This window comes from Benincasa hispida, chromosome 8 (genome assembly GCF_009727055.1).
Source record: "Benincasa hispida cultivar B227 chromosome 8, ASM972705v1, whole genome shotgun sequence".
NCBI classification, from domain to species: Eukaryota; Viridiplantae; Streptophyta; class Magnoliopsida; order Cucurbitales; family Cucurbitaceae; genus Benincasa; species Benincasa hispida.
The window spans coordinates 42,558,886-42,622,533 of record NC_052356.1 but is presented as its reverse complement, the minus strand read 5'-3'; the positions used below and the strand labels follow the sequence as shown (position 1 = coordinate 42,622,533).

General features: G+C 32.6%; 4 protein-coding genes and 2 long non-coding RNA genes across 11 annotated transcripts in view; 2 read left to right on the top strand and 4 right to left on the bottom strand.

The window, feature by feature from the left end:
• Positions 1-6,069: 6,069 nt before the first annotated feature.
• Positions 6,070-9,725, top strand: LOC120083335 (ribosomal RNA small subunit methyltransferase G). Its single transcript, XM_039039052.1, has 7 exons — positions 6,070-6,338; positions 6,440-6,635; positions 6,774-6,883; positions 7,853-7,931; positions 8,031-8,098; positions 8,700-8,766; positions 9,396-9,725. The coding sequence occupies exons 1-7, from the start codon at positions 6,126-6,128 to the stop codon at positions 9,506-9,508; spliced, it is 846 nt and encodes a 281-aa protein (XP_038894980.1). The 5' UTR covers positions 6,070-6,125; the 3' UTR covers positions 9,509-9,725.
• Positions 9,726-18,938: 9,213 nt separating this feature from the next.
• LOC120083493 (protein JINGUBANG-like) lies at positions 18,939-20,419 on the bottom strand. The gene has a single exon (XM_039039269.1). It carries the CDS (start codon positions 20,296-20,298, stop codon positions 19,015-19,017), a length of 1,284 nt encoding a protein of 427 aa, XP_038895197.1. The 5' UTR covers positions 20,299-20,419; the 3' UTR covers positions 18,939-19,014.
• Positions 20,420-25,192: 4,773 nt separating this feature from the next.
• On the bottom strand, positions 25,193-27,189 carry LOC120083683. The gene is made up of 3 exons (XR_005483496.1): positions 27,052-27,189; positions 26,714-26,862; positions 25,193-25,439 (listed from the first exon to the last, which is right to left on the bottom strand). It is a non-coding gene; the product is annotated as an uncharacterized LOC120083683 (long non-coding RNA).
• A 2,633-nt stretch (positions 27,190-29,822) lies between these two features.
• LOC120084216 (E2F transcription factor-like E2FE) lies at positions 29,823-33,707 on the bottom strand. Of its 6 annotated transcripts, XR_005483590.1 has the most exons (13): positions 33,375-33,707; positions 33,221-33,288; positions 33,072-33,124; positions 32,883-32,960; positions 32,717-32,770; positions 32,495-32,597; positions 32,193-32,269; positions 32,026-32,098; positions 31,885-31,946; positions 31,107-31,506; positions 30,407-30,463; positions 30,226-30,316; positions 29,823-30,148 (listed from the first exon to the last, which is right to left on the bottom strand). XR_005483590.1 is itself a non-coding variant. In XM_039040118.1 (12 exons), the coding sequence occupies exons 1-11, from the start codon at positions 33,473-33,475 to the stop codon at positions 30,429-30,431; spliced, it is 1,104 nt and encodes a 367-aa protein (XP_038896046.1). In that variant the 5' UTR covers positions 33,476-33,707; the 3' UTR covers positions 29,823-30,316; positions 30,407-30,428. The 6 variants fall into 6 exon arrangements, 4 of the variants coding, with proteins under 4 accessions (XP_038896046.1, XP_038896048.1, XP_038896044.1 ...); XR_005483591.1 differs by lacking the exon at positions 30,407-30,463 and having other exon boundaries at positions 33,375-33,706; XM_039040118.1 differs by having other exon boundaries at positions 29,823-30,316.
• Positions 33,708-48,855: 15,148 nt separating this feature from the next.
• LOC120083736 lies at positions 48,856-56,615 on the bottom strand. The gene is made up of 3 exons (XR_005483528.1): positions 56,522-56,615; positions 49,223-49,547; positions 48,856-49,158 (listed from the first exon to the last, which is right to left on the bottom strand). It is a non-coding gene; the product is annotated as an uncharacterized LOC120083736 (long non-coding RNA).
• Positions 56,616-62,816: 6,201 nt separating this feature from the next.
• LOC120084058 (putative protease Do-like 14) overlaps positions 62,817-63,648 on the top strand; it is a 6,702-nt gene continuing 5,870 nt past the window's right edge. Inside the window, 1 exon segment of the mRNA XM_039039960.1 lies at positions 62,817-62,846. Coding sequence (XP_038895888.1) covers positions 62,817-62,846 — 30 coding nt within the window.

The following is a 63,648-nucleotide window of genomic DNA, read 5'->3' as shown; positions in this document are numbered from 1 at the left end:
CAATTTTAAGTCAATTCTTAATTTCTAATTTTGAAAAATGGTTTATTAAATAATTAATTAAACAAATTTAATTACTTAATTTAAATAATAATAATAATAATAATATTTTGTTATATTAAATATTTAAAATTTGAATATAAATATCAAAATTTAATTAATTTTAAATAAATAATTAATTAAAAACAAAAATATAAACAAAGAATTTTTTCTTGCGGGAACCCGATCCCCGAACGGAGATTCCCCGACCCCAATCTCGACTTTCCAAAACGGAGGATAGAGCAGGGACGGGGATTATAAATCCCCACGTGGACGGGAACGGGGACGGGGAGTGCCAACCCTACTCTATCTAGTTATAAATAATATCATGAATGTTTTCTAATTTGTCACGTATCAATTTTTACTTTAAAAAAAAAAAAAACAGAAATGAGATGTCTATAGTTTTCCTAAGTGGGTTTTTAACAAAATTCAAAGATTAAAAATGTAAACAAAAAAAATCAATTTTACTAACAAATAAAAATACTTGGGTGCAGCTAGGACTACACTATACTCATTTATTATATAATCCAAACACTCATTTATAGTGTAACTCAAACTACACCCAATAAAAATCTATCACATTTTATTAAATTGTTTTCTTTTTAATTTTAATTTTAATTTTAAATGACTTTAAAAAAAATCTATCATGTATATAAAGGACTACATGAGAATCAAGTGGAGTTTAATCTACACTTAATTATTTTCTTTTTAAAAATACGTGGACCTAATTAAAACCTTCCTAAAATTTAGGGTTTTTTTTTTTTTTTTTTTGGAGATATAAAAGAAGTTAAGAAAAATAATAAAATGGTACATAAAAAAGTGAAAATTTGTAGAAAGTGGATGAATGCGGTAGTTTGTCCCTGTGGAAGTGGTAGTTTCGAGGGGTTGAGGGAATAAACAGACTGTGAATGTACTGAAAAATTACCTCAACTGAAATTTGGCAGCATTTTTTTTTCTCTTGTTTTTTTTTGATCAATTTGAGAATAAATGATTCGGTCTTCATGGGGACAATCAATTATTATTAGATTCCCATTAAAACTACTTATATACTTTCTTCTTTATTAAAATATATATATTTCTTGTCTCTACAAATCGGTAATTAATCTTATTTATTTTTAACTACATCATAAATCCCTTCCCTATAACACTTAAAACTTATTATAAAATTAAACCAAATGATAATATGTATGAGGATTAGAAAAATTAGGTGAATATGTAAAAAGTTTGTATATGAGTAGTTAATTATAATTAGTGAAGTAAGTGGGTTAATAATGTAACCAAAAGTTGGCCAATAAGAAATAAAAGTCCTTTTGACATTTTTACGATCGTATCGGTACATATGATATTACAATTGTATAAGTTTTTACGACTTGACTGTTAGTTTCACTCAAAAAATCGATTTTGTATCTATGGATTTTTGTCCTTTACATGTTTAGGTAATCACGATCTTTTCTTTTTGTAGCTAATGACTTTCTTCTTGTTACACTTTCGACAAAATATTCCATTTAAACAAATGATTTGTGTAGCTTGATTTGCTGAAATTGTGAATCATCTCTATTAAGTCCACTTTGAACATATTGGATTTATCGATGTTGAACTATTCTATAAAAGATACTTTGTTTATTCAATAGAGCTCGTCACATAATACTAACTGCCTTTTTTGAAAACTTTTTTCGAGAGGTTCACAACCTTTTTGTTCATCATTTGAGAATTCCATCTATACATGACTTAAGTTTGGGTCATAATAACTTTGTTAACACATTTGATAAGGAAATGTGACTCCTCTACATTTTCATAATATGACTTAACATTTGTCCACTTTTGATATAAAATCTTACAAAAAAAAAAAATTATATTAATAAAGACGTTGTATTTCTAAAAGCATACTCGTAATTTTCTCTACTTAAGTAAATGTGAGACTTTAATTATATTCCAATAGTCTTTCTAAAATAAAGTTGTTGATAATGTTGTTATTTTAATTTTTAGATTTAAGTAATGCGATAAATTTACATTAAAAAAGAAAAGTCCTAGTTGATTAGATTTACTTGCGTTTATTTATATATTTTTGTTAAGAATTATTTATCTATATTAGTTAAATGGTAATTCTTATTTGTCCTATTCTACTATCTTCAATTATTGATTTGGCATTAAATAAATGATAATCTAAAAGGAATCTTACTTTGTCAATCTTTTAAATTTTGTTTTGTTTTGTGTTTTGGAGTGTTAGTAAACTGTTGGTGAATTTGAGATGGACCATTGAAAATGTGTCCTTTCTAAGATTGATTTTTATAATTTAATCAACATCATTAAATTCGAAAAAATCAACGAAATTCATAATTTTTATAAGATAGTTGAGTCAATTCTCCGTTTCCAATTGATTTTAACATGAAACTTCATCTTATCTAATATAGTATCAAAGTCATTAAAGCTTAACGGACACTCGATCTAAAAACAAAAATTGTGATCCGATTCAAATGATAAATTCAAAGAGACACCATCTTAAAGGATATTATCGAAACCTCACAATCTAATTACTAATAAATTCTAGCATGGAATCTCATATTATCTAATCTAAATTAATAATTTTTTATAAATTATTAAATACATTAAAAAAAACACTTCTAAAATATTTATTCAAAACGATATAACCTCGAGTAGTTCTTTTAAATCAAAATAAAGTTTCGCACAAAATTCGAACTAAAAGAGTAAATAGAAATTCGTGATTAGACATAATAATTTCTATATTATTCGAACTATAATTACCCCTAAAACCCCTAATTAATGTAATCACTCCAATGGTTGACCTTTGATTATAAGGTCACATCTCACTCCCTCAAACAAATTCTTTTAACCAACCAACCTTTTTTCATTCCACTTTTTCTCTCCTAAAAAAACATAACAAGACCAAATTATAATTAGTTTTGATACTAATTATGCAAAATCGAAACACTAAAAAAAAAAAAAAAACAAAAAATTTCAACACTCATATAATTACACATACATATTTTTAAAAAGAAAAAAAAAAGAAAAAAGAAACAAACAAAGTTCAAACCCGAAGATAATCGAAAAGAATAAAATCTCCATAGCCCCCACAGAAATGTTGTTTGTTTATGTTGCCAATAAATCCAGCCCTATTTAATGGCTAGCGGAAGTAAATATGTGGGCCATTTTCTATTAGTTGGATTTAGTAGATAAGATATCAATTATCATCTCAAAAGATTATCATATCATTACTATCGTTGAGCACATACAAAAATAAAAATTCAATTTTGACTCTAATTTTGTCAATTTTTTAATCATAAACTTGTTGGAAATGCGACCAAAGTCCCACATTGGTTAGATAAGAGGAGGATCATGATTATATAAGTTAGGATGACTATCTGTATGAGGCCTTTTGGTTTGAAACAAAAAACAAAACCATGAGAGTTTATGTCCTTTACCCTATCAAAAAAATCGATATCCTTCATGACTTTGCTCTTGGTTTCACCCAAAACGTCTTATATCATTGAAGAAAGTTGTCATCTCTTATAAACCTATGATGATTCTCTAATTTAGACTTTAATCGCATTTCCACTCAACAAATAAATTATAAAACATATGTACATATGAAATGGATAAGAGTTTAGAGAAAAATGACATTTTTGTTGAAATTTATGAATTTTGACGATATCAATTTGTATATGGATCAAAATTATTTTTTTACAAAAAAAATTTTTTTTTATCGAAATTCATGGACGAACTACTAAAAATCGAACAAATAATAAAAATTTCAGAATCCGCTTGAAAATTTAGCAAGATAGAAAAAAAAAACATTGTGGGCCCTGCAGGGCCCTTGTTTATTTTATGATTCCTCACCTCAATGCTGGTGTCTGTAGGTGGGGAGGCCCCACGAGTATAGAATAACATTATAAAATAAAATTGATTATTGTTATTATTATTGGGTGATATAATAAAAATAAGAATGATAATAGTAAGGTTGAGTTTGTCTGTGGCGGAATGACCTGTTTGGTTCCAAAAGTTGAGTTGCCATCATTACTTGGTAGAAAGTGTGGGTTCTGCACTGTCCTTTGTGCCACTATATATGATTCCATTTTAATTTTATCTACTCCTTTTTTTTCCCCTACCCTATTACTATTGCTATTACTGTTACACTTAACTTTTAAGTACCTACTTATTTAAGGTGTATTTGTCTGTTATTATAGTTGGATTATAATAGTTTATGTTTGTAATGTAGATTATAATAATATGTATTTGAGGTATAAATTATTTTAGTTTGAGAATGACATAGTAAATAATATAACAAATAATAAAAAAGTGACAAATGTAAAATAGTAAAAACTGTGGCAAGTAATTATAGCAAATTGAGATTTTGAAATAATGTTAACTGTAGTTAATTGGCGATTTTGAAATTGTATTTCTTATAACAAGAGGTGGTGATTATAGTTTTAAGATAGTCTTATCAATACACACTTGGTTTTGTATAGTTCTTGGTTATTATTGTCGGTATATTATAATAATTTGTAGTTTACCATAGTTTATGTTTATAGTACGAACTATTTTAATATATATTATAATAATCTTGTATTTGGGATACATATTATTTTAGTTTGCACAAAAAATAGTAAACATTACAGTAAAAAGAGATATGACAGATAGAAAATAGTAAACATTATAATAAAAAGGAGTTTGAAATAGTAATATTCTAGTTGATTGTAAGTTATAGTCACTAAATATTATAATTTGAATCTCAAACATGGAGTGGGCTAACCTACTCTACCCACTTTAAGTTGGAGGCGCAAACAATCATTGAGTTTTTCCATTTGAAATTTTAAAGCTTGTTTTTTATTTGATGGATTTTTTCGATATGGCCTACATGTTTTAAAAAAAATTGAAATGTGATATTTTTTTTTTCCAAAACAAAACTTCTTAACCTTATGTTGGCATCACGAAGTCTTTTTTGGATTTTTTTTTTCTTTAATCGCTCTTACTATTGTTCTTGCTCACTTTCTCGCTTTTGTCCTATGCACTTGGTTTGTTTGGCTTGTGAAAGAACTTTGCACACATATCGTCAAACGTGACGTGTTGTTAAAAGAAGAAGAAACAACCCCGTCCATTATCGTCGTTGATGTCATCGAAAGTAAATCACATAGAAGTGAATGTTGTTTTTGGGAAGGCATATAGAGGAAGTAGACCGAAGAGATAATTTTAGAAATATAATGGGAATCGAGGAAGAAGAAGAAAAGGAAATATTAAAAAATGTTTAAAAGGTTTATAAGACCTTATTTTGAAACAAAAAACGCCTAGTTAAATAACCATTTCAGGCTAATTTGTTTGGTCAATTTGTCAAATAGTCTTTTTCTATTTTTCTTTTTGTAATTACGCTAATATAACATTTGCTTGATGTTTACATTATATAATCTAAGAACTATGTGACAGAACGGTTTTGAAGGATACAAGGGTACAAATATATTAAGCTATTGATGTTAATTAATAATAACAATGAACACAAAATTTAATGTTCGGATACTTATCAAATTGAATGTACTTTCCACGATTAGTTTATATATTTTTAATAAAATTTAAATTAGTCTCGTTCTTTTTGAAAATATGTGTACATTCTATTATTTATTACGAAAAAATTATCATTATCATATAACCAATTTCAATAAAGTAACTTCAAACTAAAAGTAGGGATTAGCTATCAAAATGAACTTAACTTAATTGATATAGTGTTTGTATCATTAACTTGAAGTTAGAAATTATATACTTACTCTCCTATATGATTTTGGAAAAGAGTAGGGATCAACTACGTACATGACTAAATATTTAAAAATATATATACAAGTTTTAGAGGCTAAAATGACCATTTAACTAAATATGTAAGGAGAACATAGAACAGAATGTTCGCCGGGTCGGGTCTCGTTGCGTTGAGTTCGGGTTGGATTTTTGGGCTTTTAATGGGTCAACTCGTTGGGCTGAAAGTGGGCCGAGACGGAAGGCCCAGTTGGCAACCTATCGGACGACAAGTCGTCAAGATACGAAGGAGAAGAGAATCGGGGTGCGGAAGAGAGGCCAAAGAGCGCGGGAAGATGGCAACTACAGTCTCGTTCTCTTTGAGGACTTTTATCAAACAGTTTTCGGCTCTTTCGAAGCCAACGGCGTTCAATTTTCCCGTCAGAACCAGCTTCAAGCGACTCAACGTTACATGCAGTACTACGAGATATCTCCATTTTGAAACCCTAACTTCCCGCCAAAAAGACCAGGTTCATCTTTTCGTCGACGCTCTTCTTCAATGGAACCAGGTGCTTGGGTCGCTGTCTTACAGTGGTTTCATTTCCTGAAATTTATTGCTGTTTCTTGTCGTTAGCTTTAATTTGATGGCTGTATGGTTGAATTCTGGTAGAAAATGAATCTTACGGCTGTGACGGAAGTAAGCGAAGTGATGGAAAGGCACGTCGAGGATTCTCTCGCGATTATACCGCCAATTCGGAATCTGTACTTGTCGCATTGTTCGACTATTTCATGCGATGACATTAAACTCGTTGATGTTGGAACGGGGGCCGGGCTTCCTGGATTGATTATAGCTATTGCTTGCCCAGGTGAACATAATCGATTACTATGATGATGAAAATGCTTTATTTGCGCGAGGGATTATTCTGTGATATGAGCAATATTGATTGCATCCTTAACCTTTATTTTCTTTTGGGGATTTAACTATGGCTATTTGGATGGACTAGAATGGCAAGTAACGTTGATGGAGTCTATGAATAAGCGGTGTGTTTTCTTGGAGCATGCAGTGGGTCATACCGGTTTGACAAATGTTCAAGTTGTGCGAGGAAGGGCAGAGGTAAGTGGACATTGCGTTTACGCAATTAAACACCCTGGCCTGTTTAGCCATTCAAGTTTGATTCTCTTGTCTCGATTAGTTCATATACTTGGTAATTAGTCTCGATTTTATTGGATAATGAACAAAATTTCTTGATTTTTCGATGTACCAATGGTGCTTTTCTTCAAAAATGTGGAAGGGGTTTTTTGCTTGAGTTATGGTAAAGATATTTGCATGTTCAACAGTTCCTCTAGGATAGAGCTGGCAGCAGTCTCGAATTCATCATTATATTCACTGTATTGTAAATACTTGAAGAAGTTGAAGTTATAAATGAGGGTTACCTTTTATATATATATATATATATAAACAAATGAGGGTTGCCCTTGAGACTAATTTTTATTTTATCTTAGCATAATTGTAATGGATAGCACTTCTAAGGATAATAATTAAGTGTATAACAACATTTGAAAGAATTGCACATATAGCAAAATCTATCATTGATAAACTCTATTGCTGATAGACTCCTATCAATGATAGACTCTCTCGCTGATAAGCTCCTATCGGGGATATAGTCTATTGTTGATAAACTCCGAGAGTTGGATCTAAATTTTGATATATTTGTCAATTCTTTTGCACTGTGCTATATCTGCTAATACTTTAAGCATGATTCCTATATTTGCAATTGCACCTTCATATTATGTATTATTATCTTATTTTCATCGAGAGAATAGAGCGTCTATATTGAAATGGTTTTATTGTTCCGTTGCGGGCATATAACAAATCAATTTCTCTCTTCTTCGATCTGTAAGTTTGATTTTTCGTCAAGCAATTTACAGGTTCGATGAGGAAGGATTTCTACATTCGTTTCCTTTTTTCCTTATATTATGTATTGTTATCTTTTGAGAGAGAAGGGGAAGAACACCTGCTCATGTCTCCAAACTTTTTTGTTTAATATTTAATGTGGCAGTGATATATCCTGATGTAGGGCAGAATTTGGGACATGATCTTTGCTTACGAGAGAAATTTGATGTAGTAGTGGCTAGAGCTGTTGCAGAAATGAGAGTTTTAGGTACCATCTTACCTAAATGTGATATATATAACTTCTACAGATCTTCAAGGCATTTTTTGTTTTATGCTTCTTATTTTTCTTTGGTATCTTTTCTTTCAGCTGAATATTGTCTTCCTATGGTTCGTGTTGGTGGTTTGTTTTTAGCTGCCAAGGGTCATGATCCTCTCGTATGTTCTCCATCCATTAATATTATGAACGTCTACTCTCTTATCGCATTGTTCTATTTTATTGGGAGTCCGGGACTGTATGCACGTCATTACCATCATTGATACTGTTATAGCTGTTTTGAGGTAGAGGTATTTGATGTGAAAATCCCGTCCACTTCAATTATTTGCAGTTTCTTGTTTTATTGAAAGTACTTCCTTACAAATTATAATGCACAACAGGATATTAACTTTTATATTGTCAACCTGAAGTATACGGATAGATGCTATACAATATTGTAATGAATGATATAAATATATAGATATTGTGGTTGCGGATAGGTGGTAATTGTATATTTCTTACTACCATTGAAATAGACTCCTCTTGATTTAGGTCAGACCTCTTGTATACTTCGTGATATTGATGCTACGGAGAATCTTGTTTCAATTCAAATTATGTAGATTTCTCTGAACTGAATTATTTAGAGTTGGAATATATCTGTCTAATTCAGTTTGAGAATAGTAGGTTCATTTGGATTTTAATTTTTAATAATCTTGTTGATTTTTAGTTTGTTTCGTTTTTTGTTGCATGACTTATTCATTCTAGAATTGTTCGTATTGACAGGCAGAAGTAACAAATGCAGAAAAGGCAATTGAAATGATGGGTGCCTCCTTACTCCAAATATGCCCTGGTGCGTTTGTCTTTTTATTGGTCTTCCTGCAATGTGGTAATCGCATGTGTACAGTAATGAAGTCAGCAGATTTGTGTGTCCTTGAGGATTGCTTTATGGTACAGAGGTCTCCTCTTGAAAAGACACTCCCACTTTAAGCCCGTAGCCAGTTGGTTTTCTAGATACTTCTACTTAGTTATTCCAATGTGTACTTGAACTACAAGAAATTTTCTGACGCTGGCAATTTCTGCTACCATAGCATCTATATATGCACGTAATGTAAAAACTATAGGATTTGCCAGTAATCTTTGGAATTTGCACCCGTCCCAGTGAATTCTGTCAAGCTTATTTTGCTTGTCTTGTTTGGAAGAATTTGAATCTTTGTTTTAATGTTTGGTTTGATTTGACTGGATTTTCTTTGATCCTAACATATGGGTTCATCTAATTTGCATGCGGAACTCCCTAAATTGTAGTATTCTTGTGGAAAAATCTTTTTCTCGAGCAAAGTTTGATTTAGAATTATTTTCTCAAATAATCATACTGGATATTTTTATTTTTAGTTCGATCCATGAAGTATTTCCAACTTATGCTTTAGCTTAACTTTACCCTCCTCTCTATATTGTCTAATGATCCCTTATTTACTTATGCAGTGGAATCGCATAGTCCATATGGGCAGCGAACTGCGGTTGTTTGTTTAAAAGAACGACACACTCCGAGGAAGTATCCTCGTGATCCAGGTACTCCAGCGAAAGCCCCATTATAGATTCTCTGGGCGTTCAGTTTGGTTTCAGTGCATGTGTTCTTCACAACGTCAACCGGTTGTTCATTATGCAAAATGCTTCAAGAAAGTGAGTCTGCGATTATCACCTGAAGATAGGCACCTTATTATTTGTTGTGCATATAAAATATCATTTCACGCCGTATAATTCGCACGTGACATTTGTTTATTGAATTCGTATGAAGCATTTATTTCCTCAGCACCCGTTCTGGATTTACGTGTTGGTCTTTCTCCCTCCTGCCATTATCCCCATCAAGTTCATCTCTTTCTCTACACCGACATACATAACTCCACCCCCGAAAAGGAAGGGATGTGAAATTTGTACCGTTCTCAATCTCGTCCAGCTAAAAAATTGTCCAAAATCTAATCAATAAAATACCTAAAATTGGGCAACAAAAACTCTACCTAACTACAAAAACACTTGCCCCAAACAACAAATCAAATGGTTAAAGAAATGTACCAAATGTGCAAATCTAATTTTTAAAAAAATTTCCAAACACATACAAATTTAGGTCTCATTTGGTAATCATTTAGTTTTTTTTTTTTGTTTTTAAAAATTAAGCCTATAGACACTACTTCCACCTCCAAATTTCTTACTTTGTTATCTACATTTTACCAATGGTTTAAAAAATTGAGTCAAATTTTGAAAACTAAAAAAAATACCTTTTAAAAACTTATTTTTGTTTTTAAAATTTGGCTAAAAATTCAACTATTGTATTAAAAAAAGATGTAAATCATTATAAGAAATAGGAAGGAAATAGGCTTCATTTTCAAAAATAAAAAACCAAATAAAACATGGTTGCCAAACGGGGTCTTAACATTCAAGAAAACATCTCATCATATAATAAGCTTCAAGAATTTGCCTCTCTCACCTCCGCACAATGTTGTTTGCTGTGCGTAACAAATATAGTCTACCACCAATGAATGAAGGAGAAATTGGTGAAAATCTCTCTTTCGCTATTTTGCTTGTCTATTTCTTATCTAATTTAATTTTTTATACAACGAGTTCACATAATTGGTAATTCAGGTATTTATCTATCGCGTTGTTGTCTTTCCCCTAAAAAAATGAGAACTTTTGTAGCTCAACTTAAAAGTGGCCATTTTGTAAGTGCCACTAGTGACAATATGTGTATTTAGCTAAGTTGTAAAACTACAGAGGCCTTCAACGTCAGTGGTTCGTATCATGGGCTTTACAGATTGGTAAATCTAGTACAATATTTACTTTTTCGAACGAACTCTTATTTTTCTAAGAGTAGTATAAAATAAATTGAGTTCTTCAAAAAAGAGAGTATCTAAAATATATAAAAGTCTGGTATCTAAATCATTAGCCATTTGCTTGCCATGATCCTTGTTGAGGTGTGAGTAGTTGCTTTTTCGAATATTTTATAGGTAAAGACTTCTGACCATCCGATAAGATGGACGTTTCTTAATCCTCCTCATAGCTTTTCATGGATGCCATGGTTTTAAATTGATTTGCCATCTAATCGCTTCTCTTATGTCAAGTTACCTATTATTGCACTGCACCAAGGACAGAGGAATAAACCTTGCTGAACCCAACCTGGAAAGATTCGCCCAGTGGAAAAGGTTGATAAACCGTGTCGCCAGGTATAAAGGCCATAAACTGTACTTTTAATTGCTAGATTAACCTGATTTGAGTTTAAAGTATATAACAAAACTTGTTAATAAATAGAAATTTGGATGCAATGTCTTATTCGATGATGAATTTTAGCTAAACAGCCAAGTTTTGAATTAATTTACACCATTATCATTATTGTTGGAGATAAGCTTGTTTATTTCAAACTGCATGCAAATATTTTCTAGGTTTAGGGGACAGGTTTTGTATCGAAGAATCCTGTTCATCCTTTATCTTGTATTGTCTTTTGACACTTTTTGTCGATTACTTTTTGGTGAATGATTAAATAAGATTTTAATATGAATATGTCATTTCAGTCCTTGCACTCCAAGGTATTCAATTTTTGTCTTTATATTGTAAATGAATCATTTTCCCCCATGGGTTAATGTTGGTTTTCAATTTAGTCCTCATGATGAGGATAATATAGTTTTTTCCTCTCTCTTTTAGATATGTGTATCCATTTCATTACTTGGTGGAATAGTAAACTTCTTTGAGTTTGTTAGGGTTAGAGGGTTATCAAGGCAAGGCCTAATTTTAAGGGTATCTTAAAACTTGTGTAGGAGTTCGCACGTCCCAGAAAGGAAAGTCAAACTCTCAAATTTAGAGTTGACCAAGGTAAGCCCCAATCCCTAGGATATCCTAAAGCCTGCTTAGGGGTTCGTGTGTCCAAAAAGGGAAAGTCAAATCCTCGGATTTAGGGTTGACCAATGGGACTCCATCCATTCCACCATAAGGGAAATGATCGAGTTGAATCCATTACTGACACTATGCAACCTTGAGAGTCACACCTACTCTAACGCAGCAGATATTGCACATATCCCAAACAAAAGTTAGAGAAAGCTAGAGAACGAGCCTAATAAATAGCTTCTTTTCACCAACCTCAAGGGATAATTAATTCTTTGCTTAGTCAAATTGAACACTTTGTGTACTAACTTCGACTTCAGAGTGCAATCAACTTGGCATCACTTTGGTGCGAGTACTCTTGTAGGTCAGCTCTAGCAATACAATAGATATATCAAGTTAGATAGGGTTGGCAAAATTTCCTGCGGGGCGTCGCCCCAAATCCCCAATTTGATCAGTGATGGGATCAAATCGGGGACCTCTTTAGGGTACCCGAATTGGGGATGGGGAGGGTATCCCCGCCCCCACCCCCACCTTGATTAGATATTTTAATTTTTTACAGTTGGCCTAGTTTTTAATTTAACTCAATATAAGCCCAACTAAAGTGTTCAAGTCCAAATCAAAGAAAATTTTTCGAAAAGAAATTAAAAAAAAGATCTCCAACAAAAGGGAAACGGGGAATGGGTTCATGTGGGGACCCATTTCCCCGACAGGGAATCTCCGCCCCCGTCCCTGCCTTCAAATGGCGGAGATGGAAGTGGAGATGGGGTAAATTCTCCCGTCGGGCTCTCTCCCCATCTTGTCCCGATCCTGTTGCCAACCATAAAGTTAGAATATTACCATTCTTTTAGTTCAAACAGTATTAGGGTGAGGATTTAAACTGTTAAGAGAAGATATGGGTATTTTAACTACTAAGTTGAATGATAATAGTTAGAAGACTTAAAATTTAAGAACACAGTTGTACAACCTATAGAGCAAATTTGTTCTAAATAAGATCGTGATAGTAGTTAGAAGACTATGAAATAATTAATCTCAAGGAAGTTTCTTTCGTGAGGAGTGAGTACTTTCTTATTGCAGAAAAGAAATAAATGGTGGAAAACCAAAGGGAATGAGGTTGGTATGTGAAAAACGACCGTTTCCTAACCTCCCCCGAGTTGTAAATTTGTAATATGCTGAGTAATAGGCAAAAGTCTTTCAACCTTTAATTTTATAACATATTGTTTCAGGTGAAGATATTTTCACTAGATCTTTTAAGATATTTGGCTGCCACGTTTGCATGGTACGATTATATCCCTTGTTAATTTTCTATGCCCATTTTCTAAAAAAGAAGCCTTTGATGTCATCTCCCCTTTCAATTATTCAATATGTATAATTGTTCCACATTATATTAGGTTCATTAATCTCTTCTTTGTTCTTAAAAATTCATCGTGCCAAGGTATATTCTTCCAACCTATAGGCCATCGTTTGGATCCTTCACCCTCACTTGTTGAAGTAAAAAAAAGAATAAAAAATAAAAAATCTTTGATGTGCTTCTAGATTTCAAAGTCCGAGTTTGATGTGAACATTTTAATATATGGCAAATTCTCTATCTTCTTATTTTTATTTATTTATTCATTTGGATAAAGAGGCTAGGTGCTGAAAATGTTGACACTTCTAAGAATTAAGATTATTATTATAGGTATGAATGTCAGCAGCATTAGTATTTTAATTATGGTCCATGCCCTATATTATTTCTTTTTTATCAATAGAGCCCCACAATCCAACTAATTCTTGTCTGTAAAGAAGTTATTTGCATATTTCTATACCTTTCTTCCACAAGAAATGTATGATTGAAAGGCAAAAGTTTATAAAGATTTTGCAAAAGAAGGGTCGTGTGGTTTTCCTTTTTTTTTCCCTTTATTATTTTCTTTTACAATTTGACCCCCCCACGCTCACACAGCATTGCTTTGATCAATGCAACAAATATACAAATATCTGAGTTGCGTCCTGCAATGAGGTAGAGAAAAAGAGTGAAAACAAATTAAAAGCAACTTTAGTTTGGTATTTTTGAACTATGATCGGTGTTTTTTTTTTTTTCCTTTGGGGGGGGTGGGGGAGGCAATTTGAATATAATCATTCCCATGGTAAAAGGTTTCATTGAAAAGAATAATATTTATTGTTATTATTTTATATGTTAATTTAACCTTTATCTCCTTTTTTTTTTGTTAGTATTTTAATGTATGTTGTGTACCATGATATGAAGAAACATGCTCCCATTAATTTTAGTTTGCTTGGATCCACCGATTAAAGCTGATTTGACATGGAGTTTGAACTTTTAAATATTTTGTTCCTGAATAATTTCAACCGGAGATGGTGGATTGATGCAGGTTTAATGTCTATTATGGTCTCTTGTGAGTTCTACTTCGTAGGTTTTTCTTTTTATTTTTTTAATGAATTTTGAAAATTAAGCTTATGAGTTATAAACACTACTTGTGATTTTTTCCCTTTTTATTTTGTTATCTACCTCCTAAATTTGTTTTCAAGTTCTAAATTAAAATTTGAATATTTTAGACATTATTTGGTAATCATTTTGGTTTTTGTTTTTGTTTTTATTTTTAAAAATTATGTCTATTTTCTCTCCATTTTTTACAATAATTTGCATATTTCTTAAATAGTTAGATTGAATTCTTGATCAAATTTTTTTTTTTTTAAAAAAAAAACTAAAATTATTTTTTTTTAATTTTCAAAATTTGACTTGATTTTTTATATTATTGATAAAAAGTAGATAATAAAAAAAGAAATTTTAATGGATTTAACTTTTAAAAATAAAAATTTAAAAATCAAATTATTATCAAATGAGACTATTAAAATTTTGAATAATGATTTTTTTTAAGGGGTAAAATTCACTGTAAAGAAATTGTATTAAAAAGAAGGCACAATTTTCAAAATCAGTAAACAAAATTTGAAATTGCAATAAAAGAAGCAGGTTGGTTGGTTTGTTTTATAATTCAAATAATAATTAGACCCTAAATAATAAATATATATATATATATATATATATATATATAGAACAAGGACAAACAAGATATGGTACAAAATTAGCATCAGATATCAATGATAGTTATATAGGGAAATGACTAAAAAGTTCACACGTAGCCTATCATTTTGCGCTTCCAATTTTCTCGAATTGACAGCTATCAATGATAGCAACTGACGATTACTATTAGTTGTTATCATGGATAGTTGCTATTAGTGATAGTTTTCAATTTGATAAATATTAATACAACCTTAAAATAGTAATACTTGAAATACCTCCTTTCAATTTGCTATCAATTTTTAGTGACTTTCATTAATACACTTTGATCCATTATAATCAAACTTGAAATATTAATGCTTACAGTTATCAGTGGATATTAATGATAGACTTTTCTAAGTAGTTATAAACTTTTGAAAGGAAATTATCATCTTTCAAAAATTAACATTTAAAGCTACAATGGATAGAAGTCTACAAATAAGAGGTTTATAAGTGATTATTTCTGATATTTACCTAACTCATATCACCTTATCATTCATTTTATTGATATGTACTTAAGGCATATCAGTGATATACGAGTATCACTTATGGTTATGGCTATCATTGATAACTTCAATCAATGGCTATCACCGATAACTTCTAGCCGTAGCTATCAATGATAGACTTTCATCAAATGGAATTGACTTTTATATTATTAACATCATTGATATATGGATATCACCTAAGTTCTATTATCGATATCACTGATATCACCTATATCATAATTATTGGTGATAGCTTCTATCATTCTATCACTAATAACATAATATCAAAGATAACTTCTGCCCTTCCTTTTAAGCATCAAATAACATGTCATCATTGATAACATGCTATTAGTGATTACTTCTAAGCATTCCTTTTACACTTTGGTTCGAGATTTAACTGTATTAATTAAACTCATTAAGTTGACTATCAATGATAGAATTCTATAAGTGGATATTAACTATGAAAAAAATTATCAATGATAGAAAATATTGGTGGTTATCACTGATGGACTTTCATTAGTGACTATCAATTTTGAAAGATTAACACTCAAAACTATCAATGGCTATTATTAAGAAAGTTTTATCATGATTATTAATAATAGACTTTTATCATTAATAGACTTCTACCATTTACATCTACCTAAATTTGATATCGCTAATACATGACTGCTATTTGTCTAAGTTTTATCACTAATAATTGTTATTATCAATATACAAATATTACTGTATATAAATACACAAATATTTCAATTTGTGCTCTTCATTTTGAGCCATTTATGCCATTTTTTCATGTTTATTTCTAATATTTATGATAAATATCATACTCTTAAAGTCTTATAAAAAGAAAAAAGAAAAAATAGCTTGTTTGATATTGTTCAAATTTCTCATTTTTTGAGAAATAAACTTGTTTAATAACTATCCTCGTTTTTTATTTCAAACTTTTAAGAGATGTTTCGAAAAATGGTGCAAATTTGTGGACTAAAAAAAAGCGGTTTCTTTCGAATCCGTTTTCATTTGTTATTTATATTTAATATTTCGTTATAATAATCAAATTTGTTGATCGGCTTGTTGGTGTTAAGTCACTCATGAATTGGATACTTTCAAGTCTTGGGTATGAAATTCAACCTCATAATTCTTATGGAAAAAAAATCGGATAAAGGAAAGAAAATTAAAAAGTCTGAAGAAGAAGCAAAAATTGGAGAAATGAAAGAATTTTTTTTAAAAATAAAGGAAAGAAGGAAAAATAGAATAAAGAAAAGAAAATTAAATAATAATAATATAAAAAAAGAAATGGAAGAAGCAAAAATTGGAGAAAGGAAAAAAATACAGAAATAAAAAAAGAAAGGGAAGAAACAAAATTGGAGGAAGGAAAGAAAAAAAGAACGAAAGGAAAGAAATTTTTTTAAAAAGAAAAAAAGAAAAGAAAAAAAAACAGAAGAAACAAAAATCGGATAAAGAAAATAAAATAAAATAAAAAATAGGAGAAAAAAAAGAAGAAAAACAGGAGAAATGAAATAATATAAAAAATTTAAAAAAGAAAAGAAAAAAGCAAAAATCGAAGAAAATAATGAAAATTTTTTTAAAAAAAAAAGAAAAAAAAAGTGGTATACAATAAAATAAGACAAAAGAGGACAAAATTGAAAATTTGAATAGATTCAAATGTTACTAGTCAACACTTCTATATTTACAAATATTCTAGAGAAGTGGTATTTTTAGATTTTTTCCTTAATTTTACTCAATATTACAAATATCATTTTTTTTATTCGTTTGCTTATTCTTGTAGGCTGAGAATTAAATTATAAATTTTAACATAATTGTTTTTCACAAGTATGAATTTTGTTTATATTAGGATATTCCAGATTCATTGGTTTTTTTTTTTTTTTTTTGTGCAAAGTAATTAATTCTATTTTCCTTCTATAGCTTTCCTCTTTTTATGACTTTTAGTTCCATTTTGAAAAGAAATTAACATTTTAGTTTCTTCCTTGCGACTCCATGCCAGTGACTAAGAAAAATCAAACAAGTTTCATGGTTTATTTATTTATTTATTTTAATAAGAAATTATATAAGTCAAAACCATCCATTAAGCTATGTTTATATCTAATGACGATTTATTAGACTTTATCCATTTGAGTGTCTTAACATAGTCGTATTCATACCCACAACTGATAACATAGAAAAGGTAAAGTTGGAACTTAGAACATGATGAGTACGTGCTTATATAAACATGGAACACTTTTTAAGTTCAAATTTGACCATGAGTTATAACTCTGATAAGAAACAAACAAAAATAACCAAACCTTCTAAAATGTATAAAATGAAAATGGAGTGAGGACAAAAAGTACCATAAATTGAAGCAAAATATAGTTTAATTCGTAGGTATCACCAACATGAACATAGTATAAATGCCATAAATTTCTACTATGGATAAGTATCACCAACAAAAATCAGCAAGAGCTGAAGTTTGATCTGTACTCGACATATTACAAAAAAAAAAAGGATAGGCATCAAGTAACCTCGTTAAATATTTTGAAATTTATTTCAAGCAGATGATGACATATACAAAATTCTAACAATTATAAATCATGCAATACGAGCATAGTTGATTGAGACATACAGTTTTGACCTAAAGGTCAAATTCGAATCTCTCGCATTACATGTTGACAAACAGGGGAAAAAAACTCTTATGGAGCAAATGTTTATAAATTTGTAAATTTAAATTTTAACTTATTAGCATGTCGAGTAGTCAAAATTTTCTTTAATTATAGTCATATTAGACTCTAACCAACGATTTAGACGACACGTCTAATATCTAACTTGTCATCAAGTCCACACCGATCTAAGTCACTACCAAACATTTTAATAATTTCATAATTAAAGCTTTGCTTATTTGTGATACAAAAGTGACTACCATTTATCTAACTTTATTTCATTCTATTGTCTTATCAAAATCAACTGATAGAGAGAAGAAAAGGCCAAAAGATAATATCCAACAAAGAAAAAAAAAAAAAGAGAGAAAGAAATACTTTTGTGAAACTCTTCTTTTGATTTCAATTCAACTATTCTTTTCCCACAAATATAATCATAACTACACGATAAGTTTGATCCAAGCATCTACAAATTTGTATTCAATAGTTCTCTGAAATTAATGCATTGAATAAATTTTAATTTTTAACTGTCTTTTATATATACAACATCTCCTTTAATTAATGAAATTACTATAGATAAAATTGATCAACACACAATTTTAAGAATGTTAAGTTGCCTAAAGATGTCTAAAAATAAAACTAAAAGTTGTAGTGATCAATTAAATATAAAGTTGAAAGTTTAGACACTTATTAAATACAAACATATAAGTCGGATACAGACATAAAAATTTAATGAAAAATATTTAATCTAAATCATATTTAATCTCCAAATCATAGGTAGAAATCTACAATTTAATCTAATATAAGAAAAATATAAGATATAACACTGATTTTTTAAAAAATAATTTTCTCGTATCAATATATAGTTTCATAACTAAGAATCTTCTTCAAATCTGATGATCGAAAAGCAAAACCCTTCCTCTTTGCCATATAGATGACTCACTTGCAAACCAAGCAACACTATCCGAAAACACAAAAGAAAACTAAATTGCACTAAAACTCTTTAATAATATATATACAAATCCCTCGAAAGAAGAAAAAGAAAAAGTTTCAATCTAAACAAGAGGAACAGAAATTTGCCACGCCTTTATATCACAGTCCAAACCACCACTATAAACCATAAACGACCTGTCGTTTTGGTTGCACCGATCAACCGCCGCCGCCAAACACTTCACCGGACCGTTATGCCCTTCCAAAACCTTCAAACACACATAATTTCCGGCGACGACCTTCTTCCAAATTCTGATCGTCTTGTCCGCCGAACCACTAAAGACCAAATCCAACACCACAGCCAAACACAATATGGCCTTTGAATGGCCTCTCAATACACCCACCAACTCCATTAATCCACCCCCTTCCTCCTTCTCCCAAACCAAAACCGACCGGTCGCAGGCGCCGGAAAATAAAACCGAACCATCACCGGCGAGAGCCAACGCATTAATTCCCGAGCTGTGTTTCTCAAGTGTTTGGACCAAAAAATGCCTTTTCCCATCTGGGTTTTTCCTCCACACTTTAATCCTCTTGTCCGTCGATCCAGTATACACGTCACCGTCTCCGGCGAGCGCGACGGCGTTTATTGCATCGTCGTGAGCTCCGGCGACGGATTCCAAGCATTTGAAATCAGAAGTCCGCCAGATTTTGAGGGTCCGATCCCACGAGACGGAATAGAGAAGCGACTCGTCGTTTGACAGAGCAAGAGCTGAAACGGTATCAACATGATGAACCCATGTGCATTTCTTGTGCCGTCGGATTTGGACCTGATTATTGGGTGTCAAAAGCCTGGCCGTCCGATCGCCGAGCGTCGGGAGAGTGGCTAAGCGTGTGTACTTTTGATGGTGATCGAAATCGTTAAAGATTTTCCAAACGCGAATTTTATGGTCTTGATGAGCGCTGTAAAGTTTGTCAGATGAAACCACTAGACATTTCACTGCGCCATGTCCGGCTGTAACCATATTGTTCTGAAACTCTTCTCGATTTTCTTCGCAGTTTTGTGATGGGTTTCGTCTCCATGATCGGATTTCTCTGTCGGAGGAACCAGAGTAGAGGAATTTTCCGGCGAGAGTTAGAGAAGAGATGTAAGAAGAATGGCCTTTGAAAGTAGTGAGACATGAAGAAGAAGAAGAAGAAGAAGAAGAGTAAGATTCATCCAAATATGTCTTGGAATCATGAAAAATTTGATGGAATTCCATAATTCCCATTTGGAAGCAGTGATTGTTGAAGGCAGATGATGACTTGGGAAAACTTTTATAGATGATTTTCTTTTCTTTCTGTTGGCAAAAAGTGGGAGAGACAAGAAATGGCCCACTTTGGTTTGTTCTCTGTATAATTTTAGAGAACATGAAAACGTAGGAAATAGTTCTAAACAGCCTTTAATTGACCTCTATTTCTAGTTCTTCTTTCTATCCGCCATACATAGAAGCTACAGCAGAGATTGCTGTTTCACTGTTACAAATTCACCATCTTCCCATTTGGATATTATCTCTCTAACAACTAATTGACGACCCAGATTCTTTACAGATAAGCCAAATATTGGATCAAAAACATGAAATCCAGGATGGGTTTAATCCAATTCGGTTAAGAAATCAATTTAATGGGGTTTGTTTTTGGCTCAATAATTGACAGTGACGGCTTCTGGGGCCCTCCCCATGGACCAAAAATCAGCTTCCAAGAAAACGGACAACCCCCTTTTTCATTAAAATTAGAAATACAATTAATCAGGACTTAATCCTAGGAAAATTTTGGTCTTTAATCTCAGATTAAGTGGCTATCTCTTTTGTTCTTTTATGTTTTTGTGCCCTATTAAAAGTGGAAGACAACTCAATGTAAATCAGGATCCATATTTGATGGGTTTTTTTTTTTTTTTTTATTTCTTTTTATTTGGGGTTTTCCCATTAAACTGGTAAGATTTGGTTGCAAAGAGGAGCATTAATATTCCACATCCAATTTAAAAAAATGGGGAGGAAATGAGGGGAAAGGTTTGGATCTGAAAGGGATATTTCTCTCTATCAATATTTTGATGTCATTTCTGGTAGGATTTGGGGATGATTCTTTACTTGTCCACCCACTAAAGTAAAATTGATAATAATATTATTAAAAGGGATAAAATAAAAAAAACCATAGGGTATAATCTAAATTGATGTACATATGTAGGCTTTTCTAGAACATATCTTTATAACTTGCCAGCCCTAAAAGGCTAAAATGCAAGTGTTTGTGAAATCATTGAAGGTTATTTAGGGGAAAAAAGGGTTTCTTTTCCCCCAAAAAATGCCCCCTTCCCCCTCAAAGTTCCCTAATTTTGGCTTATTTTTGAAAAAAAAACATAAACATATTCTTCCATTACCCCCTTTATTCCATTCTGGTCCTTTGTTTCTTCATGTTCTTTTTCATTCAAGAAGCTAATTTCTCTCAAAATTTGAAAAGATATGTTGAATTTTATAAAAGAATTGGTGAATTCAACGTATAAAGTGCAGTCTTGAAGGTATAAGGTACTTTTTTTTTTCAGAATAGGTGATATTATTATACAACAACTAGGGGGATCCCACAGCCCTATCAAAGCATCAAAGCACAAGTAAAGACAGGGTAACAAAACCCAAAACAAAGCCTACAAGATAAGATCAGAACAAAACTAACACAAAAAAAACACACTCGCAGATCACTAGAGAGAAAGCCACAGAAAAGAAACAAAAATCCCACAAACAAGGGATAACAACAAAACAAAGAACGGGAAGTACAACAAGAAAAACATCCGTAAACACACTATATAAGACCAAGAAGATCAACCCACCAGGAAGAAGTACGACCACGAACCGTAGAGACCATAAGGTGAACCAGAGCTGACACCGACCTCGGTCTACTTCCATGCAGTTGCCGATTACGTACTTGCCAAATGTAGTAAATGGAAGCACACCAGAAAACACGGAATAACTTACTACTCGACCCCACTCGACACAACCAACTCATCTCCACATCCCAACTCGCCACCCGATGCGACGAGCACAACTAACACAACACACTAGACTATACCTCTCTCCCAAACCCACACTCAAAAAATAAATGATCTCGCGACTCCACACCTCCCCACACAGAAGGCACCCCCCTCTGGCACACCCCAACTCCTCAACCAATCCCGTGTACCCAACTTGTCCCTCACAGCTAACCACGCACAGAAAGAGTGACGCGGAATACCACCCCCACCCACAAAATACCTGTCTCTTATACACATCTAGATGTGTATAAGAGACAGTCCCTCACCATCCATGAAATCCGACAACTGCGTCTCCAAACTACTTCTTGCATCATAAACCACCGTAGACCCATATGAATCCAAAATCGCACCCCCCCTGCAGCCAAAGATCCCACCAAACAAAACAAGACCGATAATCGCCAACCATCAAACGAACCAAATGCTTGAATCTATCTCTATTTCGCAAGATAGCCCTCAAGCACCAAGATCTCCTAACCTCACTCTGAACAGCCCACGAAGACCGTCCACGCAAAACATAAGGTATAAGGTAATTTGCTCCATTTTTTGTTACTGAAAGTAAATAGGTAGATTTATTGTTTATGTATTCACAGAAAAACTAAGATCCTATTTGGTAACTATTTCGTTTTTTGTTTTTGGTTTTTGAAAATTAAACCTATATTATCTCATTTTCTTACCATAGTTTGTATTTTTTTTTTTAAGTACAAGAGTTGAATTTTTAGCCAAAATATATAAACAAAAACATGTTTTTTAAAAACTACGGCCTTATCGGATAACCATTTGATTTTTTGCTTTGAGTTTTTGAAAATTAAGCCTATAAACATCTCCTCCATCTCTAAATTTGTTGCCTTGTTATCTACTTTTTACTCATGTCTTAAAAATTAAAAAAAATATATATAGTTTTGAAAATTAAGAACTAAAAAAATAGTTTTTTTAAAAAAAAAAAAAAAAAAAAGTTAAGAATTCAACTCTTGTACTTAAAAAAAATGCAAGCCAGACTTAATTTTTAAAAACCAAAAACAAAAAACGAAATGGTTACCAAACGGGGCCTACTTTTTTTTAATTTTCAAATTTTAGTTTGGTTTTTAACAATATGGTTAGAAAGTATATAACAAAACAAAAAAACCTAGAGGTGGAAGGAGTATTTGTAGGCATAATTTTTAAAAACTAAAAACAAAAAATCATATGATTTCCAAATGAGGCCTAAGGATGAAATTTTGTAGTTGATGACATACGCAATTGAACAAGTCTAACATGAGAAAAGAAAAATAGAGAGGGTAAAAGGATGTCATAATTTTTGTGATTTGAAAAATTGGACTTGGTCTTAGAGAATTGATGGAATGATATTTTTATCTTGTTTTAGTTTTTTCTTTTTCCTATTTTCTAGACGGGCATAATGTACTTAATCCTAGAAATCTTGACTCTAATCCAATAATATTGACTAATTCATGAATTAAGAGATATCTACCCCAGAAAATCTTGACTTTGGCTAAAATGATGAGGAATTTATCCACTAATGACAGTAGTAAGCAAAAGTTCATTCAGTAAAAAGAAAAATTGGAACAAATTGCAAAAACAACCCTTAAAGTATGATGGTAGTTTGAAAATTAAACCCTCAAACTTACATAGATGTAGAAATTGTAACAATTATATACGTTTGACGGTTCGATTTTATAATTATTGTAAGTTTGATGATCCAATTTTAAAATTTGTAGAAATTTGAGGGCCCAATTTTTACAATTGAAAGTTTGACGGTTTAATAACAACTACCACTATACTTCACTATGATTTGGAATTTGTCAAAAAAAAAAAAAAAAAAAAGAAATTATTCGAGATTTTATTATTATATCTTTGTAAGAGAACGAAATATCCTTTGGAACTTTCTCTGTGCCACAATAAAGGAAACATCATCCAACTCCAATATGTGGCAAAAGGGCATGGTAAAGTTGGTAACATTAGGCAAAAAGGTAAGGGTAAAAGTTCAAAAAGGAGGGAGATGGTAAAAAGGTTGGATATAATTTTCAGACGGAGTGGTAATATGTTACATAAAAAGAAAGAAGAAAGATTAATAATAGAGAGGAAGAGGATGGGAATAGAGGAAAGCACATGGGTGAAGGTTTGTAACTTTCCAAGAGATTGCATTTTGGCCTTTTTCAGCTGCTCCCTTAAGTGCTCCACTCAATGGGAAATTTGTTAGATGTTTTTTGGTAAGAAGATCCTTTTTTGAACAGCTGCTCTCTGTGTGTCTGCAAAAGGACGCTCCAATTCTTTTCCTTTGAGTTTGAACCCTTCATTTGCTGCCAAGTGTTAGGCTCCTCTTCTCTTAAGAGTACACTTTCATTTTGCTTGGTTCCCCTTGATTTCTTCCTCCTCCTTAAGTGCCTATCATTTATGCTTCTTTTCAAGGTTTTCATTTTGTAGATAGGCTTTATTTTCATTTCCTATTCTTCTAGGTTAACATTAGTTTTAAGTTTTCGGTTAGTAGGATACAGTAATTTTTACTTTTATACTATACTATGACAAACTAGAAGAAATTTAGATTAAAGGTTAAATTACGTCTCTAAATCTAATAGAATCTTCGGACAAATCCATTGGTTAACTTTGATCCATTCTTTATGATGAGTTTAACATCAAGTAGCCAAGTGAGCTAAGAAAAAAATAGATATAGCTATGCCAGTATGATATTAACAAGGTGTTGAGACATTGCAGGCTTGAAGCTAAGATTTGTTGAACTTCTTTCTTTGGGGGTGCACTCACAGGAAAGTTGTTGTAATTAGGTTATCAGCCATCTCGATATTCAAAAGATTACGAGATTTTCGCCCCACCTTAATTTCCTTATCCATATCGTGTCTTGAATTCCGATTCTTTTTACTACTTTAAACTATCTTTTTATCCAATATACCGAACTAAAATGAAACAAAAGGTTGTGACTTGAGGTTGTAGTCTGTTCCAAAGGTTAGGTTGTTTCACCCCCTTCCGTTCCATTCTTCTCTTGTCAAAACAATTTCTATGTAGATTCATTTTACTTATTGACTAGCAGCTATGGTATTACCCAAACTAGTTTAGCTCATGTCCTTGGGGTCAGCAGGTCGGGCCTAGGCGTTTTGATCTTGCTTTTCTGTATTGAACGCTCTATGGTCTCTGGATGACTAGAGACCTTTTCTTCTAAAAGCTGGAAATCGATGTTCAAGGCCCTAAACTTTCATGGATCTTCTTGGTAAACTATCGGAATTCACTGTTGAAAATCAATAATCGACAAAGATAAACAGGGGAAAGGTAAATACCATAAACTGTACTAGAAAATTCTACCGGGAAAAGTTAAGTAGAGATGAAAAATTCTCTACAATTAGTATATATATATATATATATATATATAAAAGAACTACAAGTACCAAAATATACTGTATACGCATAAAGAAATCCTAGATTACATCAACTTTGATCCCTTCACGACCCGTCGAGGCTTCAGTTTTTCTCACCCAACAGTTGAACTGCAAACTTTTAAGTTAAGGCAAGAATTCAGATACAAATCTATAATATTAAAAATTCACACCGGCAAAAGAAAGGGACTATTTAAAATATGTACATATATATTAAATTAATTTAAAAGATCTAGATTGTTCCAATAAGATATATGGTGTTTGTTGGATGAATTATTGACATTTTATCAAATGTTTCCTCCCCATCTTTTCAAAAAGATGCATCATGAATGGATTTGAACATAAATATGGGTAGTGTGATCCTTTCAGGGTATGCATCTTTAAACCTAGGAAATTATGTGAAAGTACGACACAAAAATGTCTAGGAAATTGACATCCCACCAGATCTGCTCATTTAAATTCCTTTTCACTACTTTTTCGCTCATTTTCCCCTTCAGCTAATTTCACAAACTCATAAAAACCCTGTATATAATACTTCCATGATACATAACCAAAATAGTCAACCATTCTATCTTCTTGGTTGAATATATATTATATACCTGAGCATCAAGTCTCACATAATAAATATACATATTGCCAATAATTTACTAATTATATATTTAAATATGTTTTAGGATAATGAATCCCCACATTTTTATGATGGTATGATATTGTTCATAAAATTTTGCTTTTGGACTCTACCTAAAAGACGTTATCATACCAATGAGGTTGTAATGACATCTCTACCACATGGTTTTGGTATTCTATAATCAAGGATTTGTGAATAGTAGTTTGAATCTATACGAGAACATTAACCTTCGCCAGTCACATAATCACTATGCTTGTAAAAAGTTATTATAAAAGAAAGAAAAGCAAAAAACTATTTCGAAAACAGTTCTCCAAACAAACTAAACAGTTTGAAACATTAAAACTGAAATTGAAGTTCTATCACAGTATGAGTGGCATAGAACTATTCATACACTTTTCAAAACAAAGAATGTAGTGATTGCCACTAGACCCTGAAAAATAGTTAATGAATTATAGCTCACATCATCAATATTGGCCACAACCCCACCAACAACAAGCTTACAGACCTAACTGCACTAAAAGCCCTAATTCTACATTAAATCCAAGTTTTTGACTAAATTTATCCAACTGACAAAAATTGCAGACATCAGCCATTTGCTAACAGGATGGTTGTTATTATAATTTTTCTGTAATGTGAATAAATAAAGCTAAAGAAATGCTTTCTAAGATAACAAAATGATGATAAAATATAAATGATGAGATGATCTGAATTTTCTTTTAAATACGATATGGAAATAATGGGGATTTTAGTTCAGATTTGTTTACCAGACAATGCCCAATTGGTTACAGCTTGGAATCCCTATCCAAATTCTGAATGTTGGTCCCATACATGACAGTGGCGATGTAGTCAGCAACCTTTAATCCAAATTTACATCAAATCCTTCGATTTCCTGTCAGATTTTTCATCTCTCAAGCTGCGATTTGAAGAAGAAGAAGCAGGGGATCAGAAATTGAAATCGGGACGAATTGAACCAAAAAGGAATTTGAACTACTCTGTTCTTTCTCGCGATTATTCAGTTCTCTGAATGCAGAAGACATGTTTGATTCAAAATAGAAAAAGGAATCAGTACACTTTGTAAGCATCAACAAATAGAGAAACTCACATGGAAATTGGCGAAAATTTACTTCAAATTTTACTCGATCTGTACTCGATTATGAAACCCTTCACATGGAAATGAAGAAGATGAAGATTGAAGACGACCGGGAAATCTTCTTTTTCGTACCAAAAATTTAAAATAATTGTTTTTCGTAATTACGATTTCACTGTCATGAAATAAAATTAAAAGGAAAAGAAATAGGAATAATACCCTTGAGTTTCTATTTTGTCTATTGGTTTTTAAATGCTACATATTTAATCCTTAAATTTTAAATTTTATTTCAATTTATTCTTTAAATTTTAAAATGTTACAAATTTTAATCCGTGAGATTTAAGTTTTATTTCAATTTAATTCATATATTTCAAAATTTTACATTTTTAACTTCAATTTTTCATTAAATACTCACGTTTAATCATTGACATCAATTTCTATTAACTAATTAAAAATAATTATAAAATATAATTTTAAATATAATTTAAAAATGATTGAAATAGTGAAAGTTAATTAATTATAATTATTGTAATGAATTTTAATTTATTAACATAAATTAACTTTAGAGATTGAAATTGAGTATTTAGTTAAATTCGATAATAAAAATGTAAATCTTAAAGCACATGGACCAAATTGAAGTAAAACTCAAATGTTAAAGGTAAAATTACAGCATTTTGAAACCTAAGTACTAAATTGAAATCAAACTCAAAATTTAATGACTAAATGTGGCATTTGAAACCTAGTGACTAAATAAAAACTAGACTAGAAATAATCAGATTTGTAATAATAATAATAATAAGATTTCGTAGATCGATTTATGACTCATTTAAATTGACTAGAAAAAGTGTTTTTCAAAAAATCATTTTTATTTTAACTCTTTTATAAAAAGAACTTAAAATCAACTTGGAAAGTGTTCAAAAACTATTTTGAGGAATTGTGTAACACTTCTATTTTTTCAAAAAAATATTTATTTTCAAAATTAAATACCCGAAAAGTTAATCCAACCACACCCTTACTCCAATTTGAAGCTTTCTTTCTCTCTTTATTCAGAGTTAACATCACAATCACACAATTTTTTAGGGGTAAAAATACTATTAACTACCAAATCTTGCTCCACTTTGCTTTTTTTTAAAATAAATAAATAAATTATAACAAATACCTTTGAACTTTTTTTTTTCAAAAATATCCCTATACTTTTAAAAGTTGTAACATTATTCCTCAACTTTCATAAACGTTTTAAAACTACCCTTGGTGTATAAATTCTTTAGAATTTCAAACAAAAATAGGGACTTAGAATTGTGTGAGGATAACCTAAAACGTTGTAGTGATTCAAATTTTTGTTGTATGCCACCTCCTACACCATTTTTTACATCTCAATTTCTGTTCAAATTCTAACAAATTTCTATTACAAGGGTATTTTTGAAATGTTTATAAAAATTCAAAGGTAAAATTGTAACTTTTAAAATATGAGGTCTTTTTGAAACATATGACAAAGTTCAAGGATATTGTTTATAGTTCAACATTAAGAAAATGCAACACTTGTGAGTTTTGTGAAAATAAGATTTATATTTTCTAGGAAATAAAGCAACGACAAAGAACAACATGAAGACAACAATCGAGGGTAAGGGATATGGAGAAAGAAGACATCAGCTCTTCCAACACCCTACGCCTTTCTCACAAGTGAATGTGCCAAGAAGTTGTAACGCCAAAAGGTGTGAGTGCAAAATAAGATAGTCTTTTTTTTTTTTTAATTCTTCCTAGTTTTTTTAATTCTTCCAACCAATTTATTTTTTTAAAACCTTGCACAATAATGAAATATTTATATCCCTTTGGATACATACATTTCTTATTTGCATATATTGAACTAAAAAAAGTCACGAAACTACTTGTACTCTTTTATAAAAGTTTAAGCTCATAGAGATTCATCAAAATACTAGATAAAAATTGAGTATGACCATCCCAAGTTTCATTTCAAGTCTCCACCCCATCCTTTTACATCTTAATTTATGTCAACATTCTAACAAAATATTATGACGATGGAATTACCTTCAAATGGTCAAATTCAAAAAGTATATAATATATATATTTTTTGAACTTAACCTAATGTAAATGCTCAGATAGATTTTAATGAGCTAAGGTTAAAATTGATACAATGAAAGACACTCCAGAAATTAACAGCAACAAACAAGGTCATTTCTGCTTGTAATAACAAATTATTTGGGCCCAATAACAAAGTAGTCATCTTATGCTTTCGGTAGCCTGTCCACGGGCCTTCTCCTAGATCATTCCAGAAGGCCAAAAAATACAATATGCTCAATGAAATTACTGAGACCCCTTTAGTGACAGTAAGAGAAGAAAAGCCTTAGGTCAGAGCATATTTTTTAGCCTAAGAAAATAAGATGCAACAATTGTTTGAACTGTTTCAACATTTCAAATTCGTTTAAATCAATTCGAACATAATTTAACTAGTCAAAACAACAATAACCTTTTCCAAATTGAAGATGCTATATGAAAATACAACCCCTTCAATGACACGAGAAGAGAAACCTTTATATCAGAGAACATATCTTGGGTCTTGAAAAAATTGGATGTTAAAATTATTTGTATTGTTTCGATTTCAGCATTTCCTTGGTTAAGGATCCATCTTAGGTTTAACAAGTCAAAACATTAATAACTTTCTTAAAAGGTCGAAAATCCAAAAGGATAGTAAATCCAAGACATTATATGAAATTATTGACAATCCCATTAAAGACAACAAGGAAAAAGAAACCTTATATCAGAGAAAATTGGAAGTAACAATTGTTTGTTTCATTTCAATCTCAGCATTTCTTCAATTAAACCGATTCATCTAAGCCGATTTAAACATGATTTAACTAATCAAAACATCAATAACCTTCCTTTAAAACTCAAAGATACAATCGTACAACCTATAGAACAGATCTGTTTAAGTAAGGTCATGTCAATAACCTTAGAAAGATTAAAAGTTCAAATCTAAAATTCATACGAGTGATGTTAGAGAATCATTCCACTAATCATTGCCATCTATTTTCTCTTGATTTCTCCAAAATTTATTTTCCCAGGACAGTTCAGCAGGATGAAAAGGAAAAGAATCCTGTGGGACTTCAGAAATTATATGGAATGAAGCAAGTGGAAGAAACAAACAGCAAGCCTTAGATAAAGAACAAGTACCAGAAGATCATCCAGAATCGATAAGCCAACTTCTCTGATTTGGAATTTTTCTTTGCATTCATTTACTTTCACAAGAATTGCATCCAGAAACCTAGGATGTAGGCGACAGACAAGCAAGAAAATAAGATTTCCAGACGAAAACTCCAATATGTATATCATTTTGATTCCAATACGAACTCACTTTTCAACAAAGGCAAAATCGCCTATTTCATTGAACACCGAAGGGGAAAGGAGATAACTACAATAAAATTAGAACATGGTGAAAATGAAGAGAAGAGAAAAAAAAAAATAACTAACAACTATGTTAGGCTTGTTTTCGGGATAATACAAACAAGAACCTATTGAAAATGTTTTGCACTTTCAAAGATGACCCCGTACTAAGTTGGTGCATTAAGGAAATGCAACCAAGAAAAGGCCAAGCTTTTTTTTTTTTTTCCTTTGACTAATTGCAGTAGAAACAACGCTTAATTGAGATAAGCTTATTAAATATTTCGAGCACGTAACAAAGCACATCAAGATATTTGTATAGGTTTCTTCACTGCTTCAGAATACCATGATTTCCAAGCTTCCACGTAATGGGAGAAAAGTTCTTTTAAGGCTGACGATTCCAAGAACAAACACCACAACATTAGTTTGTATCAAGTTTGAAGATCATCTTAAAAATTCCAAACTTGTCACCTAATATTAACCAATAAGGATTACAATATCAAGCATGAGAAGCATGCCGAAGTAAAACTGAAAACTGAAACCAATGGAAGTACTGATTATATGCGAATAGGTGAATGGAGTTTGGAAATTCGACCAATTCGCCATTTAAATCCACTATGGCAATTCAAAATAAGGCAGCACTTTGTTCAACTGTGTTTAATAAGAGGATTTACCTTGATTGTGATACTGAGGACGGAATGTTGAGGAAAGGCTTTCCCAGTCATGAGTCCGCTTCGCATTGTTATTGTCTGAGACACCAACTTTAGCTACCGTTACTGGAGCAAATGGTCCAAATTGATAGCTCTTGGAAGTTCGTTCACATTCCTGATCCTGACTATTCTGGCTATCCTCTTGCGAAGAATTCTCGCACTGCACTAGCTTTTGCATGTTGAGGCAATGATTTAAACCCTGATAGGCTGAACTTTCAGCCTTAGTCTTCTTATAACTGACATTTGTTACATCAGTTCCAAATGCCCTTTTTCTGGACTCTGGAAGAACGGTGGGCTCATTCTTGACTTTACCCCTCACTCCCAACCACCTAAACGCCGGCTTTCTTGTGTCCGTTGTATGGGTCTGCGTATAGTTTCAACAAATGTCAAAGTTGTGCCAAAGAACATCAAAAACCAAACAAACACAATGCCCAATTTTTTTAAAAGGAAATGTCAATGAAAACATTGATACCATGTAGAAGTTGATGGATATTTCTAGAAAAAAGTTACAAAGAAATGTCTAATTAACAAATAAGCATTTCACTCATTTAAAATAAGTTTAAATTACTCATTATTAATATCATGTCTATACTAGTGATATTCTAATGATATTCTTGTCATGTGCCGTGATATAATGAGTATTGATTCACATCTCATGTAGATGTCAAATTCACAGACACATAGAAGCATCAATACATTGATAGAAATATAATACCCTGGTCAATGTGCAGTAATGCAGTACCTTTTCAATCAGATTCATAGAAGACAGCACATTCGCAATGTCATATAGCCTCCTTACTTTAGCTGCATATAATGAAAGATATGTTATTATCAAGCATTTCCCAGTTCCCATTCTAAAATTAATATCAAAGTTTAAGATTACTTCTCATTATCGATGAATTGTGGCCATCTCCTAATAAGAGCTTAGCAGCTTCATCAAGGGAAATCATATTAACCTGTAAGGACAAAATTATCCTATCAATCAACAGAACTCGCACAGAGGATCATCCACAAACAGTAAAAGATATGGTGGGTCATTTTTTTACTCACATGACTGCAGATAAATAGCTTAACAAAATTTTGCGTCAGGAGCGCCAATGACTTTTCCCTTCTATTGTCTGCAGATGCTAATAGAAAGTGTAAGGAAATCTGATTGAGGGCAACCACTTTTTTATAGTACGATAGATATAGAGCTTGGAAATTGAACCCCAACCATACAAATGTTGGTAAAAGACAGCCACATTATCACACAGAATCAATTCAAGCAATCAGAAAAACCAAACTGAAAATTGGCATATGGACAACTTCCGGAGATAATAAGGCCCAATTGAAGTATCAAGGAAAATGCATACCAGCTTTTAACGATGATGAAGATGATTTTGGCACGGCTGCAGTTGAGGTCTGGCTTCCAGTTGGATTGGAAAATCTTTCATCCTCATCTTCGTCATCCGAGACCTAAATGTGACCAAATGTAAGACGAGGAAACTTCAAATCGCAACCCATATGAACGCAACAAATGGGGAGAAATGAGGGAATGGGAACTATAAATGAAAAATAAAAACGAATTAGCTTACTTTCGCATAATCGTTACCATCAGATGCACTGCAATTCTCCTTTAAGCCCTCTTCCTATCAAATTGAAAACAAATTACGTTATTTCCACATCCCAAATGGTGACAGGAGAAGAAATTAAATCAGCCCCAACTTTATTTTTTTTCCCTAGAAAATCAAATCGACTTACTTTAAGATCTTGTAAGGCCTTAGGGATTGCTCCAAACCCATTCCAGCTGTACTGATTCTTCGCCTTTCTCGACAGAACCTAAATTACAAGGAGGGAAAACACAAGCTTAAATTAGCACATACACAGAAATAGACTGAACACGAAAAAACTTCATAAAATAAACCAAAAAAATCAAATTAAATTCCCCACCCCAACGCTCTCCAAAACATTCACGATATCATAGATCCGCCGCCTTTCCACACCTGCACACACCAAAAACCTCAAATTTCAGGCAAACAAAATAACCAAAATCAAAGAACTAAACATTTCATATTACAAATTTCAAACTAGAATTAAACCTAATCGCGATGCGGCATCGTCAAGCCCGATCGAATGAACTCCATCGTGGTTATACAAGCTCAAAAAACTGAACAAAACACAAAAACAAATCAAAAGGTTGAAATCATGAAGCAAAAAAAGGCATCAATTAAATCGACAGCAAAACAACCATACTTTGAGCATAAAAGACCAAGGGATTTCTGCTTTCTACTGTAAGTATGGTGTCTGGAGGAAGAAGAATCCGGTAAAGCAGAAGAAGATGGCAGAGCCGCCATGAAGTCGTCGCCGTCACCACCGCCGCCGCCGCCGCCGCAGATCTACAAAGGAGTGAAGAAAATTATCGGGAAGTGGGGTTGGGAATTGGAGGGAAGAGAAAATTGAGGTAATGAGAGAGAAAAGAGAGATGAGAGAGAGAGTGAATGAGGACCGTTGAGATTAAGGGGGGGGAGAGAGAGAGTAGAGATTTTAGACTTTAGGCGGGGGATGGGTTTTTCGTAATTTTTGAAAAATTTTAGTGAGCGTCGGATCGTTGGATTATTATTATTTTTGCCCTTTCGAATATTTTTGAATAAGCGGGAAGTTGAATCTTTACGCGCCTCCGCCTTACATGTATTATTGTGATCGGATTTTTTTTAATTTCTTCTTCTTTTTTTTCTCTTGTGTACACGTGGACCTTTTTCTCGTGGGATTCCTCATATCCCAAATTAAATGCAGATCTTATGTACGATTTTTTATCTGATTACACGAAAGAAATAAAATTCCTAATAAATGTAATCATATAAACCTCAACTTTCGTAATTATTCAAAATTGTGTAAGATTTATTATTTATTATATGAGTTAATTAAATTCCTACCTTTTAATTCATTTAGACTCGATTATCTTTAGAAAGCATTTATGTATTGATTCTCGAATGTGTGTAGATTTATTTGAATGTTAATTTAACAAAATAGACGATAATAGTAAATTTATTAATAATTTTTTAAAAATAAATTATTGAATCTAACTTGATTCACTTATGCAAGTTTGAGGGTTTAATTGATATGATTATAAGTTTCATATAATTCATCCTTTAGGTTACAACAGTAGAGATCGTGTTGATGGTGGGATGGATATCTCGACCTACTTAAGACTTCAACAACAACTTTCAATATACTTTTGTTACTTTAGACGACATTTGAGATTCCTAGCTATGGTAGGCATTTTTTAAATGTATTGCAAGATCGGCGTGGCTTGATGTCCATGTTGTAAAGATAATAGGTTTCTTATCTGAGAGTTTGAAATAGATTGCGAGTTTGACAATCAACTCGACTTGTTAGTTTGTGTGGGTTCAGAATCTAATCAAACACTTATGTTCAATTTCTTTCAAATTCTTCGACATTCAACTTGTGTTTTGAATATAGAAATATATATATATATATATATATATATATATATATAGTCATATCAAACCTTAAATATTAAAATGAATTTGGCTCACTGATAAATTAAAAATAAATAAAAGAAAGAAACACTAAACAATCTAATTAAACTAAATATGATCAAAATTTAAAGATAAGTAAAATTAAAATGATTTGTATCACACTAACAACCGTATATATAAAGGTAAAGAATAACATTCAACTTTTAAAAGATTACAAATGCTTTCAAAATAAATGGAAGTTCATAAGTATTTTTTTAACACGTAAACATGTACTACAATAAAAATAGGCTTTCACGACTCTAAAAAATTGTCATTAACATATTTATTGACTCTTTTTTTCTTTGTTTTAGTCTTTGAATCAACCATTTAAAAAAATGTATAGATGACACACAAAAAATCGGTCATTATTGGTGTTGAAAATGTCATAAAATTCGCAGTTCATAAATATTATTAACATAATATAGTTATCAATAAAAGTATTATTGAGTATTTTTTCAATAAATTGTTGTTGATATTACACTCTGTTATAAAAATATAATAAACGAATTCATGGTTATAAGATGAATACTTTAACTTTATGTGGTGATATAAAAGAAGACTAAGTTTTAGTATATGGCCAAAATGGTCTATAAATATATGGATGAGATTGGGTGCCTCGTCCTGATGACACTATTGGATGTGGCTCATTTTATATACCGATATAAATGATGTGATCCCAAAATCATTCATGTGGAGACATGTGAGTGAAGGCATCATATGCAATGAGTTTGCATAATACTGGACCTCGAAATAGTCACTTTTCTTTATAACTACCGTTTACTATTAAAAATGACTATTTCAAAATTCATTGACATAGGGTAACTCGATTTTAATTCTGAGCTAACTATAAACTTCTGTTTATTCGGGATTATCCTTTGATCTGCATAGATGAGAGTAGTTCAACAACACTGCTCAATAAACTTCTCATTTTGGGATAAGACCGAATAGATAACTGGAAACATAATTCTGCAAGATGGAATTCACCCCTACCTAGCCTAGGGTTAACATATAGGTTGTTCTCTTGAACACTTATTCCTGGTCTTGAACAATAAGGCCCCACCCTCTCATGATTAAGAGGTGCATGGTTTATTAGTTGGACTATAAACCAATTATTCAATAGAGGTTCAATGGGAGTTTAAGGAGCAAGATGTATTTACATGGGTAAAATAGTAATTTTGACCTAATTGTGAATACGAACAATTTGTGAAGGATCAACTTACTAATTATGGTTAAAATGGACAAAAAATATATCACAGTGAGAAGAGTACAACTATCGGGCTATAGTGGTGTGTCTCGATAATTAACGAATGGTGATTAATTCGGTTTAAGGTGTCTAACCAATTAATTGCAAATTGTTGGAGCTCATGATTTGTAGGTTCATAAGGTCCCTCTACTAGCACATAAAATTATCTTAGATTAGTGAATTTAGCGGATTTGAATTGTTCAAATAGAAATTAGGGTTTTGAATTTAAAATATTCAAATTCAATTTAGGGTTTGATCAATTGTATATGATTAATGTAATTAAAACATTTAATTTAGTTGAAATTAAATAAAAATTGGAGAAATTAATATATTTAAATATTGATTAATATTTGATTACATTTATATTAGGTATTTAATTAATTAATATTTTGATATTAAATTATTTAAATAATTAATTAAATTTATTTAATTAATTAGTTAAATAAATCATTTTTTCAAAATTAAATTTCAGAGTAGGATATAATTGAAATTGATTTTATGAAAATCAAATTTTATTTAATTTTTGTTTGAAAATTTTCATTTTATTAAAAATAATGGATAGTGGATTAATCCACTAAATTGAACACCTAAGCTAAGACGTTAATGCAATTTGAAGTGTCGAATTGCATTAATGCTTAGTGCTTGCATGTATTGAACATATAAAATGCTAAATTTTTCAAATCTGAAGAGAGGCAATGCACAATTCTGAAAAATCTGAAGGAAAAAAAAATCTCTAGCAAAACTCTCCCTTTGAATTCACTAAAATTCACCTCAATTCAGTGTTTCCACCACACAATCCAAGCTAAGAATAGTAGAGAAGATCCTTGTGGTAGTCCATTGGTGTTTTGGAGATCAAATTCGTAGAGGAGGAGAAGAATTTCAACTGTTCTTCAGAGATATTCTAGTATGAAGCCCTATTTTATGCAAAATTCTTTTAGTATGCTTTATGAACTCAAATTAAGAGTAATTGTAGTGTTTATTGATTCTGATTTATTCCACTGCATGTTATTTTATCTATCAATGGGTTGTTTCATGACTTTTCAATTTAGTCAATAATAAGTATTTGTTGATATTTATTACCTATCATGGTAATTTTTTTTTTTTTTTGACAATTTATCGTTTTCAATAAAATGATCAAAAAGTTGACTTTTTATGTCAATTAAACATCTACCTCGACATTAAGAATCTATCATAAAAATATTGACAATGTCACATTTACAGTATCAATAATACCTTAGTTATGACACTTTCTAAATGTCATTAAATTATGTACATTAAGATTTATTTATAGTCATTGAGGTTTGATTGATGACAATACCAATGTCATATAACTACATCTCCTGATATTTGTGACATGTCAAAAATGCTTTCAATAATGAATAACTATTTGTTTCATACCTATTATTACACCTTTGTTTCCTCCAACTTTGACAGAAAATATGTATACAGACATAAATATGAATTTTTCTATATAATAATAAAGTTTATTGTTAATACAAGGAAATTATACACAACAAAACAAGTAATCAGAACTTTGGTTAAGTTGTTTACAAAGAAATTAAATACAACCAAGTGTTAGTGTCATCTCAATACACACAAAAAAAAAAGTGCCAAATATCTGGTAAAAAACAACGTTCATTTTAGAATTCAACTCAAAACATCAATGTCAACAAGTAGAATAATATTCATAAGCTTAATGTTCACAATCTTCTCAGCTTATTAAACATCAATCTTGCTCAAAATACCGATATCAAAACCTACTTCCATAAAGTAAGAATACCCACACGACTTTATTGGAAATAATATAGTGAAGTGAGGTAAATGTTCAAAATATTGATGTCACTAAATTTTTCATCTACTAACAAAACCCAACAAGCCCATAAATGGATCTATTAAGCTTGCAAACCTTTTGCTCTTGACCTTGTGCAATAAACCCCTCTGGTTGAGACATATAGATACTTCTTCAAGATAGTCATTCAAAAAAGTTGTCTTGACATCTATTTGCCAGAATTCATAATCAAAAGTGACAATGGAAAAAAGTATCCTACTAGACTTGATCACGGTAACCGAAAAGAAGGTTTCTTCATAGTCCACACCCTCACTTTGGGAAAACCTTTTTGCCACGAGTCTAGCTTTTTAGGTCTATACCTCACCAGCTTGGCCTCATTTTCTCTTGTAGATCCATTTGCAACCAATGGGATTTACCCCTTTTGATTGATCTACACAATTCCAGACCGAATTAAAGTACATTGACTCCATTTCGAGGTCCATGGCTTTTATCCATTGGTCTTTATCCACATCACCCATTGCTTGTCTAAAAGTCAAGGATCCTTTAAGCCATCATTAGGTATGACGACCAGAGTTTCAGTTAAACCCATGTACCGGTCAGACTGTTACACAATTCTCCCACTACGTTATGGCGTTCTCAACTCTTGAAAAGGATGTGAAATACCAGTTCCATCAACAACTCTTATTGAATGACCTGTTCGATCAACAACTCTTGTTGTTCTATATGTAATTTATCTGGTTATCTCACTTAATACTAGCTTACTACGAGGTTGATGATTTTTAATGTGGTCTTCCTCTAGAAATGATGCATTTGTCGACACAAATACTTTATCTTCCCGAGGATCATAAAAATAACCACATTTTTTCTTTTTGGGATAGCCTACAAATAGGCATACCTTTGAATGGCGTTCCAACTTCTTTGGGTTTTGTACCAACACATGTGTTAGAAAACCCTAAATCCTGAAGTGACGTAAACTACCATTACGTCCTCTCCATAACTCGTAAGGTGTTTCTGAACACTTTTTGAAGGAACCATGTTCAATATATACACCGCAGTCCTTACTTGTGACCCTAAAAAGAACTTGGCAACTGAGTATAACTCATCATAAAAGGAACCGTGTCCAACAGGGTTCTATTTCTACTTTCTGCAACACCATTTTGTTGAGGTGTGCCAGATGTTGTGAGTTATGACTGAACTCCGTGTTCTATCAAATAATCCTGGAATTTTAAGTCCATATACTCACCACCTCGATATGATCGAAGTATTTTAATCTTTTTACCTAATTGGTTCTCAACCTATGTCTTATATTCCTTGAACTTTTCAAGTGTATCAAACTTATAATGCATTAGTGATGCGTTATTTTATGTGATGAAATAATGATAAGGATTGCGTTGGTGGAAAATGCGTTGAGCGTGCAAGTTTTCTCAGTAAGATCCAAGTATAAATCCTATTGAGTTGCCTGGTAAGCCCAGGGTCGAACTTAGGGACTAAGGAAAACAATATGTGGTGGTAATTTTTAGATCACTTTGCGGTAACAAATAAATCAAAGAGTTGGTTGGTTTGTTATTTACAGTATAAAAAGTATGCGGCAAAATTGAGAAAAGAGCAATTATGCGACAAATACACTAAGTATGCAGAGGAACGGGTTGAGAAGGTCTTTAGTTAGCGTTTCCCGAGAATGTGTTCAAGCTATACAATCATATCCTATCTCTAGGGTGCATACGATGCGTTAATAGCAAACATAGCTTAGGCGGTTCTAATCTGACTCTCCCGAGCCTAGATTCTAATCTGACTCTCCCAAGCCTAGATTATAATCTGGCTTTTCCAAGCCTAGATTCTATCTTTAGACTACCCTCTAAAGTATCCCTAATGGACGAATGACGCATACATAATACAAGATAATCACATAGACTGGAGATCCCAGGTTATGCTAGCTAATTGCTTATCAACCCATTCGACAGATTTAGCTACTCATGCGTAATGTACAGAGAGTGGACAAATATAAAGATGCAAATTTCATTTTTATAAATAAGTGAAGATTACAAAATGACAATGGAAATAAGGGTAGAGAGCCTTGTAGCAATTCCTTGCTTTCTAAGGCTTTTACACTGTGTTCTCTATTCTGCCCAAAAGATGTTCTTGCTTTCGCAAGAGTTGACCCTCTCTCTAATTTCGACGCTCCCCGACACTCTTCCGACATCACCATGACGATCTCTCGATATAATATCCCTTCTCTCGCTTCCGCCTTCTAAGTATAAAAAAACTAAGAACAAGGCTAACTAACTGAACGAACTGAACTCCTTCACTGAAGGTGGCCTTCGGTATTTATAGACTTCAGGGTGAGAAGTTTCTTCTCTCTTATGATTACACTGATGAGATGACATTAATTCTCTGTCTGATGCACCGAATATTTGTCATCGAAAAGTTGAGTGTACTTGCTACACTAGTTCGTTAACGGCTTGTCAACTTAATTCGAAATCGACCGTCATCAGCTTTCTGTCTCATCGTGATTTATTAAACTTTCACCCAGATGTGCCCACCTTGATGTGTCGACTCTATGCGGCCACCTTCTCGAGCAAATTTTTGAATGCAAATGATCGTATAGCCTTGCGGTCGCAATCTTGATTTTGCAAACGCAAACGATCGTATAGCCTTGCGGTCGCAATCTTGATTTCGCAAGCACAAATGATCGCATAGTCTTGCGGTCGTAATCTCTTATGCGTTCGAATGTTAATTTCTTCGGATCGCCTTTCCACCTTGCGTCAACGCATTTTCATGCACAAAAATATATAAGTTAACTGTTTTAATGCGATGGACGCATGCAATCGCAATGTTGTGAACTTAATGCTTTTGGACGCAATATTGTATCTTTCTATCATCGCAATCCTTCATTGTTTTATGATTTTGCACTGTAATAACGTGCATTTCTTCCTGTTATCACACCCCCAAATTTAAAAAATGCTTGTCCTTAAGCATAAGCTAAAGATTTCCTTTAGAAAGTCGACCGCCTTCTCTTTCCTAGATTTCTTAAGGATGCCTTATTCAAATCCTATACACTAAAATCTCCTTGATTCTTATCCAGGTCTTTTCTTAAAATATTTCTAAAATTTAGGGACCGCAAGTTTAACCTTCAAAAAGACTTTACTAGATTCCAGGGCACCGCATGATTTATTTCATAAAAAACCTTTTCACTGGGGTATTTTCAAATGTTTTTTTTTAATATCTTGCGTATTTTAGACATATTATTTTTTTTTCTATGACCTTGAGCTGATCCAAGTGCTTAGCCTTCATTTTGGCTTGCCCCCACGTGTGTCATGCGAACATCCAACTACGAGCAAGACGCTCTTTCTCAGTCTAAACTCATGCCTATTTGACAACGGAGTTGTGATCATTTATTTATGCGTTGATCACAATTCCTACCTTCGTTTTGGCTTGCCCCCACGGGTGTCATGCGGACATCCAACTACGAGTAGGATCCGATTGCAATGTTATGATTTTTTTTGTAAGCTCAAAATAGCAAGGTCGAAAATGAATATTGCACCCTCAAATTTAAAACGCGGGCGGCAATGTCTTCATTGCTAAAAGATTGAAAGAAGTCATGCGATGTTCTTAAGAAGTTTTATAAAGATTTAATTTGAAAGAAAGCTAGCAGACCACTAACTTCTAGAAATATTTCATGAGGTGACTGTCCTAAACTTAAGTCGACTCTAGTATATACGAAAAAATAGAAGCATGCGTTTCATCATTGAAACCAGAATTGACAAAGAGAAATCATGTGATGACTTACTAAATTAATTAATGTTAGATGATTGTGCCGACTAAAGAGGATGCGATGATAAAATTTTTAGAGTTAAAATGCGATGCGATAGCGCGAAATTTGGAATAAAAAAAGTCAAGGAAAGATACAACCCCCAAATTTGCTCTGGCGTCCGCATTCTTTGTGAACGCATCCTTCTTTGCGGCGAGCTGCTTTTCTTCGATTGCAGTGACGGAATAAAGTAGATGCATCTTTCGTATAGCGCCTTCGCAATCGTTCACCTCGTTCGTTGCAAAGAAAACTTTGAGAGGGTCAAATAATAATTAAAAAAAAAAACAAAGTTAACAAAGTCGTTTACTACGATCGTTCAACATGTTCGCATTCTCCTTTTTTTTCTTTTTTTTTTTATATAAAAATAAAAGTACGATAATAGTTAAAAGAAAAAGGAGTAGTGAGAGTTCATTAATTATTGGTAAGAAAAGGATATTCCAAAATACTTATGCCCCTGATGATTTTCTGCCGCATGCCAATGCAGGGACTGCTTATTTTAGTCTGGACTTTTTACGTCCACAACGAATTTCTCTTCTTTTCTCGGTCTTCTAGGATTTTGATTGCCTTAATCCGAAGCTTTTCCCCATTAACGTTCATTACGATCTCTCCCTTGTGCACATCAATTTGAGCTCGACCGGTCGAGAGGAGTGGTCGCCCCAATATGATGGGCGCATCTTCATCCGCTTTATAATCTAAAATGATGAATTCTGCCGGCAAGATGAATTTGTCAATTGAGATTACAGCATCTTTCAACTCTTCCTCGGGATGTATTTGGGATCTGTCCGCAGGTAGGAGAGTCTCCATCGTGGGCATGAGTTTGTCTATATTCAATCGTTTGAAGATTGATAGCGGCATTACGTTTATATTCGCCCTAAGTCGCATAGTGCTTGACCAAGATTGACCCCTCCAATTAAGCATGGTATTGTAAAGATTCCTGGGTTGCACATTTTTTGTGGCTTCGTATTTTGCGTTACTGTTATTGTAGCGATCTTTTCTTCATCATTCTGTTTCTTTTTCAATCTTTGCGGAAATGGTGGTTGTTGGACTTTCTTCTTTCTCGTGTTTTAGTGGCTTGAAGGTGGACGCAACTTCTAGGGTCGTCTTCTCAGGCTCTTCTGAATCATATATCAATGGGTCATCGATTGTCACCACATTCAAGTTGGTCGTGATGAGTTCCTCCCCTACTTTCGTGATCATGTTTTCGTTTAGCAAAGACACTGTTGAGCATTGTTCCTTTCCCGTACCCCTAGAGTTGCAAGGGAGCTCAGTTTAGCTCGACAACGCTCCTTGGGTCTATTTTTGAGCTCACCCGCAATCTGTCCCATCTCAATTTCAAGATTGCAGATGGATGTCGCTTGATTCTGAAACACTGATTCGTTCTTTTCAATATATTGCTTCAGCAAACTCTCCAAGGATGAAGATTACAGTGCCTGCGAACTGTTGGCTTGATTATGTGTTTGACCGTTGGTTCGCAGGAAAAATCTGGATGGCCCTTCTTTTTGCGCCACTGGTTGAAAGCTTTGTTGTTGATTTTTTCACGCAAAATTGGGGAGGTTTATCCACCCAGGTTTGTACGTGTCAGAGAAAGGGTTATTTCTTATGAAGCATATTGACTGCAAATTTCCTAGGCATTCTTCCATCGGGTGTGCTTCTCCACAGATAGCACAACTTGCGGTCGTTTGAGCAATTGCGTTGGCCTGCCCTTTTTACGTTCCCGTGCTATTAATTGTGATGCCTTGTATCAAACTCATCATCGCAGTCATTTGGTTCTGAAGGGATGCGATGGTCCCATTGTTCGCGTCACTGTCTTTAATTTTCAATCTTTGATCACTTTCTCTCAAGTGTTCATGGTTTTAGAAATGCGATCAAGGATATTCTTGGCCTCCTCATAAGTTTTATCTAGCAGACCTCTAGCTGTTACCGCATTGGCAGCCGTCTGCGATGCGGGGTTTAATCTTTGGTAGAAAATCTCCATTTGCAAACAATCTAGTAAGTCGTTATGCGGGCAATCTCTTACTAGTCTCTTAAATCTCACTCAAGCATCGTTGAGCGATTCATCAATATCCTGTTCAAAATTGGTTATCAACTTCCTTCTTCTGGCATTCTCCGTCGGAGGGAAGTACTTCTTCATTAACTTCTATACTATTTGCTCCCATGAGGTGATCTCCTCTGGCTCGAGAGAATAGGCCCATTTTCGTGCCTGGTCATACAACAAAAATGGAAACAAAGTTAGTTGAACCTCCTCAGTGGAGATGTTAGGGAACACAACAGTGTTGCAGATCTAGATGAAACTCCAGAGATGGGCATGCGAATCCTCGCCACACCTACCACCAAACTGTCTGGCAGTTTGGATCATCTGCAGCATCACCGGTTTCATCTCGAATCTCGATCCATCAAGCACGGGCCTCATGATTTCTGGGGAGAAATCATAGAGGTTGGGCGATGCATAATCCCGAATGGGCCTATTACGGTCGTTCCCAATAGATGGATTCGCCATACATTATTTTTATTTTTCGTGCCTCCATTTGCCTGGTTTTGCTACCATGTTATCTTCTCTTGTGTTGTTGTTGCGGCTATCTCTCAATCTTATTGTCGAACAACTTCTTTCAATCTCTGGGTCGTAATGCCGCAGACGATGAAGCTGCAAAGAAAATCAGAAAATTACCGTTTAGCACACTTGTATTTCGCCGAAGTCCCCGTAATGGCGCCAAAAACTTCGATTGCATTATTATGCGACTGAAATAATGTAAAGGATTCTTGGTTGGAAAATGCGTTTTGAGTATGCAAGTTTTCTCAATAAGATTCAAGTATTAAATCCTACTAAGTGCCTAGTAGAGCCCAGTGTCAAACTCAGTGGACTAAGGAAAACAATATGGGTGTAATTTTTTAGATCAATTTGCGGTAACTAAAAAATTCAAGGGTTTGTTGGTTTGTTTTATAGAATAAAAAGTATGCAATATAAATTGAAAAAGAGCAATTATGTTGACAAATTACACTGAGTATGCGGAGAACGGGTTGAGAAGGTCTTTAGCTAGCTTTCCCGAGAATGCGTTCAAGCTATGCGATCATGCTACACTCATGCGACTGCAATTCATTTTTCCAATGACAATGCGAATGACTCCAATTTAGGACGCATGGCGATGAATGTGATATATATCTATAGAACTTATTTCCTAAGTCTCTATTTCTTGCCTATGCGATGACGATGCTGCAATGACAGAGGCGACCACATACAAATCATATTCCTATCTCTAGGGTGCATACAATGCCGTTAATAGCAAACAGAGCTTATTCCATAGATTCTATCTCTTTGATTATGCGGTATATAATCTTGACTCTCCCGAGCCTAGATTCTAATCTGACTTTTTCCAAGCCTAGATTCTATCCTTAGACTACTCCCTCGAGTATCTCTAATGACGAATGACACATACATAATACAAGATAAATCGCATAGACTGAAGATCCAGGTTATGCTAGCTAATTGCTTATCAACCCATTCGACAAATTTAGCTACTCCATGCGTAATGTACAGAGAGTGGAAGATATAAAATGCAAATTTCATTTTTATAAATAAGTGAATATACAAAATGACAATGGAAATAAGGTAGAGAGCCTGGTAGCAATTCCTTGTTTCCTAAGCTTTTACACTGTGTTCTCTATTCTGCCCAAAAAGATGTTCTTGCTTTCGCAAGAGTTGACCCTCTCTCTGATTTCGATACTCCTTGACACTCTTTCGAGTTCACCATGATACTCTCGAATAATCTCCCTTCTCTCGTTTCCGCCTTCTAAGTATAAAAAAACTAAAAACAAGGCTAACTAACTGGTGAACTGAACTCCTTCACTAAAGGGACCTTCGATATTTATAGACTTCAGGGTGAGAAGCTTCTTCTCTCTTATGATTGCACTGATGGGATGATATAATTCTCTGTCTGATGCGCCGAATAATTGTCACTGAAAAGTTGTATTGTACTTGCTATATTCGTTAATGGCTTGTCAACTTAATTTGGAATCAACCGTCATCAGCTTTCTGTCCCATCGTGATTTATTAAACTTTCACCCAGATGCACTCACCTTGATGTTCCGGCTCTATGCAGCCATCTTCTCGAGCAGATTTTTGAACGCAAACGATCGTATAGCCTTGTAGTCACAATCTTGATTTCGCGAGCGCAAATGATCGCATAACCTTGTGGTCGTAATCTTGATTTTTCGAGTGCAAGCGATCGCATAGCCTTGCGATCGCAATCTCTTATGCGTTCGGATGTTAATTTCTTTGGATCGCCTTTCTGCCTTGCGTCAATGCATTTTCCTGCATAAAAATACATAAGTTAACTGTTTTAATGCGATTGACGCATGTGATCGCAATGTTGTGAACTTAATGCCTTTGGACGCAATATTGTATATTGATATCATCGCAATCCTTCATTGTTTTATGACTTTGCGCTATAATAACGTGCATTTCTGCCCGTTATCAATTAGGTAAATGTAGCCATATCTTGAATAATCATCATAATCATCGATGAAGCTTATGAAATATTCATACCCTCATCTTGCTATAACATTCATTGGACCACGAAGGTCTGAATGTACCAGCTCTAAGGGTTATTTGGCTCTAAAACCCTTTCCAGTAAAAGATCTTTTGGTCATCTTATCCTCAAGATAAGATTTACTTGCCGATAAAGAGTTATCTTCTAACTAGTTTAGAAGTCCACTCTTAACCGATCTCCCAATCCTATTGAGATTAATGTGACCTAGCCTTAGGTGCCAAAGATAGACATTTGGAGAAATTTTTTGTTTCATATTTTGAGTTTAAGCTATTTTAAACATCTCTATATTTAAAACGGTTTTTACCTCAATTGGTCTAGATTTATAGAACATACTATATTACCTTTTGAGATAATAAACATTTCATTATATTCAAAAGAAACTTTATATTTTTGTTCTAGCAAATATGAGATAGAGATTAAATTCCTTTTAGAAAAAGGAATGTGTTAAATATTTTCTAGTAAAATGTGTCTATCTTCAATAAATAACTTTATGTCTCCCACTTTTTTAGCCGAAACAACCTCTCCAGTCCCTACCTTAAAGGTTGCTTTGACTTCTGTAAGTTATCTCCAGGAACTAGTTTCCTGAGCAAAAGTACATATATGATTAGTGGCTCCTGAATCCATTATTCATGTTAACTTATCATTTTCCACCAAGCACGTCTCAATGAAAAGTAAGTCATATTTACTTTATTGTGCTTTCTGGTAAGCAGCAGAATTTGGAGATAGAGGACATTCCTTATTTAAAACATAGTATAAATCATTAACTGCTAGTATAATCGATTTCCATGTTGATTTAACGTTAAAAGTGTCGGAAGCGAGTAAATTTGAAGAAGTCAACATGCTGAAATTATAAACAAACTCTAATAGTGAAATACTTCTAAACCCAATCAAATTTTAGCAAAGTAATAATGTACCCAAATTTCATTATTTTATTTGCAACGATACTATAATGAGTTAGAATAAGTACTACCGAGGGACAGTCAAATACTCCCTCACTAAAGCAAGACATTCTTGACTTACCATCTCCAGAATAACTCATATTTCGATAGTCATTTAGCTACCATTTTCAGTCAAGAACTTACTAATACTTAGTAATTCTGTAAGTGTAACCCTCCATTTTTAGATCACAGGGATTAACGGCCCCAACGATGTTATCGAATTGGAGAGCCAAAGTTGAGAAACGACCTAAGAAATAATATTCATTTATGAAGTTTAAGTTGTTTTAAATCCCATGTTACAACCCTCCAAGGGGATAGCCATCGTTAAGCGACTACAAGGACCACTTAAAACTAACCAGCAGGCGTAACATAGGAATCTCACGGTCCAAACCAACGGAAGAGACTGCAGGACATGCTGACACATATCCTTCACCCACTTACTATGAACTATTTCCTCCATTCACCTTGATCTTGATCTATACAAACACTTTCCGAATGGAGGTCATTTCCAGGGTGACATGAAGCGTCGTATGAATCTCACGGTGTGAACTTTTTGGGGACATGAGAGTTGAAATCAATATATCACCTATTTAATTTTATAACGAATAACTTCCCCTTATTCACCTTAATCTTGATTCATGTAAACACTTTCCAAATGGAGGTCACTTCTAGGGTGACACGAAGTTTTGTATGAATCTCATGATATGAACTCTCTAGGGATGTGAGAATTAAAACCAAAACATTGTATATTTGATTTTACTGTGAACAATTTCCCTTATTCACCTAGATCTTGATTCATGCAAACACTTTTCGAATGGAAGTCACTTCCAGGGTGACACGAAGTGAAGCATGAATCTTGATGTGAACTCTTAGGGACACGAGACCTAAAAAACAACATATCGTATATGTTATTAATTTCCCGCTGAAGTGTTCTACCAACATATCATATACGTTATTAAATTCCCACTGAAGTGTTCCAACAACATATCATATATGTTGTTAAACTCTCACTAAAAGTGTTCTACTTATTTTTGGGTAAATCTTTAGTTAGGAATGTTTTGGCTAATTAAATATCCTAAGTCTAAGTGATTTTTCCTAGTATAGCTCTTATATCGGGATTAACCTATGATGTCTAGGTGATAAACTAATTTTTATTACCTTACACCACTCACGCATGATCATAAAACTAGGGTTATTGACTGAGAAGCCAGTTTAATCTCCAAGTAGGAGGTGTTCCGTAAACCGTCAACTTAAGTACCCCTAACCTTAGACAAGATCTCCCCTGGTAAGTAAACAACTCTTGTTTTACAAGTAATCGACCTATTCTAAGTCTTAAAAAAGGTGAAGGAAATGCACCGGTTAATCCCAGGTGAACATGCGTGAATGGTGTAAGGTAATAAAAAATGGTTTATCACCTAGACATCATAGGTTAATCTCAGTATAAGTTGACACCTAGAGATTATATTCTAGTGGAGTTTGAGGTGGAAGACATGAAAAATGGGATTTTGCATGTGTTTTTTCTATAAATGACTTTATTTTTTAAATTTACAAAATTAATTCTTCCACAACTTTTGACCTAAACTCTTCCATCTAAACTCTTATTTACTCTCCTTCTTTCTATAGTGAAATTCTCCTATTTTCACTAACATAACGGTCTCACTACCATGTTATTTAACCGAAGAATAGCGAGGATTTATCATTGGTGGTGTCGATCGAGCTCGGGAGAGGAAGTTTGCGGTGGAGTCTTCAAAGGTTGTATTTTCTATCCCTTTTGCATGCTTATTCTTATTTTTATTGCAATTAAAACATTATCGACCCTCAATCAATTTCTTCAAACAACACAATCATATACTTTATCGAAGTGTCACTGGAGCTTTACAATATATTACTCATAAGAGGCTAGAAATCTTATACATAATCAACAAACTCAATCAATTTCTACAACATCCAACTATCACACAATGGAAGGCAGTGAATAGAGTATTGAGATATTTAAAAGGTACTAATAGTCATGAACTTCACATACCCAAATATAGTAATTTGCAGATTACAAGCTACTCAGATGTAGATTGGGGATGCGACCTTGATGATAGATGATTAATTTCAGCTTATTGTGTCTTCAGTAAAGAAACAACATGTTGTAGCACGCTTCAGTTCGGAAGTAGAATATCGATCCCTTACACATATAACAACTGAGATTAGTTGGATTCAAGAAATTGGTTGTAAAAATTCATACATACCTATAATTTGGTGTGATAATATAAGTGCTCTCTCCTTGGCAGCTAATCCAGACTTCCATTCAAGAAGCAAGCATGTTGAGCTGGATGTTCATTTCGTATGAGATATGATCATAGACAAAGAAATAGATGTTTGCTTTGTTCCTTCAGAAAAACAGCTTGTGGATGGTTTAACGAAGTGATTGACAGAAGGAAGATTTGTTGAGTTGCGTTCCAAACTCAACATCCTTCCAACACTGTTTCCTTTGAGAGGGGAAGTGAAAATAGCTCACTAATCTCCTCATGTAGCACACGTGGCAGCTTACTCTAAATGTCAAACATTCAAGACCTGCAAGTTGTGGGTTTGAGTAAACATGGGCTTTCAACAAAAATAATCTTTTTTTTCACTTTTTTCTTTTGGGTATTTAAATCCCTTTTTTGAGTTTAATAAAATTAACAACCTAGTCCCATATAGGCCTCCAATACAAAATTTAAAAACTCACAACAGTTTTACTATCCAAAGCTTAAATCTACCAAAGTAAACTAATGCCAACAATGTTTCAAAAAGATTCTCATCATTATCAAAAGAATTTAAATCTACCAAAATAAGTTAATATCAACCAACATTTGAAAGACATTTTCATCATTAGCAAAATACCTTAAATATACCAAAATAAATCAATTCAAATAAACATGTAATTTTAAGGTATATGATATACCTCTTAGAAACCAAAAATACTCCAACTTCAAAACTTTTTTTTTAACCTACTCCTTCCATAGAACATTGCTCTCAAGATATAAATATTACAGATCAAGAGTAAATATGTACTGTGAAATATAATCACAAAAGATAACATATCACAAATCCAACAATTAGAGCATGAGAACAATCAAATCAACACATAATCGAAAGAGAAAAATCAAAGGTAACATACATAAAATTCAAAACATATTTAAGAAGAATACATAAAAGAAACCTTTTTTTTGCCATACATGCATTTATAGTTCAACATACACAACAAACAATAGGATCACTAGATTATTGATCAAACAATAAGACCATTCGCTCTATTAAGAATTCACAATTCCAACTAATAGGACCAACATGAATAATAGGATATTGCAGTTGTCACACCCCCTCCCGGTTTACCCTCTAAAACTGAAAGAGGATATGATGGCAGCAGTTACCGACCTATTTGCCAATATTTACTGCTTAACTTAAGTGAACCTGCTTAAAACCTCAATATACAAAACGACTTGCCAATAAAACAACCATGACATTAACCGGCGTAAGACTTAATTACAGTTCCAAAACAAACATATGTCCAACGAAATAAAATGATAAGAATAAACATGGGTCCCAAAAGAAAATAAGGTTCATAAGTCTCAGACTCTTTTCCAAATATGTGTACATCAAAACAAGCTTAAACCAAGCTTCTTCCTTTGATAATCGAACTTTGGGTGGCAAGCTGTAGTGGATTCAATCGCTAGGAAACTGACCACTACCTAGGAAAAAGAGGAAAACATTTGAAAATAGTGAGGTGGTTGCCTAATGAGTGACTCATAGAAATACATTTCTTCTCAAGCCTTTCATATACATTAATGTAATAAATAAATATGTTGGAAATAATCTCAAGCAACTTACATAGTATCATACATTTCATAACATTATAATCAATCATATTGTCAAATCTTAGTTGAGAACGAGCATTCATAGCTCAAGCTCCCAACGTCCATTCATGGCAGTGAGACCCATACTTCGGTCCTGTTATAAAGACTGTAGCTAGGAGACCCATACTTTGACCTCTCATAGAGAACTACCTATGTGCACGTGGAGTATACTAAGTACCGTTAACACCTTAGGTATTTTCTCGAATACCTTCTATAACTTCGATACCCAGTATATTAGAAACGTAACATTCATAGGAAATTAGAGCATCATAAGCTTTAGGTATGACACTTACCTAGCTTTTGCCTTAAGAGCATTATTACCATTCAACATGCATGCATCACAATTATAGACATGTAGTTGCAATACTCTTTCATTCAATTTTAATATATGTTAGGATTAGTAAAACTCATTTAATAACTTAAAACCTCATGCTTAGGGGATGTTATGAACCCTTTAAAACAAAAGTATAAACTTTAATTGCTTGGAAAACCCATGAATGTTAGCATGAAATTCATTTGGGATGTATGTCCCTTTTGTATACATATTCGAAAATATTTAGTCACTCATGGATCTTTAGGTTTGGTTCCTCATAAGCTTTGTAGACCTCCCCAATGGACGTAGCTCCTACACATAAAAGAATAAGAGTTTAGTTGCTACTTTGGCCTCCCTTTTGATACTACTCTTTTAACCAAGCTCATACTTAGCAAGGGTTTGCCTAATCGTCCAACATTTTCAGATTCAACTTCTAACATAAATAACTTCAAAACTAGAACTCATTTTAGGAAAGTTCATTTTCCAAACATGTTCAAAATTTTGTTAACAATGTTATCTCAAAGTTTCCGCATGAAACTCCTTAAAGTTTAACTTGGGTCTTCAAATCTTTCCCAAAATCCCTAACCGCAACTTTCTGCTTGAGCAAAGATTCTAGGTTTAACTTCCGAAATATGTAACTCGAACCTTAGACCTTTTCCTATAAAGTTCCTTCTACAAACTTACTTAAAATGGTGATCATGATAATACCTTAAAGTTTTGGCTTGAAGGTCCAAGTAGTTCGATCTAGATCTATATTTCTTCGTCGAGTGTCCAGAATGCCCAAAAAAGAACCTTTGACTCTTCCTTCCTTCTCCGACCCTCTTTCCGACAAGAATTCCCTTCCAAAGACTCAATTTCATAAACTAGACTCACAGAGATTTTGAATGGCACTAAGTTTGTTTGGTTTACTTGAGGAAATCGTCCAAAACGAGCCCTTGAAATTCTCTTCCCTTTTTATACTACCGTCCAACCCTTTGCATGAAATCTTTTTAAGCCACCTCACTCACTAGTGGAGATTAAGGGCTGAGATTAAGCCATCTGTCCTGGTAACTAAAAGAGAAGTTTAAAGCTGAGCATTTCGAGCAATTCGATTCTTGCTGGAAAAACTCGATGGAAAAGGATCCTTACTCGATGGAAGATTCCATGGCTCGCTGTTGAATACTCGATGGGAAGGACTCGATACTCAATGGGAAACTCGATGTTGGGAGCTCGCTCGATGCACGCTCTTTACTCGATCACTCATACTCCTGTCTCTTATACACATCTAGATGTGTATAAGAGACAGCTCCTTACTCGATCACTCATACTCGACATGCTCCCTTCCTCACTTACCCTCGACGCTCGACCCCTTCCTCGATCACTTATACTCGATGCTCGACCCTTCCTCGATCACTTATACTTGACGATCGGCAACATTTACTCGATGCCTGCCTTAAGCTCACTCGATGCTCAATCATCCATCAACATGACCAACACTTAATAAAAAATTCTCTTTATAAGGCTAGATTAATAAGTAACCAAGTGCTAAGTTTTCATACTTAAACATTTTCTTCCTTCAAACTTTTACCTCAAAATGCACAAATCCAAACTAACTTAAATATTTAACCCAAACACTTTGCTTAACTTAAACAATAAACATGAATAAAAAAGGGAAAGGTAAGGCGTGGGTTTTATAACAGTGATGAACATTCTTAGCCAATTAACTAAATTTAGCATAAACTCATTTGATAGGTCACACTCTCTAAACAAATTAAGAATTGCCTAAGTGCCATTTTAGCACCTAACAAGTTCCCAAAAAGTGTCAAAATCACACTTCAACTATGAAAACTACACAAAAAGTTCCTAAAAATTGTATTCGCGATATTTTTAATATGGAAACAAATTGAAATGTGTCTGAGTGTCAATTGGGCTCTCAAAATCATGTAAAATGTTCCTTGAGAGTGTCTAAGTAAAACTTTGATCGTGAAAACCATATAAAAACTTTTTTAAAAAGTGTCTAAGTGACACTTTCACTCTCAAAACAAAATAGAAAAGTTTGAACATAACAAATAGCATAGTTTTATAACTTAGAACATTATCAGAGTCCATATCACATCGAAAGAAAGAAAAACATACAAGATTTTCACAATACTACAAGGGAAGATAAGATTTCCAGCACCCACAATCTAAAAGTTATTGATAATATCAACAAGAACAAGATCATTCACAACATCTTTGGCCAAAACCTATAAAAAAAATGGTGTACACTTCAAAGAAAATCAGATTCCCAAAGTGTATTCAACATTCAAATAGACTTCACGTTGTAGTGCATAAGTGTCATTTTGATCATAAAAAACACATAAAATTCATAAAAAAATGCCTAAGTGACACTGTAACTCTCAACTACCTAAAAAGTATATAAGCATCACTTAAATAAATTGTATTAGCATATAAAACTTTTGTCCATTGTTGTACAAAAGAGTAAATTAGAATAAAATTGCAGAAGAAGAAGAAGAAGAAGAAGAAGAAGAAGAAGAAGAAGAAGAAGAAGAAGAAGAAGAAGAAGAAGAAGAAGAAGAAGAAGAAGAAGAAGAAGAAGAAGAAGAAGAAGAAGAAGAAGAAGAAGGGAGCATATATGAATATAATAGAATTGCAAAAGCGAATAGTGTTTTCTAATTTTATTTTCTTTTGTTTATTAAATAAGAAAATACTCATGAAATAATTGTTTCTAGTTAATGGTTGTTAATCATGGTCATAAATAGATTGGTAACATTTTGGAAGGGTTAAAATTGATCTTAAAAAAATAACTATTTGTTCTATTTAGTATAAAAAATGATTAGTAAATATATTCAAATCAACTTTTAGAACACATGTCCATTTCACACAATTTTAAAATTGGTTTCTCCTATATTTTAGATTATGATAAATTTAGATGTCACTTTTTAGTAAAATTAGTAAAAACTCAAGTGTGATGCACGTGAAATCCTGTCATTTTAATTAAGAACTTTAGAATATATTATTTTTTTTTGCATGTAATAAATAAATAAGATATATGTGTATTTTAAATTTTAATTACTACAACATTTAAAAGTTAGATAATGCAACCATTTTAATTGCTTCTGAATAGATCATCAATATTATGGTAATGAGATTTAGTATTTCGTAGACTCTTTGTGTGATTTACATCGTAGAAAGACAATCTAATATTTTCCTTTGTTAATTAAATATTATAAGAAATAGTGGATTTGTAGTATGTAACACATTATATATAGTTATGTTTTAATTTTCATAACCTTCTAAAAGTTAGATAATTAAATAACTTATTATACTGTTTTCATATGATCACATCTTAGTTGTTTCATATGCACCAATTGTATCTATTCAACCTAAAACTTAAAAATTTTAATTATATAAAGATATTTCCGTTAAACAATTTTTTTCTCCTTATTTTAAAAAAATAAGGTTGTTGCTACTTATATTTCATCATGTAGGAGAGGGATTAATATTAAAATTGAAATTGGTAAGACTAAACTAATTTTATAAATATACTTTTCCCCAATTTTCTCAACGGATCTATTTATATCTCCATACTCCCTTATTTTTAAGACTTTCTACTATATCTCTCGTTTTCCTATTTTCCTCCCATTTACCTTAATCAACTTTGCCCTTTCAACTCATATCTTATAAATCTCTTCCATAACATCTCATAAAAAATCAAAACGTTATTTGTTTCAAATGAATTTTTGCTCCAATGTTATTTAAATACATTGCAATTAGATAAAATACAAATTTAAAAGATTGAAAAAAATGAACAAACAAACATATGATATTGTAGCAAAAAAACAAATAAAATAACCCAACATCCCTGCAAGATCACTTTCAAAGAAATTCATAAAATTCATATATTGAAATATCTAAAAATAACTTGATGACTCCTTAAATATCTACAAAATAAAGTGTGATAAAGTAAATCAAAATACCTATGAAACCAGAAAGTGAGAAAACAAGATGAGGAAGAAAAAACAAGTCCCCTGCTAATCCTCAATTCCCATCAAACTAAAAGTAAAGTTGAAATAAAATTTAGAGAGTAAATCATACTTTCATATATATTTTGACACAATCAATTTCTCCATAAAAGGAAAAAAAATATCTCATTGATAACTATTCTCAAACATCATAAATAACAACAAAGAGACGTTAAATGAACAAACAACCAAAATTTAAAAAGTTTTCAAAAAATTTATCTTGCAAGACCATAAAAAAGAAATTCAAAAAATTTATTTATCAAAATATCTAAACAATGCGATGACTCCTTAAATTTCTACCATTCAAACAAAACAAATAAACTCTTAATTCAAATCTCTCTAAAAAAACCAAAATACAAATTTAAACAAACAAACAAAATCAAGTGTGATAAAGTTAATCAAAATGTCAAATCAAACGTGATAAAGTTAATCAAAATGCGAAACAAACAGTGAGAAAACAAAACGAGGATGAAAAAAGTAACAATTTCACTATTAATCACCAATTTCCATCGAACTATAAATAAAGTTGAGATAAAATTTTGAGAAATGAGTAAATCATACTTACTTTCGTACGTTGACAAATTCAATTCCACCATAAACAAATAAAGATACATTAAAAGAACAAAATCGAAATAATTTTCAAAAAGATTATCCATGCAACACTATAAAAAAGAAATTCATATATTGAAATATCTAAAAAAATTGTAGATTATCATGGCTCCTTAAATCTCACAACTCAAACAAAATAAATAAACCCTAAAATCAAATCTCTCCCAAACTAAAAAAAACCCCAAACCCAAAACTAATCAAACAAACAAAAATCAAAGGTGATAAAATTAATCAAAATGTCTATGAATACAGAGAAACAAAATAAAGAATAACAAAGTAACAATTCCACTAATCACCAGTTTCCATTTAAATAAAAATATACTTTCATATGTCGAATGCAATTTCACTGTAAAAGGAAAGAAAGTCTCTCATCGACAACTCCGACTGTTCGTAACCACCAAAAATAAAACAAAGAGACGTTAAAGAATAAATCAAGTAGTTTTCGAAAAATTTATCCTGCAAGAAAGATGAATGATGGCTCCTTAAATCTCTACAACTCAAGCAATTTAAGTAAACCTCTCAAACAAATCTCTCCAAAACTTAAAAAAAAATCCCAAAACCCAAAATTAAACAAACACAAACCTGATAAAGTTATTCAAAATGCCTATGAATACATGGAAACAAAACGAGAAAGAAAAAAATAACAGTTTCACCACTAACCACAAATTTCCATCGAACTAAAAATGAATTCGATATAAAATTTAGAGGCATGAATAAATCACTAACCTTTGAAAAATCTTGAACATCGTATTTCGATTTCGATAACTTTTAATGAAGAAATTGAAACAAACTAAATTTATGAAATTTCCCTTTCTTAAAAAAGTTGTTATAATGTAATAAAGAATTTGTTATGCTTGAAAAGATTTAAAATGAAATGACATGGAGATTTAAAAAAGCAGTTACGTGTAAAGTAAAAAAGTGAGCTTAAAAAGTATTTTAAGTAAACGAGAAAAAACAAAATTAAAGATAAAAGGGCAAAATAGATTTTTTTTAAAAAAAAGTAAAGGCAAAATGGAGAGTTATAGATGTTGGAATATAGAAACATGCAACAAAAGAAAACGGAATCATTAAGTATTCTAATTCCTCAATTTTGATATTAAAATAAGCATGTTCATAAGGTAATAAGATAGTTTCAAGAAACACATATCTTTGAAGAATTCCTCTGATCCAAGCTGCTTCTCACGAATTCTGAGCTCCAAATCTTCAGTGAACCACCAAGAGATATTCTCTTCTATTCTTAGTCTTAAATTTGAGTGGTAGAACTCGAGATTGAAGTGATTTTGTGAAGGGAATAGAATGGGTTTCAGGTGAAGAACATTTTTCTGCTAAAAACTGATTTTTTAGCAACTCATCCACCTTCAATTATGCCAAATTGGAGTATTTTTATTCTTCAACTACATGTAGACATGATTGAGCTCAGTCAAAGACACCTCCAACTTGAATATTGAGTGGGATAGATGTGTGAATTGTAGAGTTCCACCTATTAGTTGGTAAAACATTGGATTTTTCCACTAAGCAGAAAATTTCAATTTTCAAATACAATATGAAAATTAATTTCAATTAATTTAAAATTAATTTAAATTAAAATGTCTCAAATTGAATTAAATTTAAAAATTAATTTGATTTTAATTAACTAAACAAATTTAATTAATCACACACCTAATTTTAAACATGAATCCTATTCATGTAATTAATTTTTAAATCAATATTTAAATATTATACACTCTCCAATTTTGTTTAATTTTGATAAATTAAAAGTTAATTAATTATATCGAATATAATTATACAAACCCTAATTTGAATTTGAATTATTCAAATTCAAACCCAAATTGAAATTTTCAATTTGAACACTTCATTGATATCATTCTAAATTCGCTCAATTTACTAATTCAAGGTGTTCATGTTAGTAGAGGGATCTTATGGACCTACAGATCATGAGCTCCAACGATTTGAGATTAATTGGCTAAAACTCTTTAAACCGAATTAGTCAATATTCGTTAACTATCAAGTCACACCACTATAGCTTGATAGTTGCACTCTCTTCACTGTAGATATATTTGTGTCCACTTGATTTAACTATAATTAGTAAGTCGATCCTTCACAGGTTGTTTGTAATAATGGCTGGGTCAAATGTTGTTTTACTCCTGAAATTATGTTTTACTCCTGAAATTATGTCTTACTCCTTAAGTTCCACTGATCATCTATTGAACAATTGGTTTGTGATCCAATCACTAAACCGATCCCTCTCGAACCAATGAGAAGGTGGCGTCCCCTGTTCAAGTCCTGAAGTCAGCACTTAAGGGAATAACCTTCCTTTTATCCCTAAATCGGGTAGGCGTGAATTCTATCTTGCACCCTATGTCCCCAGCTATTTACCCAGTCTTATACTAAAATGGGAGGCTTATTGAGTTGGCGCTGTTGAGCCAACCCTCACCTATGCAAATCTAAGGATAATCCAGAATAAATAGAAGTTCATAGTTAGCTTAGGATTAAGTTCGAGTTATTTAGGTCATCTAAGCGAAATAGTCAGTCTTAAACAGTAAACAATGTTATAAAATAAGAATGACTTATTTCTTGGTCCGATCTTATGCGCATTGCATAATATGCTCCTACTCCTCAAGTCAATACATGAACAAATTATGATCACTTCGTTTGTAGCATCTTACAACAAATTGTAACAACTACAGAGTGAACCGCATCTGACAGTGTTACTAGAATAAGACACCAAATCTTATTCATATACTATAGATCATTTAAACTATTTACTCGAACTTGATCCACTCTTACGTCTCTACATAAAGTTCAAGTACTCATGTAATAGTCATGGATCTTTTAGCTTATTGGATTTATTTCTAAAACGAAATAAGCAATTCATATATTCAATACAACTTTATTGAATCAAACTTCAATAACAACTTTATTGATTTATAGAATGAGTTTATTGTTTACAAGCTACGAGTTTTAGGACATAAAACTCAACAAACTCCCACTTGGACTAAAACTCCAGTGGTAACATATATATAAATATATTGAGTTTTATAGAGAAATACAATAAACTAGGACATCACATACCCATATTTTGCCTTTAGGTATCACATACCCATGATTTGCCTTTAGGTATCACATACCCATCCTTAGGTATCATATACCCATGGATTTTTCTCTCACTTGTCCTAGGTTACACAACCCGTAATCCTAGTCTCACTAGATGATCCTCAAACACTTTAACCGAGAGGATCTCTGTAAATATATTAGTATACTACGAACTTCGATTCGAAACAATATAGGGAATGCATCTTATTTCTACAACTTCTTGTTTCTCAATACTGTCAACAAGACCTAATGATTTGAGTTTCCACTAAACCCAAATAATGGCTAGGCTATCATACATTCCTCTCACTACATCGAGGTACCCTCAACTCGTTGAGTAAGATGCATCTGACCTGTCCAAACAACTTTTGTTATAGTGTCGGCTTTAATTAACCACTCTTTATTAATATATACTTTGCTTTTTATAGAAACTAAATAATACATGGTGATCTCGTATACTTTTCTAGAAAAAAGTTAACATTTGTCAACACAAACACTTGATTTTCTTTTACATGAAAAGTATACTACTTTTGGGTTGCTTACAAATAGGCATGCCATCTGAACGACATTCCAATACTTAAGGGTTCGACACTAACACATGTGTCGATCTATTCCAGATTTCTGAACTATGTAAACATCTTTCACATGTCATAAACAAATTTTATGAGTTCTCCATGTCTCATATAGAATTTCAGAACACCTTAAAATGGAATGATGTTCAAAACGATTAAGGCAACTAGATGTAGAGAATTGTCACTAGATTTCATGTTCTATCAAAATAGCCCTGGAAATCTCTGATTCTCTGTACTCTCTACTTCGATCTAATCGAAGTATTTTGCTTATTTTACCTAACAAGTTTTATACACCTTTAATCTTTCAAGTGTTCCAAACTTACAACTTAGGTAAATACAACCGCACTTTAGAATAACCACTGAAATATTCATACTCTTCCTTATGCTTTAACATTCACTAGACCATAAATATCTGAATGTATAAGCTTTTAAGAGTTCTTTGGTTCTTTTGATTATCTTATCTTCAAGATAAGATGCACATAGAGTTAAAAGATTTGTCTTCTAACTTATTTAAATGACCATTTTTAACCTTCTTAATCTCATTAAGATATGATGTGACAATAATCTTAATTACCAAAGATAAGTACCGAAATACATCTTTTGCCTTATTATTTTTCAGCCATTTTAAATATCTAAATGTTTGAGATGACCTTGAACTTGGTTGGTTTTAACAAAAGTTGCTTTATAGTAGAAAAAAAATATATAAAATGTAACTTTTGCTAATGAATTTCTTTTAAAACAAAAGGATTTTATACAACTTGTCCTTTACAAAAGATGAAACAACTTTTATTACATTAATAAAAGTAACTCGATTCATCTTTTGTCAGCAACTTCAAAATCTCCCACTAGTTTTTCTGAGATATTCTCTCATGTTCACAACCTGAAGCATTATCTCATTGCAAGCAATTCTCAGGAACTAGTTTCCTTGTTTTGCTCTCTTCGCTTCTTTCTTTGCAAGGTATTGTGGACAGTTTCTCTTCCAGTGTCCATCCTTGCTACAATAGAAACATTTTCCTTCATCTACAACTTTGGCCTTGCCTTTATGGCTAGTAAAAGTCTTCTTTTTCCCTTTCTCCTTGTTCTTCCTCAAGGGAATACTTTTATTCTTAGAATAAGAAGCAACATCATACTTTTTAGAGGACAATCCTCTTTTCTTAGCAGTGGGAACATTTTCCTCTGCTTATTGTCCTTTTGTTCTCAAAAAGGCTTTTAACATATTCTTTTATTGCTTTTGTTAGTGCCATGTACTCTGCCTCTGTGATTGATAATGTTGTGATTGTTTATAAATTTGCTTTCCAGCTTAGCAAATTAGGGCCATACAATAAAACGTAGCCTGATAGGGACCTTCAATTGTCATAACTCTAGATTTATCTCTTGTGTTTCTGATAAGTTAGCTTAACATTCTTAAACCAAATTAGATATCTTAGTATCCATTTAGTGGCCTCCCAATCTATTTTGCCTGGATTAGATATGTATTTGCTTACTAGGCTAGCACAATAGGGGAGGTCTGGCCTTGTTGAGATCATTAGGTACATGAAACTACCTACTACTTGGCTGTATGGTACTGTTTGCATCTAATTTAGGTGTTCCGAATATTGAGTTTTATGTCCTAAAACTCGTGGTTTATAAACAATAGAACTTATTCTGAAAATTCAATAAGTTGTTATTAAATATATTGTTTTTTCGAAATCCAATAAACTTAAAGTTCATTGACTATTATATGAGTACTTGAACTTTATGTGGAGACATACAAGTGGATCAGATTCGAGTAAATAGTCAAAATGATCTATAGTATATGAATAAGGTTGGGTGCCTTATTCTGGTAACACTATTGGATGCGGCCTACTCTATAGTTATTACAAAGAGTTGTAAAGTGCTACATACGAAGTGATCCTAATTTGTGCATGTTGTGACATGAGAAGTGGGGTGTCCTGTGCAAATGAGTTTTTATAAGATCGGACCACGAAACTAATACCTTATAACGTTGTTTATTGTTTAAGATTGACTATTTTAAAGCGATGAACTAGGTAACTTGACCTTAATCCTGAGCTAACTATGAACTCTTGTTTGTTCGAGATTATCCTTTGATCTGCAAACGGTGAGAGTAGATCAAATGTCTCTACTAAATAAGCCTCCCATTTTAGGGATAAGACCAAATGAATAGATGGAGACATAGGGTGTAAGACGGAATTCACTCCTACCCGATTAGGGTTAGTAAAGAGGTTGTTCCCTTTAAGTGCTGATTTTGGGTCTTGAACAGAGACCCAACCTCTCATTGGCCTGAGAGGGATTTGATTTGTCGATTGGATCACAAATTAATTGTTCATTAGGGGATCAGTGAGACTTAAGGAACAAGAGGTAATTTCGGGGTAAAACAGAGATTCGACCCCACCATATTACGAACAACCTGTGAAGAACTAATCTACTAATCATGGTTATATCGAGTGACATAAATATCTTAAGTGAAAGAATCATCTATGAGCTTTAGCGGAATCACCCATTAGTTAATGAATGAGGCTTAGTTCGGTCTAGTGATTTTAGCCGATTAATCTCGGATCGTTGAAGCCCATGATCTGTAGGTCCGCGATGCCCCTACTAGCTCGTAAATGGATTAGCTCTAGAGTAGCGTGATAAGTTAATTTGAAATGTTCAACTTAGAATTAAAGAAATTGGAGAAATAATATTTAAATATTTGAGGATGGAATTGTGTAAAAATTAATTTAATATTTGATATTTTAATTTTTTTTTTTTAATTAGAATCATTTAAATTATTTAAATAATTATTTATTAATTTTATTAAAAAAAATTGATTTTGTAAAATTAATAAAATTTCAATTTTATTAAATGAATTGATTTATGAAATCAATATTTAAAAATTTGAAAAAAAAAATATACAAAAATGGAAAATAAGCATTTTCCATTGTCTTCATCAAGTAGCACACTAATAACCCACTTCTTGGTCTTTCTTTACTCCAAGCATGAGCTACATCTCATGCGACAAATCTCTTTGCATGAATGTCTGTAATATATTAAAGAGATTTGAGTAATTTTGAAGCAATGCAACCGATAGAATTTTTCTGAAGAATTCGTAAGAAGAATGACGTTCTTCATGTTGGGTTGCTGTTGTGAGTCTATCTCCAAATTTTCTTAATTCAGGCTTATTTTGAATCCCACAACTCAATCTAGAGCACCAAGAGGATAGTAGGAAAGATCTTGGGGTAGTCTACAACAAGATTCAAAGGAGATTTGCAGTTGGAATTCAAGCTTTGAGAAAGTTTTACAAAGGTATGTCACGAAACCTATTTATTTCTACTGAAGCATGTTTTCATTTCTGCCAAAATTAAAGAATTAGAGTGCTTATGGATCCTGGTCACTTCCATTGCATGATGGTATGTTCCAATACCAAGTCAGTTTCTGTAGGTGAATGAGCTCAAAATGGCTTAAAATGTTGTGTAATAGGTATAGTCACAAGTTTAGCGTTGGTTAAATTGAATCTTTTGAATATTTTCTCACAATAGCTTGATAGATTGATGTTTAGAATAAAAGACTCTTTGCCTCTAGTGATTTCGATCCCAAGGATCTTTTTTGACTGGCTCATATCCTTCATGCCAGATTCTCTCCTTAAAAGTTCTTTGACATGAGTTAAGTCTTCTTTAGAGCTCCCTGTTAGGAACATGTCGTCAACATAGAGAATTAGGTATACCTTGTCTTTATAGGAAGATGAATTGACATAGGCACATATATCATAGGTACTTCTCTGGAGTCCAATGCTATCAACGTAGCCATTAAATCTTTTGTACCAGCATCTAGGGGACTGTTCAAGTCCATAAATTGACTTATTTAGAAGACAATATACATCATCTTTCCCCTTAACCTAAAATTCTTTAGGTTGCACCATATATATGGTATCATCTAGATGTCCATATAGAAAGGCAGTCTTGACATCTAACTGATCTAATTCAAGGTTATTATGAGCAACCAATGATAATAGAAGTCTAATAGAGGTTTATGAAGGAACTCTTATTCAAAAGAATACATGAGCGGAAGTAAGATCTTTCTAAGCCCATTGTGACATAATTAAAGACATTCACAAACATATAGAACAGTTATACATCTTCTAACAAATTACAGCATGCTTTCATAATTAAATACAAAAGGAACGAGAGACATACCTTTAAAGAACTCTTCTTC

Coding starts and splice junctions, on each gene's coding strand:
- LOC120083335 (XM_039039052.1), top strand. CDS start 6,126: ATGGCAACTACAGTCTCGTTCTCTTTGAGGACTTTTATCAAACAGTTT. Junction 7,932..8,030: donor TGCAGAAATGAGAGTTTTAG/GTACCATCTTAC, acceptor CTTTTCTTTCAG/CTGAATATTGTCTTCCTATG. Junction 8,099..8,699: donor CCAAGGGTCATGATCCTCTC/GTATGTTCTCCA, acceptor TCGTATTGACAG/GCAGAAGTAACAAATGCAGA.
- LOC120083493 (XM_039039269.1), bottom strand. CDS start 20,298: ATGTTCTCTAAAATTATACAGAGAACAAACCAAAGTGGGCCATTTCTT.
- LOC120084216 (XM_039040116.1), bottom strand. CDS start 33,475: ATGGCGGCTCTGCCATCTTCTTCTGCTTTACCGGATTCTTCTTCCTCC. Junction 33,125..33,220: donor CGATGCCGCATCGCGATTAG/GTTTAATTCTAG, acceptor TGGTGTGTGCAG/GTGTGGAAAGGCGGCGGATC. Junction 31,947..32,025: donor CAATTCATCGATAATGAGAA/GTAATCTTAAAC, acceptor CATTATATGCAG/CTAAAGTAAGGAGGCTATAT.